This window comes from Sorex araneus, chromosome 4 (assembly GCF_027595985.1).
Source record: "Sorex araneus isolate mSorAra2 chromosome 4, mSorAra2.pri, whole genome shotgun sequence".
NCBI classification, from domain to species: Eukaryota; Metazoa; Chordata; class Mammalia; order Eulipotyphla; family Soricidae; genus Sorex; species Sorex araneus.
In genome coordinates this window covers 206,857,730-206,927,405 of record NC_073305.1, presented here as the reverse complement: position 1 = coordinate 206,927,405, position 69,676 = coordinate 206,857,730, and the positions used below count along the sequence as shown (strand labels likewise).

General features: G+C 56.0%; 2 protein-coding genes across 5 annotated transcripts; one reads left to right on the top strand and one right to left on the bottom strand.

Moving 5' to 3' along the window:
* Positions 1–20,458: 20,458 nt before the first annotated feature.
* On the top strand, positions 20,459–29,808 carry KDM8 (lysine demethylase 8). 4 transcript variants are annotated; one of them, XM_055135699.1, is made up of 7 exons: positions 20,459–20,538; positions 24,262–24,760; positions 25,576–25,742; positions 26,134–26,266; positions 27,152–27,196; positions 28,497–28,646; positions 28,938–29,808. In XM_055135699.1, exons 2-7 carry the CDS (start codon positions 24,269–24,271, stop codon positions 29,358–29,360), a joined length of 1,410 nt encoding a protein of 469 aa, XP_054991674.1. In that variant the 5' UTR covers positions 20,459–20,538; positions 24,262–24,268; the 3' UTR covers positions 29,361–29,808. The 4 variants fall into 4 exon arrangements, 3 of the variants coding, with proteins under 3 accessions (XP_054991674.1, XP_054991676.1, XP_004615982.2); XR_008629786.1 differs by lacking the exon at positions 20,459–20,538 and having other exon boundaries at positions 23,578–24,760; positions 28,497–28,690; positions 28,938–29,030; positions 29,123–29,168; XM_004615925.2 differs by lacking the exon at positions 20,459–20,538 and having other exon boundaries at positions 23,580–24,760; positions 28,938–29,030; positions 29,123–29,808.
* Positions 29,809–31,404: 1,596 nt separating this feature from the next.
* Positions 31,405–59,272, bottom strand: NSMCE1 (NSE1 homolog, SMC5-SMC6 complex component). The gene is made up of 8 exons (XM_055135694.1): positions 59,117–59,272; positions 51,586–51,733; positions 35,682–35,803; positions 35,000–35,077; positions 34,091–34,237; positions 31,930–32,046; positions 31,682–31,802; positions 31,405–31,563 (listed from the first exon to the last, which is right to left on the bottom strand). Exons 2-8 carry the CDS (start codon positions 51,719–51,721, stop codon positions 31,484–31,486), a joined length of 801 nt encoding a protein of 266 aa, XP_054991669.1. The 5' UTR covers positions 51,722–51,733; positions 59,117–59,272; the 3' UTR covers positions 31,405–31,483.
* Between the last annotated feature and the right edge of the window lie 10,404 nt (positions 59,273–69,676).

Genomic DNA, 69,676 nt, shown 5'->3' with positions numbered 1-69,676 from the left:
GCCCCCGCCTAGACAGCCCCTGGGGTGGGGGTCCGTGAGAACAGAGTGGGTATGTGCTGATGGCCCCCATCCAAACACCGGAAAGGGCTCTGTCCCTTAAACAAAGAGCGGCACCTGGAAGCTTGGTCTGCGCCCGGCACATCTTGTGAGGCTGAAGACCGAAACCCAGCAGGCCTAGACTCCGGTCTCCCCTATCAGCAAGTCCCGGCTTCTCAGAGAACAGTATCGTCCTAAGCAGATAAACCGCCCCGTGGGAACAGCCTGTCAGAGCAGGGGGTCTGGGCAGTGGCGCCCAGCCAAGCAGAGAGGGTCGAGGGAGTGGAGTCACAGGACTGGGACCAGAATTGGAAACATGTTGCCAGTTCCTAGAAAAATGCTGTTATGTAACCAACCCCGATAGAAGCTGCTCAGAATTCGGAGTCGGGGTCCTTGTCCACACTCCACTGCATTGGAGGAGACTCGGATCCTAGAGTCCGAGTTTATTTTAGTTGAGCTAAAAATAAAGGGTGCCTTGCATTTGCATCCTCGAGTCTGGTCTGGTCAACGTGCGAGCGAAACTCCCTTCCCGGGACATAACAGTCTCCCAGTCAGCTCCCTCTGCCGCACACTCCCCACCCTCCCGGCTGCTGTGTCCCCTCACCAAATCCATCCTCGGAAACCCTTTGTCTCTGAAGAGCAGCAGGACAGGTGCCCAGGCGTGTGCCCCCAGGGCCCGAGGCCTATTGTGCTGGCCCAGGGCCGCGGGTGAGCAGAGAGAGCCAGCGAAGGTAGGATAGCGGGTTTATTGCAGGCTCAGCGCTGAGGATGCCGAGTCAGAAGAGAAAGAGACTTGGAGCCCGTTCGCCCAAGGGTTTCTCTTTTATCCTCTAAAGGTGGGCTACAGTCTACATACATTCTTTAGGGGCTGGAGTGATAGCACAGAGGGTAGGGCGTTTGCCTTGCACGCGGCTGACCCGGGTTCAAATCCCAGCATCCCATATGGTCCCCTGAGCACGGCCAGGGGTAATTCCTGAGTGCAGAGCCAGGAGTAACCCCTGTGCATCGCCGGGTGTGACCCAAAAAAAGCAAATAAATAAATAAATAAATAAATAAAAATACATACATTCTTTATTTTTTTTTAATTTTATTGAATCACTATGAGATAGTTACAAGCTTTCATGTTTGGGTTACGATCTCACAATGATCAAACACCCATCCCTCCACCAGGGCACATTCCCCACCACCAATATCCCCTGTGTACCCCCCCTTTCCTACCCTCCCCCTGCCTCTATGGCAGACAATATTCCCCATACTCTCTCTCTATTTTTGGGCATTATGGCTTGCAACACAGACACTGAGAGGTCATCATGTTTGGTCCATTATCTACTTTCGGCACACATCTCCCATCCCAACTGGTTCCTCCAGCCATCATTTTCTTAGTGATCCCTTCTCTATTCCAGCTGCCTTCTCCTCTCCGCTCATGAAGCAGGCTTCCAGCTATGGGGCAATCCCCCTGGCCCTTGCATCTACTGTCCTTGGGTGTCAGCCTCCTGTGATATTATTCTATGCTCCACGAATGAGTGCAGTCCTTCTGTGTCTGTCCCTCTCTTACAGAGAGAATAAGTAGGAGAAAATCAATCCATGCATCCTTCCCACATGGTGCGGCCTTCAGGTGCTCAAAGGGAAAACAGTCAGTGTCACCCTCGCCCATGCTGGCGCGGCCTTCAGGAACCATCTCCCGGGCACTCCCGTCCATCTGGCGGGCCCAGTGCGCTCCCATCAGCCTGGTGGACTGGTGGGCCCTTCACTCAGTTGATAGGGGTCAGAAAAGGAATGTTTCTCCCTCCCTTCTCTTGTTTAACTTAGGGGGAGTCCGTGTCAGTTTCCCAGGCCTCAGTACATTTTTTAAATTTTCATTATAGCTTCATCATTCTCATGACATGCAGCTTCTGCTTTGTCACTAAACTCTCCCCAGAGTTTCGGCTAGAGGGTACCACAGCAGGGTACCCGGGTTGCATGCAGTTGACCCGGGTTCTATCCCTGGCACCACATATGGTCCCCCCAAGCCCTGCCAAGAGTGATCCCTTAGCACAGAGCCTGAGTAAGCCTTCAGCACCACTGGGTATACACACCCCCTCAATAAATAAATATATATATACATACATACATATTTCAAGCTTAAAGAATTAAACCAGGGGGCTGGAGCAATAGTACAGCAGGTATGGTATTTGCCTTGCACGCGGCCGACCCAGGTTCGATTCCCAGTATCCCATATGGTCCTCTGAGCACCGCCAGGAGTGATTCCTGAGTGCAGAACCAGGAGTAACCCCTGTGCATTGCCAGATGTGACCCATAAAGGAAAAAAAAAAAAAGAATTAAGCCAGATACTAGAAACTCTCTCTGCCCACCCGCTCTTGGCCTCCAAGCAGGACCTAAGCAATGCTGCCGCCGTCCACCTGTCCCCCAGGAAGGTCAGGAGATTGGCCATCTGGGTCTTCCTCCTGTTTCAAGGACCAGCGGGTTACACAGATCAAATTCCACCTTTTTTCTTTCTTTCTTCCTTTCTTCTTTTTTTTTTCCAGGTTTGGAACCACATCCAGCTGTGCTCAGGGCTTACTCCTGTCTCTGTGCTCAGGGATCCCTCCGGGAAGGAATTAGGGAACCCCTGTACGGTGCCGGGGACTGAACCGGGGTCAACCTCATGCAAGGCCAGTAGTCCAGGCCCCCAGACACACCCACCCTACACAGGGCACACACAGGGGCAAATGCTGCATCCCAGGGGGTCCCGCACGGTGGAGGGAGAGCTTCCTTCGGGAAGATGGGCCACTGGGTGGGGCCGACTCTCCCAAAGCTCAGCTCTGCCTGGGCTGCGCCCCACGAAAGGGCTTTAGTCTGAGTCTCTGGGAAGGGTCCACTACTGGCAGTGCTCAGGGGTCACTGCTCTCTCTGTGTTAGGGGCTACTGCTACCTCTGTGTCAGGGGTCACTGATGTCCCTGTGTCAGGGGTCACTGCTCTCTCTGTGTCAGGGCTCACTGATGTCCCTGTGTCAGGGGTCACTGCTCTCTCTGTGTCAGGGGTCACTGACGTCCCTGTGTCAGGGGTCACTGCTCTCTCTGTGTCAGGGGTCACTGATGTCCCTGTGTCAGGGGTCACTGCTCTCTCTGTGTCAGGGGTCACTGACGTCCCTGTGTCAGGGGTCACTGCTCTCTCTGTGTTAGGGGCTACTGCTACCTCTGTGTCAGAGGTCACTGATGTCCCTGTGTCAGGGGCCACTGCTCTCTCTGAGTCAGGGGTCACTGATGTCCCTGTGTCAGGGGTCACTGCTCTCTCTGTGTCAGGGGTCACTGATGTCCCTGTGTCAGGGGTCACTCCTGGCAGTGCTGAGCGGCAGTGGGTCACACTCGAGGAAGCGCCTTAGCCCCTGTGCCATCTCCTCGGGCTGACGTCTTGCTAAAGGGCAGACCCTGCCCAGGTTTTTGGGGGGGTCAGGGGGAGGTGCCTTCCTCAAAGGAGTCCTGGACTTGCAGACACAGGGTCTGAGGCCACACGGAGTGGGAAGGCGGGAATCCGAGGGGCTGTGCAGGCAGCTGCAGGCTCCCGTGCTGGCCGCTGCCCTGGCGCCCTCTCTTCCACTCACTCATGACATTTCACGGGGACGAACAGAATCTTAAACTCTCCGGAGCAGAGTCCTTGGCATTGGTTCCCTTCCGGGCTTGGTGGGACCAAAGCCGTGTGCTTGTCCCCGAGCTACATCCAGACCCGTGAGAACAGGTGAAGCAGCTCAGCGCCCCCCCCCCCCCGCCCCGCCTCCTGGGGAGAGCTCAGCCCAGCACGGGGTGGCGGAGCCTCGGTCCCAGGCCCAGCTCCCCCGCTCCCGAGCCAGCCCAGGCTCCTGACATCTTGTGGCAGGCTTCCAGCTTCCTGGTTCTTCAGGACCAGCACGAGCTAATTGCAGCACCCCCTGCTGCTCATCCCATAAAAAATGCAAAAAAAATTAAATAAAATAAAGCAAGGGCCCTGGGAGGGAGTTCAGAGGGCTGGAGCACCACGTGGTAATGATCCCCCAAACCAAAATTGCGATAATATCATTAGCTAGAGAAGAAGTTCTCTGGGAATGACATGGAAAGCGCTCCAGAGCAGGCTGGTGAGGGAAAGTAAGGCATCGAGCCGAGTGTGTACCTTGCTCCCTCTTATGGGATAAACACACACACACACACATGTGCACACATACAAACATGCACACATGTATACACATACATACACACATGTTCACGTGCACATATTTATACACATACATATACACACATGCACATGCATACACACGTAAGCACACATACATATGCATGCACGTGTGAGCACACATGTGCACACACATGCACACACATGCATGCACACATGCAAGCATGCGCGCACACACATGCACACAAACATACACATGCACAGAGCAGTAAGGGACTTGTCCATAGTCATGCAGCCCCGAGGCAGCAGCAGGCTCTGGACACAAAGCATCGCGATGCTGCTCAGACCCCCTCCCGGAGAGCAGTGCCTGGCTGTGGAGATGCGCCCAGTCTGCACAGGGCAGGACACCAGGACCCCTGACTCCGGCTTCCAGTGGCTGCTCTCCTGCAATGCTCAGAATCTCCAAACAAGTCATCTGCCCCATCCTTCCCCGGGGGGAAACCAAGGCACAAAAGCCAACCAAGTTTCCCCCCTCTCAAAGCTCGGAGGGCACCTCGCGCTAGTGATGGTGATGTAGGGGCCGGCTGAGGGCCCCCTGGCCAAGCACCCCTGCCAAGCCCCCGCCCCGCCCCCACCCACACCGAGCACAGGCTCTGGAAATGGACTGAAGCTGCCTCCAGCCGCTGGGGCATTGGGGTGCCCCTCTCTGCTCTGTGGACTCGTTGGGAGGAGAGATTACTCCCCCGCAGACCCCCCAAGACAACAGCCTTCCAGAGGCCTCACACAACCCCGAGAAGGAAAACAGATTTCTCCTGTCATCTGCTTTCAGCCCAGTGACATTTAATTAAAGCTCAGAAAACCCACCCAGCATATGATCATTCCGTCACCGTGTTGGGGCCGGGAAGCGTTCAATCTGGGACCAAGTTGGCCAAGCAGGTATGAAGAGGCCCACAGAGGACAAGAGATGGGGGGCTCAGGGAGGGACGGGGGTCTCGCTGGTGATGTCCAGAAACGTCAACAAGAAATCTGAGGGTGGCAACACCTAATCAGAGAGAGAGAACAAAAGGGAATACCCTGCCATAGTGGCAGTGTGGGGTGGGGGGAGACGGGACTGGGAAGGGGGGGTGGGATGTTGGTTTTACTGGTGGTGGAGAATGGGCACTGGTGAAGGGATGGGTTATCAAACTTTGTAAGGGAGAAACATGAGCACAAAAATGTATAAATCTGTAACTGTACCCTCACGTTGACTCACTAATTAAAAATAAACTATAAAAAAAAAAAAAAAAAAAAAGAAATCTGAGGGTGGGACTGGACTGGGCGTGACGGAGGGAAACGCAGGAGCTGAGTGCTGAGGTATGTTTTGGTATTGGAGGAATTCCCACGTTTCATAGGGCATTATCATATATATAATATTATGATATATATAGCACTTTATATATATATATATATATAGCACTAGCACTGTACTATAGCACTGTCGTCTCGTTGTTCACCAATTTGCTCGAGCGGGCACCAGTAACGTCTCCATTGTGAGACTTCTTGTTACTGTTTTTGGCATATCGAATACAGCACAGGGAGCTTGCCAGGTTCTGCCTTGCGGGTGGGATACTCTCAGTAGCTTGCCGGACTATCCAAGAGGGACGGAAGAATCGAACCCTGGAAGGCCGCGTGCAAGGCAATGCCCTACCCGCTGTGCTATCGCTCCAGCTCATCATATATATATGATTTAAAATAAAATTATGATTTATTACCAATAAGGGTTTGATTTGTAAACCTGTGTTATGTATCTATGGTCCCAGGTTTGTGGAAAAATGCCTCAGGTAAAAAGGCACCGTGTTGGAAAAGCCCTGGAAAAGGAGTGATAGCACCATGAGGAGGGCATGAGTCTTGCACACAAGCAATCCAGGTTTGATCCCTGGCACCCCATATGGTCCCCTGAGCACTGCTAGGAGTGAGCCCTGAGCACCAACAAAACTGAAAAAAGGAGTTAAAATAGCCCTGTTCTGAGGTAGTTGAACCTCTCCCGGAGACTCATACAGGGATGAGTGATGCCGCTCCTGGGCATTTAGTTAAAGGATGTGAAAATTACTTCATGGGCCGGAGCGATAGTACAGCAGGTAGGGTATTTGCCTTGCACGCAGCTGACTCAGGTTCAATCCCAGGCATCCCTTATGGTCCCCACAAGCATTGCCAGGAGTAATTCCTGAGTGCAGGGCCAGTAGTAACCCCTGTACATCGCCAGGTATGACCCAAAAAGCAAATGAATGAATGAATGAATAAATAAATAAATAAATAAAAGAAGAAAATTACTAGTTTAAAATTATATTTGCAAGCGTATGTGCGCATGCATGCACACACACACACACACACACACACACACACACACACACACACACACACACACAGCTCCTTCGAGGCCTGAAAGCTCTCTGAGTGATGCTGTATATATACATAAGCACATACCACAACTTCTTTATCCACTCATCTGTCACTGGACATTTGGGTTGTTTACACGCCCTGGCGATTAACGCTGCCAGAAGCAGGTGAAGCAATATGAACTGCTACAAGAAACAGAAGCAGGATGCGATAGGCAGTGGGTAGGGCCCTCACCTTGCAGTGGCAGCCCTGCGTTTTGATTCCCGGGACCCCATAGGGTCTCCCCCAAGACCCTCCAGGAGTGATCACAGAGCCAGGTATAAGCCCTGAACACTGCTGAGTGTGGCCCAAAAATGGGGAAAAAATTGTTTTTAATTGGGTATCTCTTGAAATGAGACAAAAAGCTTTTAAACTTCTCCCTCTCCCCCTTTGGCCAGGCCATGATTTTATTTTATTTTTAAGGATTTTTAAAAATTATTATTATTGAATTACTGTGAGACACAGTTACAAGCTTTCATGTTTGGGTTACAATCCCACAATGATCAAACACCCACCCCTCCACCAGTGCACATTCTCCACCACCAATGTCCCCAGTATTACCCCCCCTTTTCCAACCCTCCCCCTCCCTCCATGGCAGACAGTATTCCCACATACTCTCTCTCTACTTTGGGGCATTATGGTTTGCAATATAGATACCGAGAGGCCATCACGTTTGGTCCTTTATCTACTTTCAGCACACATCTCCCATCCCGAACTATTCCTCCAACCATCATTGTCTTAGTGATCCCTTCTCTATCCCAGCTGCCTTCTCCCCCAGCTCAAGAGACAGGCTTCCAACTATGGGGCAAGCTTCCTGGCCCTGTGTCTACTGTCCTTGGGTGTTCGTCTCATATTATGTAATTTTATATTCCACAAATGAGTACAGTCAAACTTTGTCTCTGACCCCCAGGGCCTCATCTCTGTAGAGAGGGGAGCCTCAGAATGCCCCCAAGGACCCCTCCTCCAAGATGCCCAAAGCAGATTTGCTTTCCCCAGACCAGTCCACTGGGTGTGAGGGACTAGGGTCCAACTGAGGCTGGGGGGACAGGAGGAGCTGTCACCATCTCCTTATGGAATGCAGAAGGCCTGGAATTTGAGGTGCCTCTAGAAATAACCCTTCTATCAGGGAAACTGACTTTAAGCCTGGGCAAACAAAGAGAGGAATAATTTATTATAAAATAAAAAAAAAGGTCTCCCCAAGAGAGAAGAAAAGTGCCCGCCATCGAGGCAGGCAGTTTGTGGGGGTGGGAGGGAAACGGGGGACACACTGGTAGTGGGAAATGTACGCTGGTGAAGGGATGGGTGTTGGAACATTAGATAACTGAGACCCAATCATGAATAACTTTGTAACTGTGTATCCCACAGTGATTCAATTAAATAATAAACTAAATTTTTTTAAAAAACAAAGGAAAAAACTAAAAATATAAAAATTGTCTCATCCTAGTCCCATGAGACACCTGGTGTAGAAATATGACCCCGAAACAGATGGCACCCAAGAAACATGCGGGAAAAGCCACTTACCTGTGCAGACAGGGTCAGCCTGGCTAGTTCCCAGAGAGGCAGAACCCCGAGGAACAGCGCACACGGGGTTTTCATACACGCTACACAGCATCTGGCGGGGTGAGCCGCATTCTTCATTTAACACATATGTTGGTTGGTGCAATTCATGATTAATACCCTTTGCTTCTAGTTCTACACATTGACTGACTGTTTCGACGACCCACTTCCTGTCCCTGTGACCTAACCAGATTTGTTCGGTGGTTTTGTCCTTGTGATCATTTGTGATTTTCAGCCTACTCACATCTAGAAGAGGTCACTCAGAGATTCTGCGTCTCATTTTCACTCCGACCCCTCCACTCTCTCCCTGACACCCCAACTCCTGGGCTATTCCCTAGCAGGGTACAGGCCCCCGTTCATCCTGGTTTCTTTGGAATTTATGGCACCTACATTCCCTGCACAGATTCTCCTGCCAATCTTCCCAGGGTTGACATGTTTGTGCTCTCTGAGAAGACTCCCGGGAGTGGGGGAATTTCCCTGCACCACAACAGTTGGCCCTGCTAGCTTAGAGGCCTCCTCTATCTTGCAGTCCTCCCGGCTGCCCCATTGTCAGAGAAAGACGCCTCTCAGCTCTCAGACAGCGTCCAGATGCTATAGGTCTCACAGCTGGGAGAGTTGGCCGGCCACCGAGATGGCCCACCTTTGATCATGTGATCCCTTCAGAAGCAGAAGCCTTCTGTTGCTTTCAGAACCAGCTCATGGGACCACCCCGCCCCCCTCCCCAAAAAAAGACCCTCCATCCTTATCCCTGCTCCAAGAAACACCTATGTTGGTGGGACTGATGGCAGCCAGCAGCTGAGCGCTCAGACACCCACGGGGTCAGGTAGAAGAGAGAGAATCCTGGGGTAGAGGTGCTGATGCGACACCAAGAGCAGGACCATGGGTGCAGCGGGGACGGCTTTGACCTTGCACATGCTGACTTGGGTCTGATGCTTGGCTCCGCACACAGACTCCCTCAAACCCCGCCAGGCCTGAGTCCCTGAGCACAGAGTCAGGAGCCAGCCCTAAGCAATGCTGGGTTACTGCCTCCCCCCAAAAGAAAAGTGAGGGTTTGGACAAGATGCCAGCTCACATACCCTTACCGCAGGCAACCGTCTGACGGTGCCGCCTCATGGGGGTCTTCTCCGGGGCTGCCAGGTCTCTCGCATAAGAATTTTGCAGCAAAAATGAAAATATCCTACTCTTATAGATTAGCAACTATTTATTATTATTGTTGGGGGCGGGGGTTCAAGAGCCAGGAGAGGAACCAAAAGAGAAGATTAGGATTAATTGGCTGCATCCAAGGGGCAGGTGGAGGGGCTGGAGCGATAGCACAGCGGGTAGGGCATTTGCCTTGCACGCTGCCGACCCGGGTTCGATTCCCAGCATCCCATATAGTCCCCTGAGCACCGCCAGGAGTAATTCCTGAGTGCAGAGCCAGGAGTAACCCCTGTGCATCGCTGGGTGTGACTCAAAAAAACAAAAAACAAAACAAAACAAGGGGCAGGGGAAGCAAGGGAGGGGCATCGGATTTCAGCTATGTCACCTGGAGATTGGATTGGTCAGCGGCACCAGGACACTGGGGGGACCCCCTCCCCTCAGTACTTCCTCCCTCCGCACCTGCCAGCCCCCCTCAGTCCCAAGAAGGGCCCTTCACAGCCACCTGCCTCTGCTCCCTGCAGCTCTCTTACCTTACCTAGGCAGGCTGCATCTCCTTCGGGGGGCTGGGAGGTGTGGGGAGTGAGTGCAATTCCCTCCCCAGGATTGGGGGTTGGGGTGGGGGCGGGGTGGGGGGGCGTCCGTTGGGGGTTGCTTGCTTCTGGCCTGGACCTGGACGCCCCTTCACAGATCAGATCACTGCCTCTCTCCCCCGACTGACTCCAACAGCTGGCGATCACTCACCGACCCCCCTGCGCTCCTCGCCGAGGGAAGCATTATAAATAAATGTGTACAAGCAAACAGATGCTGTCATTTAAAAGATCGATCCATCTCGCAAAAGAATGCCCCACTTAGGGCTGGAAGTGGCAGACTGCGGCGCCTGTGCCGGGTGGCGCTTTTAATGCAATCAGATAAACAATGGAGGCTCTCTAATCGACTGCGCCCAGGCAAGGGACAAGGACAGGGGGCGGGGGGGAGGAGAAGCTGCCGCACGGATGGTGACCACACAGCATCCGCTCCCACTTAGTTGCGTTTGTTTGTTTTGTGAGTAGAAACTGTTGGCAACCCTTACATTGTGGTGTGTGTGTGTGTGTGTGTGTGTGTGTGTGTGTGTGTGTGTGTGTTTGAGCCACACCAGCAGGGGTTACTCCTGGCTCCAAGCTCAGGAATTACTCCTGGAGGTGCTCAGGGGACCACAGGGGATGCCAGGTCAGCCACATGCAAAGCAAGTGCCCTACCCACTGTACTATCCTTCTGGCCCCTGGCAACCCTCACTTAGTGGTTCCTCTGACCTCCATCCGGTGTATACACCGCCCTCTTTGCTGACTGCAAGGGCTTTCCTGGGCACTCTGTGGACCACCTCCCAGAATCCCTTGCAGCCAGGTTTATACTGGGTTGCTCAGAGAAGTAGAACGGGAGTGCCCCGGTCAGGACTAGTCCACAGTAATCCCCTAGGGGAGATCGCCTCTCTCTTTCCCATCCTGGGCTGAAAGAGGAGACTCGTGAGGTGCCAGCAAAGCACAGCCGCCTCTAGGAGGAAGCGGGTCCCCCAAAGGATTGCCTGGAGCAGAGCTTCCGGTCCATCCTGCAACGGGCACAGTGAGAAGAGAAACAAAATTACTGTCTCACAGAAGAGAAACAAAATTACTGTCTCACATAAAGCTTTAGAGGGTGGAAGCTGGACCCTGACTTGTGACCTTGATTCCAGGATTCATTCATATATTCTCTCACTGAGCACTCGGCACAAATAGTATCTAAGTATCTCCTTTGTCCCACAATCTGGTGTAAAGAAGAGCATCATTCCACTAAGCAGATGGAGAAACTGAGGCTCAGAGAGGTTAAGTAACTTGCTGAAAGGCACACAGCTGATACTAATAAAAAGTATCACTTATTGGATGCCTACTATGCGCCAAACTCTGCTAAATGCCTCCACTGCAATATCTTTATTCCTCACAAAATTCTCACAGGTATTGCTATTTTACAGATATATGGAAACTGACGTTTAGAGTGATTGAAGTTTAGAGTGATTCATCTCCCTCAAGAGAAAGGAAGGGGGTGGAATATGTGCTGGGGAGGTGGGGCGGGAGTAAGTTAGAGTAATGGGATTCAAATGAGAAAGCGAGTTTGTACTGAAAGAAGATTGTCTGGTTTTTTTTCCCATCCAAGAACTAATCTCTAATAAGATAATCACACTGCCTTCTAAAATACCAGCTTGCCTCAAATCCTCAAACCAGACAAGCCCTAGAGAACCAGAGTCACATACACCGCCCCCCCCCACCCACACACAATAAAGGTTAAAACTATTACATCAAAACAAAACATATGGCTGCCCAAATCTGCATTTATTATCTCTAATTGGAAAAGACACAGTCAAACGCATGAATATTTTAGCAGCATCCAACATGCAAATCACCATGCCAAGACCCAATTCCTTGGTAGCCAGCACACGCCTGGCATGGATTGCTCCGGGCTGGAATGATGTTCCATCCTTTCCCTCTTAGCTACGGCTCCTTTCCACTCGGTTATCACTTGCACCGCCTCTAACTAGCCCCCCACGAACGGAAAGACTTGAGAGGTTCTCTATCCCAGAGTCTATTAGCCTCGCTCCGTATCTGGAGAATACTAGGGGCCAAGTCCAGCTATTTAGAGCTCCAATCAAATTGAAAATTCACATCTTTTCAGGTAATCTCTGGCTAATCAGCTTTAATGAAGAGATTTTTGTAATTGTTATTTAAGCTCCAGGACATCCAGGAACGAATGGGAAATCACACTCGTTTTCTAGCCAAGTCTAATGAAGGCCAATAAAGTTCCCCCGAAGAGATGAGGATAATACGGCAGTGTTTTCCCGACAGCTAGAGGTCTGAGTCCTGGTTTTTAAGATTCTGGTCATGTCTGAGTATCACCTAGCAAATCTTTCATCCCTCTTACCCTTAACTAGCTTACCCTAAAAGGAAAACAACTTGGGGGCTGGAACGATAGCACAGCAAGTAGGGAGTTTGCCTTGCACGCAGCCGACCCAGGTTTAATTCCCAGCATCCCATATGGTCCCCTGAGCACCACCAGGAGTAATTTCTGAGTGCAGAGCCAGGAGTATCCCCTGTGCATCACCAGGTATGACCCAAAAAGCAAAAAAAGGAAAACAGCTTTGTTTTTCTGATACTGTTCTCCAGTATCCAGTATCGCCTGCCTATTAAACTGCATTACGGGTAGGGCATTTGCCTAGCACACAGCTGACCCAGGTTCGATTCCTCCGCCCCTCTTGGAGAGCCTGGCAAGCTACCGAGAGTATCTCGCCTGCACAGCAGAGCCTGGCAAGCTCTCCGTGGCGTATTCGATATGCCAAAAAACAGTAACAACAAGTCTCACAATGGAGATGTTACTGGTGCCCACTCGAGCAAATCGATGAGCAACGGGCTGACAGTGATACAGTGATACCATATTTCACCACATAATCATCGCCACACATAATCATCATTCTTGTTTTTTTATTTTGTTGTTATTGTTTTTTGGTGTCACACCCGGCGATGCACAGGGGTTACTCCTGGTTCTGCACTCAGGAATTACCCCTGGCGGTGCTCAGGGGACCATATGGGATGCTGGGACCCAGGTCAGCCACATGCAAGGCAAACGCCCTACCTGCTATGCTATTGCTCCAGCCCCAATCACTCTTGTTCTTAAGATATAGCAGCATGAAGTCTTTTTTTAAGCTTTACATAAAAGAACTAATCAAAAATAATCTGAAGTTTAGTTTCGTATGAGGCCAGAGAGATAGTACAGGGAGAAGACGCTTGCCTTGGACACAGCCAACCCTGGTCTCCGGCACCACATATGGGCCTTCCGGTACTGCCAGGAGTGTTTCCACAGAGCCAGCCCAGGTGTGGTGCAAAAACAACAGCAACCACCAAAAACTAATTATATGAATAAGTAAATGTTTTATATAATGGCCACACCCCACATTTTGGCAAATACATTTGGCCTAAAATCTGCATTGAATGCCGCAAAGTCTAGAGACTTGGGCGCTGGCCGTACAGTGGACCCATGTTTGATCCCCAAGCCCAGATGACCCTCTGGGGCCTGCTATGAGGAATTCCCAAGTGCAGAACCAGGAGAAAACCCTGAGTACCACCTGATGTAGCCCCGAAACTAAAACAATTAACATTTGCAAGGATCATGCAGTGAAATGCAACAGACAGAAAAGGGTAGAGAAAGAGGTAGTCACCATCGAGCCCAAGAGGTGGAAGCTTTCAGATCAAAATATTTTGCCTGTCAAAGAGGGCAGAGGGCTGCTCCCCTCCCTAGGGGGTGTCTGGGACACAGGCAGGCATCTTAGGACAGGTGACAGGATTGCTGGAGCATGGTCCAGTGGCTTTTCTTTTTTTCTTTTTAGTAAATCACTGTGTGATACACAGTTGCAAAGTTATTCATGATTGGGTTTCACTCATACAATGTTCCAACACCCTTCCCTTCACCAGCGTACATTTCCCACCACCAATGTCCCCAGTTTTTCTCCTGCCAAGCACCACCCCACAGCCTGCCTCTATGGAAGCACTTTTTTTCCTCTCTCTGTCTCTCTCTGTCTCTCTCTGTCTCTGTCTGTCTGTCTGTCTCTCTCTCTCTCTCTCTCTCCCTCTCTCTATTTCCCTCCCTGGGCATTATGGTTTGCAATCATCATCATCATCATCATCATCCCTTCGATTGTCGAATTTCTCGAGCAGTCTCAGTAACGTCTCTATTCGTCCAAGCCCTGAGATTTTAGAAGCCTCTCTCTACTCGTCCTTCCCAACGATGCCACATTGGAGGCTCTTTCAGGGTCAGGGGAATAAGACCCAGCTTGTTACTGACTTTGGCATATGAATACACCACGGGGACCATGTGAGGCTCTTCCATGTGGGCAGGAAACTCCCGGTAGTTTGCCAAGTTCTCCCAGGGGGAGAAGTAGGCTGTAAGATATCACGCGCTTGCTTTTTAAATCTCTGGATGCTGGCTGTTGATGGGATTCCACAGCGCCAGGGGTGCAGTCCCTAGGGTGTGACCACCTAGCTACTGGGAACTGGGAAATCTGGGCGGAGGAGACCCAGTCCCGATCCGAGCAGGCTTGGAAGTCTCAGCCCTGGGTCCCACACACCTGGGTTCCTCTGCCGGTACCTTCATGTGTGAGGCTAGCCACAGCCATGCTCAAGGCCCCTCTCCACACATTTGGACAAGCCTCATGCCTCATGGTTTGCAATATAGGTACTAAAAAGCTTCCAACGATGGACCAGTCCTGACTCCTGTTTCTGTAGTCTTTGGGTATTAGCCTCATACTACATATTTTTTATATCCCACAAATAAGTGCGATACGTGTTCTTATTCTATGTCTGTCCCTCTCCTGCTAACTCATTTCACTAAGCATGATACTCTCTATATCCAACCAGTAACAAGCAATTTTCTTTTCTTTTTCTTTTTGGGTCACACCCAGCGATGCACAGGGTTTACCCCTGGCGGTGCTCGGGGGACCATATGGGATATTGGGGATTGAACTCAGGCCAGCCATGGGCAAGGCAAATGCCCCACCTGCTGTACTATAGCTCCAGCCCCAGTAAGCAATTTTCATGACTTCATTTTTCCTGGTGGCTGTGTTGTATTCCATTGTGTAGATGTACCATAGTTTGTTGTTTTTCTAATCCAGTCATCTGTTCTCGAGCACTCAGGTTGTTTCCAGATTCTGGCTACTGTACATAGTGCTGCGATAAACATAGAAGTGCAGATGACTTTTCAGCACTAGGGAGCCATTTTACCTTACTGATCTTATCCTGTCACTAGTTGTTTATCAGTAGCTAACCCCATGCCACACCTAGCAAAGGTTGCCACTCCTAATCTTACTGATCTTATCCTATCAGCATTTGTTTCTTACTAGCTAAAGCCCATGCCACACCCTGCATTTCTATTGGGGGTCCCGGGCGTGCATACTATACCACCTCCTCCCAGCAGGGAGGTATAAATACTGTAACTGCCATAGAATAAATGCCTTTTCTCCCTCCTCCGGGCTCTGCGTCTGTTCATTCGGCTGCGTCCCCTTCCCAGCCCCACGAAGGGTTCTCCCTGCTGAACAGAACAAGACCCCCACAGAGACCCCCCACATCGACTTCCACATCAGCAGTGTGTTTTTGGGTCAGTGTCTTTTAAACCTTCCACACAGAGTCCACCGGACTAAGATCCAGCATGGTCCTGTCTCGTTTCAAGGACTGAGATATGTGGGGTGCACACACCTGCTGGGGAGCAGGAAGTGTTTCTGCTACTGACGGTAACTGCCAAACAGATAACACAATATGATGAAACTTTACCCAGAAACCTTTGCTGAAAGAGGCTTCAAGCCATGATGCTTCAGGGTGCTAAAGAGATGGCACAGGAATGGAGGCATTTTCCATTAATGTAGCAGACCCCAGCACCACGTGTGGTCCCCCAAGCATTGCCAAGAGTGAATCCTAAGCAAGCCACGAGTCAGGTCCCAAACCCTCAGTCCTCTCCAAAAACAGAAAAAGGCCAGGAATGTGACTCAGGGTCTCACATTAAGGCCCTGGGTTCAATCCCTAGAGACATAAAGATAAATAAATGAGTAATACTTAAAAAGATAAATCCAAGGGTTATAATGTGTTGAAAACATTTGGTAGCAAACCAAAAGACTTTCTCCTTGACTCCAACAAAGGTCAGGGAAAGATCTAAGAATGAAATGATTGTCTCACCATGTGACTCAACATTATTGATGGCATTAACTTGGTATCAAGTAAAAATCATCCTTAAGAAAGGCCAAACCTTGAAGAGTCCCTTAGTGACATCATTAAAGCACATTCCATGAGACATCATGGTGGGACGATGACAACACATGGAGAACCATGTCCCCCCGACCCTTCACTTGAGCGGGCCTGGAATGATGGCAGACATGAGCCACCGCTTGAAGGGAAATTGCACGATGGCAGTCAAGCCAGCCCCACTGAGCACGCCCAGCCCTCAGATCTTGGTTTCGTAACGCTTTCTCTAATAAATGGAACCTCAGCTCCTTTCAGAAGTGCCTGCGTCTGGCTAGGGCAGGAAATACATACCACGAGCCTGGAGCAGCTCATTGTTTCAAAAGTTTAGAAAGTTTTCACATGAGCACAAGAGCATGAGCTCATTCGTGCATACACACACACACACACACACACACACACACACACACACACATGCACAGTGACGAGAAAACAGTACAGTTTTGAAGGCTGGGACCTTTTATATTACTGGATTTGAACCCAAAGTTTATCCTAAAAAACTATGAGTCTTTGTTGCTATAAATCAGGGATCACATGCATAACTATGGGGAAGAAGAGGGAGGAATCCCCTCTCCATGCAGAATTCCCAACACCCCATGTAGTTAATCTCCCTCAAGGAAGAGGAGCTTCCCTCTCCCCTCCACAGTGGGGCTGCATGTAATCAGTGACACCCACCCACCACAGCCTGAAGGTGGGGAAAGACCCCCCCTCACAGCTCCCACAACCATACCATGAAGGTGAACTCCACCGTGACCAGCCCTAACCATGAAACGATGTGTTGGGACAGGCACACCACGTCATCTGTGTGGTCTCTGCCCCAAGCCCCTCGCCCTGCCTGCCTGTGAGAAAAATCAGAAAATTCCCAGGGAGTTGGCGGGGTGGGAGGCGGGAGATAGTACTGTGGGTAGGGAACTTGCCTTGCGTGCAACCCACCCAGATTTGGTCCCCAACACTCCATACAGTTCCCTGAACCTGCCAGGAGTGATCCTTGAGTTTAGAGTCAGGAGTAAGCCCTGAGCACAGAAAGGTGTGTTCCAAAACCGAAAGAAAAGAAGGTTCTCAAGAGAAGGGACAGTTACAAAATCTCACCCCAGTACTCCCCAAAGTGGCCCAGGGTCATCAAAACCAAGAAAAGAATGAGAAACTGTTGTGGACAAGGACATAAAGGAGACGTGAAGGTCAAATGCCGAGAGGCATCCGGGATGGAATCCTGGGACAGAAAAAGGACAGGTAAAGTATTACACTAATAGATGGCAATATTGGCGCATTAATTGTAACAAACGGACCACATTAACCTAAATAATAGGGAAAGTGAGGCGAGTAATGCCCTGTATTATCCCGGGAATGTTTCTCTAAATCTATAATCGACTCTCAGTGTCTGTGTTGCAAGCCATAATGCCCAAAAGTAGAGAGAGAGTATGGGGAATATTGTCTGCCATGGAGGCAGGAGAAGGGTGGGAAAGGGGGGTATACCGGGGATATTGGTGGTGGGGAATGTGCACTGGTGGAAGGATGGGTGTCTGATCATTGTGAGATTGTAACCCACACATGAAAGCTTGTAACTATCTTGCAGTCAATAAAATTGTAAAAAATTAAAAAGAAATCCTAACAATTTGTAAACCATGGTACCTAAAGTAAAATAAATTTATGAAAAGAAAAAAATATAAATCTATAGTCAAGCAGGTCGGCTCAGTAGGAGGACACACGCCCTGTTGGCTGATGCCCTGTCTGAATTCTGACACTGCAAAAATAATAGTAACAATAATAAATTTAGTCTGAGGTTTTTACTTAGGGGGAATAACATAGTGTCTTTCTTAGACCATACACTCTAGCCGCCTGTGTTTTTTGTCACAGTCCATCACCCCCCCAAGCCCCATCCTGGGACCACGCACACGAGATAGAACCGGCCCAGGACGGATATATAAATGCCCCAGGAACCCATATATTCCCGCCCCAGCTTGCCCAAGTTGTCCCCATCCTGGGTCAGACAAAGAACAAGGGGAAATGTTTCTCTCATGGACATCATTTCTCCAACACCAAGTACAGGACACACCTTATCTTGTTGAATGAATGAGGTAAGGGTGGGAGGTTCTGTTATCAGGGCAAAGAAATTGAAGAAGACCCTCTAGGTTCCAAGAAAACTCTCCAGAGAACATCACAGCACAGAAGATAGTACTGTTCACCCCGCAGGGGAACAATGCTGTGTCTGTCTCGATCGCGATCCATAGGCCGAGTGGGATCTGGGTGAGAAATCAAAGAAAGATGGCTGGAGAAAGCTCTGTGCAACTGCAGGAGGGGCCAGCCTGGCCGGGAGACCGTGGACTCACCTCAGGTCAGTTTTAGGTAGCTTCCAGAACTTTCTACTGTCTGCCCCCATTGACCTCCCCAGACATCTTAGTAAGCCCCAGGGCAGCCTTTATTAAAATGGAACAAGTACAAAAGCACATTCCTAGTCCACCCCTGTATCACTGTCATTGTCGATTTACTTGAGCGGGCACCAATAACGTCTCTATTCCTCCCAGCCCTGAGATTTTTAGCAACCTCTCCTTGCTCATCTTTCCCAACGATTGGAGGCTGTTTCAGGGTCAGGAGAATGAGAACTATATGTTTTTGGCATATTGAAAATGCCACAGGTAGCTTGCCAAGGCTCTGCCATGTGGGCAGGATACTCTCGGTAGCTTACTGGACTCTCCGAGAGGTATGTAGGTATGTGTATATATAACTCGCTGTGATTTGTTGCTTACTGTCTGAACTCCATCAAATATGGTGTGGTAATTATGGAAAATGGGTGGGAAGTGCTTTATAATGTGTCCGGTGATAATGAGTCCACTCCACAACTACTGAATTCAAACCTCTAGGGCCAGTGTCCAAACACCTATTTCTTCTCGGGGACCCTGGGACATAGACTAGGGAGGTGAACGTGCCGGGTGAATGGGAGGCTTGAACACATGGATTCCGGAGCACTGGAGAGCGAGAGGGAAAGCCTGAAATATGTTGCTCTTCCATCAGTGCACAGCTCCCTTCAAACCCACTTCACAGAGAACTTTAGCCTGGGAGGGGCGGTGAGCATCGGGCTTGTCGGGCTCTATATCAGGGTCTTCTAGCCTCTCCTCCAGTGAAACCCACCCAACAAAACCCCTGGATTTCCCTTCCCATTCCTGTGCAGTCATGTCAGGTTCACGCCCATGTACTGTAGAGACACGCAGGCAGAGAGCACCAGCCCAGGCCACCAGGGGTACTGCAAGAGTGGGATTCTACATCTTTCTGCGGCCGATGTCACTGAAACGGCTCTTCCGGGGCCAAACTAAATGTTTCCATTTTAGAGTTTTTTTTTTTGTGTGTGTGTGTGTGTGCATTTTATTTTATTTTATTTTTGCTTCTTGGGTCACACCCAGAGATGCACAGGGGTCACTCCTGGCTCTGCACTCAGGAATTACCCCTGGCGGTGCTCAGGGGACCATCTGGGATGCTGGGAATCGAACCCTGGCCGACCGCGTGCAAGGCAAACGCCCTACCCGCTGTGCTATCACTCCAGCCCCTTGTGTGCATTTTAAATACATTTGATAATCCGGCCACAAACGTTCCCCCGAACACTTAAGTCACAGGCTCCTGATCAAATGGAACATCAGTCGGCTGTGACAGGTGAAGGTGTGTGTGTTTGTTCAGCGCCTCTGCCACCACTCTGTCCGAGTAGTGACTGATTCCAAGGGTGCCTGGAAAGAGCAAAGGCCGGGAAAGAAAGGGAGAGGCTGGCCATGAAGCCACACCCAGGAGGTGACACCCAGAGGCAAAGACTGTTATTTTTATGAAAACATTTCATCTGTGCCTAGAATACATCTCAATAAGCCAGTTTGGGGGAGGGGGGGAACAACGAACAAGCTGGCAAGACAGCACCTCGCTGTTGTGCTTCAGTTTCATAGTGCCTTGTTGTATTAAGGCTCGCCTCCTTGGGGGCCACGGGGAAGGTGTTTAAATCCCCCCCACACCACCACCACTAGCGGGGCTCACACCGTGCAGCGTCCCAGCAGCAGCGGCAGGAGTTGCTCTCCGTGTTTGCCTGCTGAGTTGCCACACTGATACCCACACCCTTCTGGGTGTTCTTTGGTGCGTGGTGCCCTTTTTGGCATCCACAGGCTATTTGGAGTTCAAACTCGGCATCTGTGACTCTCCTACAGTCCAAGTATTTGGCCACTTGGGGAGCTGCTCTGCAAAAAAAATTTTAAAAAATTTAAAACGGGATGAAATAGATAAAACAGTGCAGGCGAGACTGCTTTGCCGAAAACACCCTCATGCAATGCAGAGCAGACACCCGGAAGTAGGAAGGATGCGGCGAGCTCCCGCCCGCGCGGAGTATCCAGGACTCTGCGCTCCGCTGGGTGGGAGTGATTGACAGGCCCCGCGCGGGCCCGGGACGGGGCAGGCGCCGGGGGGCGGGACTTCCGGCGGCGGGGCGCGCAGGCTGTGGGACATGGCCTAGAGGCTCAGGTAAGTTTGGGCGACTCGGCCGGGCGCGGGCCGGGGGCGGACAGGCCGGGGGGAGGGAGGGGAGCGCGCGAGACAGGGCCTCACGCGGCGCTCGGGAGCCCGGGCGCGGCGGAGCCGGCGTGCGAGGCGAGCCCACGCCGCGCGGGGCCCAACCCGGACGCTGCTCCGGCGCCTCCCCAGACCCCGCGAGACGCGGGAGGCAGCTCTGCGCGTGCGCGCCGGCGCGACTTCCGGCCCGCGCGACAGTGCGCGACAGTGCCGGCTCGCCTCGCTTTCCGGCAGTATCTGTGCGTGCTTCTCCCGGCCGGCGCTTGTGCGGAAAGACGCTGCTTCCTGGGTGGGTGGGTCGGTGGGGTGGGCTGACGGTGCACGTGCGCACCCCGGGGAAGGGTCCCGAACAGTGGGGTGCCTCTACCCCCCAAAAAAATAATGTTTGCTTATAGCTGACCTTGCTCGCTTGCTGCCCGCACGCAGCGCTGTGCAAGGTCACCTGGGGGACTGAGGTCTCTGATAGCTCGGCCTCCGCGACCCTTCCCGTTTCTCTTGGCTTCGCCAGCCCCTTCAGAAAAGACCCTTTGGCAGCTCCCTAGAGATCTTTGGAGGCCAGCCCAGCCAATAGCTGGCCTCACCCCCAGGCCGCCCTCTAAGCTGTTTTTTTGTTTTTGTTTTTGTTTTTTAGCTTTTTGGGTCACACCTGGCGATGCACAGGGGTCACTCCTGGCTCTGCACTCAGGAATCACCCCTGGTGGTGCTCAGAGGACCATATGGGATGCTGGGAATCGAACCCGGGGTTGGCCGCGTGCAAGGCAAACGCCCTACCCGCTGTGCTATCGCTCCAGCCCCTCTAAGCTGTTTTTATATGGTCTAGGTATCAAGGATGCAAGGTCTTCGTTTGCCAGGAATAACCCTGGTGTTCGCCCGGGTTAGTTGTGTGTGTGGCCTGGCAAACGGCAGGGAGCCCGGTATTGAGCTCGCACCGTAGGACAATCACGCTGGCAAATTTGGAGGCCCTAATAATGAAAAAGGATGAACACTGGAGAAAACAGTGCAATGAGAATTCGAAAAGTTTGTTCGTCTTTTAGATGGTACAGTGGATCGAGAGATAGGTGGGGAGATGGTACAGCTTGCCTTGCTCGCAACCCACCGGGGTGCGATTCTGGCTTCCCCATATGGTGCCCTACGCCCTACCGTGATCCCTGAACACAGCCAGGAGCAAGCCCTGAGCGCCACCAGGTGTGGTCCCCAAAAAGGAGCAGAGTGATAGTACAGAGGGGAGGGTGTTTGCCTTGTGTGCCGCCAACGTGGCTTTGGTCCTCGGCACCCCATATGGTCCCCTGAGCACCACGGGGAATAATTCCTGAGTGCAGAGCCAGGAGTAGCCCCTGAGCATCGCCGGGTGTGACCCAAAAGCCAAATAAATAAAAGTTTATTTCTCTTTAAAGTGTTTTTCCTTTTCCCCCTTCTGAGCCACACCCAGCAGTGCCGGGGGCGCTTACACACCCGGCTCTGCACTTAGGTCTCTCCTGGCGGGCCCAGGGGACCGTAGGAGCTCAGCTGCCTGGGGATCCTGTGGCTGCTGACCGGAAGTTCTTGGTTGGGGAAGGGCTGTGTGCCCTGAACTGTCCTCAGTTCTCTGCCCTGTGAGGCTCCCCGCAGGGCCACTTGCTGCCCTGTGTCAAACCCAGAACGGGGCCTGTCGTGCAGGTGGGAGTTGCATCTTAGGCAGCAGGTACAGAAGTGGCATCTTGGCACCTCTGCCAACTCAGACCAACTCTGTCGTTGCGAAACAAGTCATGAGCGCTCCCTGCTGCTGAAACTCAGGACCAAAACTCGGAGGCTGGAAGCAGTACAGATTTGCTACCTGACTGTGTTACAAGCACAGCCCGAATCCAGGGGGCTGTGTTCCCTTCTGAGAGTTGAGGGGTGGGAGGGGGAGTCGATCCATGCCCTTCCTTGCCTGTTCAGGCAGCCTTGCCGCTCGCCCGGGCTCGATGACCTTGGTCCTTCTTCAGGACCAGCACATCTGCATCTTTCTGTCCATTTCTAGAACCCTCTCTCTCTCTCTCTGAATTGAACCAGCACTGGATTCAGTTCCTGGCACCGGAAGAATAAAATAATTTTTGCTTATTGGTTTTTTTTCCCTTTTTGGATGGTCTGGGGGCCCAGACAATCTGCTGGTGATTCTTGGCCACATCGAACTCATTAGTTCACTGTGAGGCTCAAGGATATGGTGATGCAAAGGCCCTGTGGTGCCAAGGGCCTCAGTCACCGTGGCAGTGCTCAGGGGCCACATGGTGGCACGTGGTCTAACCCCTATACCACCTCCTCTGCCCGAAATAAGATTGGTAAATAAGTGGCCTCACACCGTGTGCCCAGGAAGTTGAGCTGGGTGAGCAGGGCTTGTTTTTGTAAAGGATTTACGACAGCGGAGGCCCAGCCATTGGCGTCCATGTTGTATGTGTCAGCTTTCACTCTCCGGCAACTGGCCTGGCATCTGTGACCGTGGCCGTCAAGCTGGAAGTTGCCCCGTCTGCTCCTTCATGGAAAGTTTGTCACCCCTTTTGGCGTGAAGCAGTCTCTACAGTGCAGGGCATGGAGTAAGTTTCGGCGTAACCCCTGGACCATGGTAGCATGAGTTAGTCGGCGACTGAATCCCCCACTGGTGCTCACTCCCAGGACCAGACCAGCCGGCTGCGGGAACAGTGCCAGGCTGAGGCCTGCAGAGGCGCCACAGGGTCCTCTGCAGTGGCGGCCTGGCGCTCTCTGGGTTCTTTCCAGAGAAGGTTTAATTGAGCACCTGCTGCCGCCTTCCTGCTTGGGGGCTCCAGAGAATGCAGAGCTGAGGGTGTGTCCTCGCCCTGCAGGGGGCGCTGGCTAGCACCGGAGACAGGCGAGCACTTGGTGCGGGAGCAGGAAAGGAAGGTCCAGGCTCCCCCACACCCAGCCTCATCCTGGCCCCGGGGAGCGGAGGGGAGCAGAGCGTGGGAGAAGAGGGGGCGCCAGGGCGTCCTGAGCAGGGCGTGTTCCCCTTGGATGTTCGAGGCATGCTCAGCAGCCCCCCTGGGCCTCGAGGATGCAGACGGGCGGCCTGGCCTCACCCGCTCGCTCCTCCTGGAGGGCCCCTCGTGGGTGCTCCCGGGGACCAGCCCAGAGAGCATGGGGCGGGGGGACTGGTGTGTGCAGGCGTCCCTTGAGGGAAATCTGCTTTTCCAGCGCTGGACACCCTCCAGGGTTGAGTGGGGCCCCCGCCCCGTATTCTTTTATTCCAGAAAAAAGAAAAGAAAAGGGAGTTGCTTTTATTTATTTTTGAAAAATCAACAACTCTTTCCGATTTCTCCCTCCCCTCGTGGCCAATAGGTTTGCGGGTCCTTCAGAGGTGGCGCTTGCACACCGGCTCCAGCCTCTGCCGGGCTCTGTGGGGCCGGTGCTGAGCCTCCAGCACATCTTCCGGGCCGCGTGGTGCTTGCCAGGGACCACACCCCTTTCTGCAGTGGTCGTTCTCCCCTGGCCACAGCGCAGCTGGGAGTCACATGCGGTGCAGCGGGCTGCCCGGGGCACGCTTGGCACATGTGGGGGGTCGGGGGGCCGGACTCAGGACCTTACGCCCTGGAGAGCAGGGCAGGTGCTCTCCGCCGCGGCTCTCCCCACCGCGGGTCCGGGTTGCTGCGCGGGAGCGTGGAGTGGGGGTTGGCTGGCCCTGACTTGTTCTCTTTCCCCCCGCAGCGCCCCGATGGCGGGAGCGAGCGCCCCGGAGGCCCCGGCGGGGGGCCCTCTCTGGGAGGCCCTCCGGGCGCTCCTGCCCGACACGCAGGAGGGACTGGCGCTGGACCTGGGCGCGAGCGTGGCGGCCAGCGTGGCGCGGCTGCTGCGGCGGGCGGCCGCGCTCCTCTACGGGGGCCAGGCCCGCGCGTGCCTGCAGGCGGCCGACGCCGTCCTCGACTACTCCTGGGAGCGGCTCAACACGGGGCCCTGGCGGGACGTGGACAAGGACTGGCGCCGCGTGTACGCGCTCGGCTGCCTGCTGAAGGCCGTGTGTCTGTGCCGCGCGCCCGCCGAGCCCGCGGCCGTGGCCGAGGCCCTGAGGGTCTGCGACATGGGCCTGCTGATGGGGGCGGCCATCCTGGGGGACATCCTGCTGCGGGTGGCCGCCGTCCTCCAGGCGCACCTGCCCGCGGGGAAACGGCCCCCGCCGCGCCCCGGCCCCGCGCAGCCCCGCCCCAAGGTATGGGGGGCGCTGCCCCGCCCTCCCTGGCTTCCTCGGGGTGCCCGGCCCGGCGCCCGGCCCCGCCACAGTGGGCTGGGAGCCCTGCGACCCCCGGCCAGGGAGTGAGGCTGCTTCAGGGGTGGCCTCCTGCTTCTGCCAGAGTCGGGTGTGGTGGGAGCCGGGCGGGTGGAGAGAGGGTGCTCCGCGTCGGGTAGGCGTGCCAGGGAGGGCACAGCCCGCTCGGGGAAGGTGGGGCCCTGCTCCAAGATAGTGCAGGCAGGGCCGCCGCCTAGCACGTGCCCCAGGGTGGAGTGTGTCACTTCCCGGGCCTCCCCAGGCTGCCGAGACGGGGCGAGTGTTTGAACGCTGGCCCTGTCTGCCCCTCCGACCTAGTCGGTGTCCCCACGGGCATGTGAGACGCCAAGAGCAGGCCCCAAGAGGCCTCACACAGAAGCGTCAGCCAGCACCCAGCACCCAGCATAGATCACTCACCGGCTGCTCGGGCCTGTTTCCCCCCTCCGTTATATGGCAGTGAAGGGTCCAACCCAGGAGGATCAGAGCGCAGAGTAGGGCCATGGGGTGTGGGCCGTGGCTCGTGGTGGCTCTGGCTGCACCCACAGTAAACGGGCCAGGGAGAAGCCAGCAGAGTGAGGGTCTGGGACAGGGAACAGCCCAGGCAGACGCCGGGAGGAGCAGCCGCATGTCCCCGCTCCGGTCCAGAGACAGAAGCGCTGACCCCTTGGGCCCCCCGAGTGTCTCAGGGGCGGGGGGCATGGCTCCAGGCCCAGCGGGGCTGCTCTGGGTGCCACCTGGTTTCTTCTCGTCCCAACCAGAAGGCCAGGAGCGCCCCGGTGCCCCTCCCAGAGCCAGAGCTGGGAAGCGCCGTGCCCCGAGTCCGCTGCCCGTCCCTGCAGTATTTCGGGGAGCACTTCCTGCTCCCCGGGAGGCCCGTGATCTTGGAAGGCGTGACTGACCACTGGCCGTGCATGAGGAAGTGGAGGTGGGCGACTCCCCCTCCCCCTGCTCCCCAGCCACGCCTGGCTCACGGCTGCCTGTGACGTTCCCGGGGTCAGGGACAGACCGTGTGTGTGTGTGTGTGTGTGTGTGTGTGTGTGTGTGTGTGTGTGCGTGCGTGTGTGTGTGTGTGTGTGTGTGTGTGCGCGTGTGCGCGTGTGTGTGTGTGTCTGCCGTGGCTCCCTCCCCGTGGTTCCCTCGGGCCCCACCGCAGATTTGGGGTGGGCGGCACGGAGCAGGAGCTGTGGGCTGAAGCGGGGGCTTCCCACGCAGAGCTTCGTGGCCCGGGGCGGGGGTGTGGACATAGACACCCCGTTGGGCCACACCCACAGACCAGGGGCCGAGCTGCCGTGGCGACGAGACCTTTCCTTCCCCAGCCTGGAGTACATCCAGGCGACGGCCGGCTGTCGCACCGTGCCCGTGGAGGTGGGGTCCAGGTACACCGATGAGGACTGGGCCCAGCGACTCATGACGGTCGACGAGTTCATCAGCACGCACATCACTGGGGAGGTATGGGCTGGGGCGCAGTCTCCGCTGGGGCCTTGGGGCGGTACTCCGAGCCTTCACGCTGCCGCTTGTGGCCCGGGGCTAATGGGGGGCGGCGGGGCCAGTGCGGTGGGGTGGTCGGGTGAGCGAGAGTGTGCGGGCAGCTGCTGTGGGAGGGAGAAGCGCCCGTTCCCAGCCTGTGTGCTCGGGGCCTGGGCTGGGGCAGCTCAGCGTCTGCCGAGAGGGGCAGGTGAGGCGTGACGGGAGGGCGCCTCCTGATTCACCCCCAGCTCTAGCCAGCAGACTCCCCAACCCCCACCCGGGTGCTCCGGAAGCTCCCGCCTCCCTCGGCCCAGGCTGCCCCGTCCCCGAGACACTGGCTTCCCCTGGCCGTGTTAGAGCCAGAAGGGCTGACAGGTGGCGAGGGGGCACTCAGGGTCCGGCCCCCGAGTATCTGCTGGACTCCTGCCCGCCAAAGCTGCGGTCAGCGGGGGCCAGTGGGCGCCCCCACTCACTACCCCACTTGGGCCCAGGCCCGGGCAGGGGCCATAAGAGCTCAGCGTGCAGGAGCCCCACGGTCCCCGGGTTCTGCTCTCAGACACAAATGGAAGGCTGTTTGGGGACACTCCCAGAAAGCTGCTGGCCACCCCAGTGCCCAGTGGGGAGTGGAGCTCGAGGGTCCCCCCCGCAGGCCAGTCTCGACGTGTCAGCAGGGGAGAGGGAAAAGGCAAAGGCGGAGCCAGGGCTCGAGTCTGATCCTGCTTCTGTTACACCGCGCGTGATGCGTGTGGCCGGACCCGGCCTGGCAGGACAGAGGGGCGTGAAGGGTCCTAGGGTGTGGCTGCGTTGCTCCCCAGGCCACCCCGTGACTGATCCACTCCTCTCCCCGGCCCCTCTCCTGCGCACCAGCCCAGGGACATCGGCTACCTGGCCCAGCACCAGCTCTTCGACCAGGTAAGCCTGAGCCGCCACTCAGCATCCAGCACTTGGGAGTGCAGACCGCCCCATCTGCAGGGGTGGGCCGGGAGGATCCCTGAGGATTGGGGGTGGCAGAGCACTTCTGCCTGCCTCCCTTGGCTGAGAGCAGAGCCAGAGTGTCAGGGCAGGGCTCCCAACAGAACATTCCAGAACATTCCAGCCTTTCCAACGGGAACACACACAGCAGCTCCCACCGGAGGGACCGGGACAGGGCCGGGGGGCTGCAGAGGGGCCTTCAGAGTGCCCGGGGGAGGAGCTGGCTCCGAGGGCCTCCTGACAGTGCCCAGAGTCTGTCCAGCCGTGGTGGCCGGCTGTGAGCTGCAGCAGGGCAGGCCTGGGGCAGGGATACCGGGGCCCCCCTCCACTAGACAGACGCTCCGTTACAGGCAGCGGTTATGAGGGCGGGACAACCCCCGCGATGGCAGTATTGGCGGGAGGGGGGGTTCCAGCCGAGCCCCGAGGGGCTCACAGCTGGGTCGGGGCCGTGAGTGCCTGTGCCCTGGGCTGCCCCGTGAATGGGGGGGGGCATTCACCCTGCACCCCCCCACACACCTGGCCCTTCTCTCGGCTAATTTGATCAGAAATGAGGGTTTATGTGGATTTCCCTGTGGATGGGCTGACCCCACCCCTTAGCATCTCGTTTCTTCTCTCTCGCACGATCTGGCCCTCGTCCTTTGGTTTTCCGTATCGCTTATGAGTTAGGGCCTAGAATCTTCCTCATATTTGGAACAAACTGTAACAGCCCTAGTTTCTCACAGGTCAAGGAGGCGTCTTTTATGTCTTCCTAGAGATGACCTTATTAGGAGGGAGGCTGGGCCATGCCCAGATGTGCTCGGGGTGAGCTCCTGGCAGTGCTCAGGGACCCTAGGCGGTGCCACGGAAAGGCCCGGGGCAGGCCCCGTGCAGCCCGTCCTCACGCCCCTGCTGCCAGTAAGTCACATGACAGTAGTTGGGGTTCTTTGCCACTGGTAGCCGGCGGACAGCTCCCGGGAATTGGTCCATGCCCCATCCCCTTTCTGATTTTCTTTATCTTGACCTTTAAAATACTCTCGGGGAAATGACAAGCCACGCCCAGAGCAGTGCGCCAGGTTCTCTGGGGCTGCTGCCACATGGTTCCCAGGGGCTGCGCCCACCATGCTCAGGGGCCCCGGGAACGAATGCACCCCGCCCTCCGTGCTGCCCCGGCCCAAGTTGCATCCGGTGCCAGGACAGATGTGTGTGGGGAGGGGGGTGAGCCGGGCCTGGCCTTGGTCACCGCGCCCCTGTGACCCCACAGATCCCGGAGCTGAGGCAGGACATCGGCATCCCTGACTACTGCTGCCTGGGCGACGGGGACGAGGAGCACATCACCATCAACGCCTGGTTCGGGCCCCCCGGCACCGTGTCCCCGCTCCACCAGGACCCCCAGCAGAACTTTCTGGCCCAGGTCGGGGCCACCACCAACGCAGGGACTGGCCACCGACCCCCAGGGTCAGAACCAGAGATGAACCTCTGAGGCCTGGGGGGGTGGGGTAGGGGGGGAGCCAGACTGCCTGGCGTGGGCCCTTCCTTCCCCCTCCCTGAGCCTCAGTGTCCTCAGCTGTAAAATGGGCAGAAGGAAGTAAGCGATTCCTGATGTCCTTAAGGAGGGAGGTTTGTGTGCGAGCACACACACCTGTGTGGGGGTGGGCTGGGCCAGGGTGGGGGCAGCGGGGCTGACCCTGGGGCTCCCTTCCAGGTGATGGGCAGGAAGTACATCCGGCTGTACTCCCCACGGGAGTCGGAAGCCTTGTACCCCCACGAGACGCACCTCCTCCACAACACGAGCCAGGTGGGCACTGCTGGGCGGCCCGGGGTGGCCCCGCCTCCCGCCCTGCCCATCCCGGACCGCGGGCCGAGCTGGGCTGTGTCTGCCTCCCTCAGGTGGACGTGGAGAACCCCGACCTGGAGAGGTTCCCCCGTTTCGCCGAGATCCCGTTCCTGTCCTGCGTGCTGGGCCCGGGCGACATGCTCTTCATCCCCGTGCGGTACTGGCACTACGTGCGCGCCCTCGACCTCAGCTTCTCCGTCAGCTTCTGGTGGTCCTAGCAGGAGGCGCGTGCCAGCAGACTGCGCTTCTGGAACGTTCCGGTCACCCCCGACCCAAGGGCTCCTGGGCTGAGCTCCGTCACGCGATGCACCTGGCCGCACGTGCCTGCTGCTGGCGGGTCGGGCACTGGGGTGCCCGAGAGCTACCTGCTGCCCCCAGCCGCCGCCGGCCTGCTCTGTCGCCAGGTGGCTGCCCAGTCTCGGCCTGCCTGTCCCACTGTCCCCGGGGGAGACTCCCGTGCACGCCCACGATTCTCACGCCGGCCCACCAGGAGCCCCGGGGGCCGCTCAGAGACCACTGCCCAGACGCGTCCTCACCCGTCGGCATGGACCATCCCATGGTGTTTTGGCCCTGCGGTCTCCCACTGTGATGCATCCACCGGGCCCGGGAGGCCAGGGCCCTGGGTGGGAGAAGCGCCTGAGTGTGACGGCATTTGTTGTTTCTGCCAAGTCAGGTGTAACCAGCTTCCAACAGCCGCAAACTTCAAAAGTGAATAAAGCTGAAGACAGCAGCATCTGGACACACGACTGCGGGGGTCGGGGGAGGGAAAGCCCCTGGTGGGCAGGTGGGCGCGTACAGAACCTTCAGGGCGGCTGCCTGCAGCTCAGCCAGGCTCCGGGGACAGCGTCTGGGCCGCTTCCGCCTGGGCCCTGCTGGAGGTGGGCCAGGAGCAGGCAGGCAGTGGCTGGCAGAGGGCAACATCTGTCTAGACTCAGGCCTGCCACGCGGGTGCGCGCTCGCTGGGCTGTGTAGGTCAGCTCCACAGCAGGGGTCGTGCGGGGGTACTGGGGGGGGGGCAGCTCAGGGCGCGCAGGAACCCGGGGGGTAGACCCGGCTCACAGCCTCTCTGCTGGTCTGGCTGGGTTATCCCCCACCCACAGGTCACTGCACCGAGTTCTACTGCGGGGTGTGGATGCACAGCTGGCCCTCAGGGTGTCCCTGCCCCGAGGGTCTGACGGCCGGCTGACCCAGCCTACGGGAGCGGATGGACAGTGAGGCGAGGCAGTGCAGGGACGAGAGCTGAGCGGGACACAGGGACCCCTGGGAGCAGAGTGGGAAGATAGGGCTGGCCAGGCCAGTGTCCGCACAGCCCCGGGGCCGCCTCAGCACAGGCGTGGCAGGGCTGCCTGCAGGGGCGAGGCTGCGATTCCGTCCTCGCTGGTGGCAGTGCAGGCGCCGATGCCAGAGTTCTGGGGACTGACCGCAGGTGGGCGGGGCCCCCAGGAGCCCCCCCCCCCCCCCCCCCCCGTGATGTGCCGAAGTCACACCCGGCTCCTGCTGGCTCGCCTGGGGCCTGCAGGGAGCTGCGGCCCGAGGGAGAGGATGGGGGGGGGGTGTCTCTCCTAGGCTGCCGTGCCCGCCCCTCTCCAGAGACCCCTCTGCCAGCACTGAGGGTGGGGGCTTTGGCCAGGGGCTCTGTGCTCCCCACTGGGGAGGCCCCCATGGGCCTCTGCTCACCTCCGGACTGCACACAGCGCCTCCACCGGGGAGGCCTCACTTCAAGCCATCAGCTGGTCATGGTCTGGGGCCTGCTCGGTGCCAGGGTGGGCGTGAGACATGTCCCTCCCCTCGGGTGCAGGGCCCAGGGAGACCACCGTGCAGGCCGGAACCTGAGACCCGTCAAGACACCAGCGCAGGAATAGAGAAAGGGGCGCCGGGCTGGAGCAGCAGCACAGCCTGGCCTGGGCCGGTCAGTTTCCTGTCACGAGTAGGAGGGTCCTGACAGACCAGGGAGGGGGGACACAGGTGTGTGGACAAGGGCGGGGAGGGGGCCTGGGAGCTGCAGGTGGTGTCGCTGCCCGAGCTAGAAGCAGGGGCCGGGGGGCTGGGGAGGGAGCCCGGGGGCAGGGCAGGACAGGGGGCAGGGACCTTGGGCCGCCACCAGTGGGCAGCTGAGGCCCCGGGGAGCCAGCTGGGGTGCAGGCGGGTCAGGGAGGTATGAGTGGGGGGGCAGGTGGGTCGGGGAGGTGTGAGTGGGGGGGCAGGCAGGTCGGGGGAGGGGGACTGTCGGGCGGGCTGCCGGTCACCCGGGGGCACACCCAGGCCCACGGCGCGCCAGGCCGGACGAGCGGTGTTGGAGGGAGGTTCCGGGACCGGGCGAGACGCGGCCACGGGGCTGTGTGCGGCAGGTCCTTTATTCGGCCTGCGGGTGGGAGGGGGACGCCGAGTCTCCGGCAGGGCCTCTCGCGGTGCCGCTAGTGCTGCCTGGACCGCACGGACTTCCGGGCGGGCCGGGGGGCGCCGGCCTCCCTCTCCCGCTCGGGGTCGTAGACGGCTGCGCACAGGAAGGGGCGGGGAGACGCGGGTTTGTGGGGCTGCCGGCAGGCCCCGCCCAGCCCTGCACCCCCGCCACGGGTGGTCCCATCCGGCGGCCCAGGCGTCCGCACACCCACCTGGGACCTCGTGGCGCCAGCGGTCGTCGCAGTTGGGGCACCTCGGCTCCGGGATGGCCTGGAAGTACTTGGCCACGCACGGCAGGTGCATCCGGATGCCACACGTCCCGCAGGTCTGGCCCTGCAACGGGCACCCCCCGCCCCCCAGTCTCAGCCGCGAGTCCTGCACGGGGGGGGGCGGGGTTGGGGGAGGGGCATGCCCGGCCAGAACTGCGCCCAGGGACCCACGGCAGCCCCCGCGCACGCACCTGGATGAGGAGGCTGTGGCAGATGTTGCACACCTTCACGGTGTCGGCGAAGGCCTCCCGGATGTACTGCTCCATCTCCAGGATGGCCCGGCTGTGCAGGGTGAACTCCCCCTCCTTCTGCGGGGCGACACGGGGTCGGGCTCAGCCCCTGCGCCCCGGGACCCCCTGCCCGGCCCTCTGCCGCAAGGGCCCCTGCGACGGCCACGGGAGAGGGGAGGCCCCACGGCCCCCACGGCCTCAGCACCTGCCCGGCGTCCTCTGGGGCCTGCTGCGGCCCCCAGCGGGAGGAGGGGAGACTGGAAGCACGGCAGCGCCCCGGGGACCCCACACTGAAGCACCCAGAGAGCCGTCCGGGCGTCTCCGCCGGGAGACGGCCCCCCCTCCCAGTTCAGAGTAGGGCCCAGCCCGTTCCACCACTGGGCTACACCTGCCCCCATCCCGTCCAGAGCAGGGCCCAGCCCGTCCCACCGCTGGGGCCACACCTGCCACAGCGCCCACGACCCCACCCCGCCACAAAGCTCCCGGACAGTGGCGCCGATGCTGCCCACAGCCCGGGGAGGCCGAGGAACAGACGTGGGCACGAGACCACGGACGCCTGCAGGGAACGTGAGCTGCTGCCCCGGAGCCCCTCCCCGGAGCCTCCGCCTTCCTACTCTCTGGTCTGATTCTCACCCACCAACAGCCCATCTCCCCGCCGTCCTCCCCCTCCCCCTGGGGCCGGAGGCCACGGATGGAGCCCTGGAGACCAGGCACTGGGGCCGAGGGTGGGGGCAGCGCCCTCCCGGGCCGTCACACCACAGGCCACTCCAGCGAGCCACCCCGGGGCTCCAGCCACGTAGCCTGTGCCCGTCCCACCCAGCCCCCAGTGCCATGCTCAGAGCAGCCCAGCCCGTGACCCCGCCCCGCCCCCTCCCCCGGCCCCCAGGGCTGCGGTGCCCACTGGCTCGCTCCACGGACAGCTCCACCCCAGCAAGGGACCCTCCAGCAAGGCCGGACCACGGCGCCCCCTGGCAACAATCCTGAACCCCGGCTGCGGCAGGCTGTCCTCTGGGGCGCAGAGCTTTCTGCGGGCACTGCACTGGGCCCCAGGGACCCATAGGGACGAGGCCCACGGGGCCCCTCCCCCGGGCACACGAGCACAGGCCTGGGGCGAGTTCCCTGTCTGAGCCCCGGACACCGTCCCCCCTGCCGGGCGCTGTCCCCTGGAGGGCCAGCCCCCAGCCACCACCCCGCCCTCGTGCCCAGGGAGTAGCCGGGGCGCGAGGGGTCTCGGAGGCCGGGCCCCTGCCGGCAGGACCGGGACTGGGTGTCCCAGCGCCTGGCCCGGGGCACCACAGGGCCGTGCGTGTCTGGTCCCCGAGGACGGCATGGTCCCTCCCCGGGGCGCAGCCACGCTGGGAGCCGGGAGCCAGGCGGAGGGAGGCGCGGGGGCAGCCGGGACCACCATGGCCCACCGAGGGGGAGGGGAGTGGCGGCCAGGCCCTGCCGGGAGGGGCATCACCTGAGCCTGGGCCCACGAGGTGCTGCCGCCTGGCTGGTATCAGCCGGGCCACAGCGCCAAGTTTGCGGAGAACTCAGCCGAGGAGACACGCAGGGCCCAGCACCCACCCAGCCCTCAGTGCTCCACGCTCCTCAGCCCCTCGGCCCCTCCACAGGAACTGAGCACGCCCGGGCCAGCCCCGCCGGGAAGGTGCCACGAGCCGAGGTGGGCACCCCCAGCAGGGAGGGGGGGGGGCGGCCCAGTGCTGCCAACTCCTGCCCCGGGTCTGGCCTGCCGAGGAGGACACTGGGGTGGGGGGGCACTCCGAGCACAGCAGGCCGAGCCCTGTGCTTCGGGTTCTGGGAACCGGCGGTCGTTGGAGGAAAGAAGAACAGAAACCCGGCTGCGCCCGAGGGGACGCCCAGACGCCACCTGCTGCCGGACTTCCTGGGTGCCTCTCCGCAGCCTGACGCCACTTCCCCTTTCTCCTCCGCGTGTGCGTAAGCAGGACGCCGCCTCCCGCACCCCCTCGCCCCTGCGCACACGCGGGGTGTCAGGCCCAGCCTGGCCCTGGGCCCAGCTGTGGCTCCCAGGCAGGCCCTACGGGGGCACGGCACTCTGGGCAGAGGAGGGTCCCGGCAGGGCGCGGCCCCTCCCCGCGGGGGAGCCCGGCCCACGCACCTCGACCAGCCACTTGTTCTGGACAAACTTCTGGAGCACCTGCTCGGCCTCCTTCTTGCGCATCTTCTTGCCCTTCAGCTTGTCGACCAGGTTCAGGATATTCGTGGAGGACGCAAAGCCGGAGTCGGACTCTAGGATCAGCTCCAGCTGGGAGGGAGGGAGGGGGGGAGGGAGAGCAGGGCCCGCTGTCAGAAGGCTCGCCGGCGAGGAAACAACGGAAACGCTCTGAAGGGAACCTGCTCGGGCCCCGGGGAGACCCTACACCACGCCGACCCCACGACCCCCCCCCCCAGGGGAAAGACCCCTCCCAAGAACCCGTGGGCAGGGCTGAGGGGAGGAGAGGGCAGCACACGCGGGCACCCAGGGCAGCTGGGGCAGGGCGGAGACGCCGGCAGGCACGCAGCTCCGGAGCTCGTGCCGCGGCCAGGTGGTCTCTGGGCCGTACCCCAGAAGAGGCGTAGGAAACCCTGACGCCATCCCGACCCCAGGGCCTTCGGGGAGCCTCGGGGCCAGGGGGTTGGGGGGGGCTGCCGTTCCCCCAGTCTAGGGAGCACGGGCTGAGCAGGAACCAGCCGGGTGAGGGGCCGAGGGCGGAGCCCAGCAAACTGTGGCCTCAGGTCCATGAGTCTGGGGGGCCGCAGGGACCCGCCCCCACGCAGCCCGCACTCTGGGAACCCGGGGGGGCACCAGCCCACCAGGTCGGCATGGGCGCCCCCGGAAGGGAGCCGGCCCTGAACAGCCCCGCCGAGGGCCCCAGGGGCACTCGGGGACACCCCCGAATCCCTGAGCGAAGGGGAGCAGGGCGAGCCCACGGAGACCGTGGCTCCCACTAGGGGACAGGCGGGGGGCTCCCAAACGGTGCTCGGGAGTCCCGGCGGAGAGTCGGGCCCCAGGAGGGACGGTGCTCACGGCCTTCCGGAACAGGTCCAGCTCATTCTCCGCAAAGTCCGACGCCATCTTGGAGATGGGGGTCGTGGCAAGGTTGACCTACGGGTGAGGCAGAGGGAGGCGGTTGGTGCCCTCTGCGGGGGAGACCCCTGCCCACCCGCCCGCCAGCCCTTGGTGTGCGACTCTGCCCGGACCCCCAGCGCAGTTCCCGCCCTGCTCACGGGCACCACCAACACTGCTGAGCTCGGGGCTCGCCCTGTGTGGGGGCAAGTCTGGGAGACCCCAGCGGGGGCCCCTCCCCGAGGCGGGGGGGAACCCGGGGTCCCTCCACCAGCTACAGCCGAGTGCTGAGCCAAGGACTCCGCCCGCCCACCCGCACCTGTTTCCGGCCCCAGGGTCTGTGCCCGACTCCAAAGGGGAGGTCTTGGCCCCTGACCCCACCCTGCCTCGACCCTCACCAAGCACCCGGAGCCACGGGAAGGCTGCTGCCTTCATATCGGGAGTGAGCACTGAGCTGGAGCACCCAGCACCGAGCTGTCGCCACAGGACCAGAGGCCCAAGGCAGGTGGGAAGGGGGGAAGGGGAAGGGGGCTGGGCTGAGCTGCCCTGGCTCGGAGCCCCCCATCTCGCTCTCCCAACTGGCTCAGGTTGCCTCGCCGCCACTCCCCCCTGTGGCCACTAGAGGGCTCCGCCGGCCCCTCACCAGCGCGTAGACCGGCCTCCCGCTGTCCTCTGTGAGCCCCTTCTTGATCTCGATGTACAGGGACCCCAGAGCACCGTTGATGGTGTCGATGAAGTCCTCCAGCCTCTCCACGGCAGCGCTGCCTGGGAACAACAGACACGAGAGGTCCACTCCAAAGGCTGGCCACTGCGGCCAGCAAAGCCGGCCAGGCCAAGGCCCGCCCGCCCCGCCCCCGCCCCGGGCCGGCACCCAGGCCATGTGGGTTCGCTTTCCCTGGCGTGTTCCAGGACACGTTCCAGGACAGGAGACAGCAGTGGCGTGGCGTGCAAAGGCCCAGGAGGCAGGATCGGGGCGGCTGGAGCAACCCGCCCCTTGCTCTGCAGCCACTGCCTGCCGGCCGACCTGCCAGCACCTCAGCCGGCAACCATCCCCCCTCTCCCCGCCCCCGGCACCCCCCAAGACTCCACCTGCCTCTCCCTTTATGCCAACCCCCGGGCCGGGCCTGGAGGCGTCGCCAACGCCCAGCCCTGGCGCGTGGCTGCAGGGAGGCCCCTGGAAGCACCGTCCATCCGGATTGTCAGCGCCTCCCCCCCCCAGACCCCAGCAGGCCACAGCGCCAGGAAGGGCTCCTGGCTCACCCGGACACCAGCCCCCGCTGCACCGCCCCTGCCCGAGAGCCCGGCCACACAGCACGCCCGCTCCCCGTGGGCGCGGCCAGCGGGGGGCGGAGTAAGTGGGCAGCAGGCACAGTGCCGGGGGCCCAGGGCCTTCTGCTGCCGGCCTGGGGTTTCCCTCCTGCTTGGAACTTTCCAGGCCCCGGAGACGCACGACGGCTTCCACTCGCTGAGAGAACTCCACGCCGCACGTGCCTCGCCACGCTGAAGACACAGGGAAGGGCCGAGTGTGCCCCTGGGGCGAGGGACAGAGCACGGCCGGGGGCATACGGGCATCAGCGACAGGCCTGGCACGCGGCCCGCCCAGGTCACCTCCCTGCACCCCGCAGGGCCCCCCACGCCCCGAGCAGGGCTGGACGGGGCCCAGAGCACACCCCAAGAGCTTCAGCCCAGAGCAGCAGCCAGGCTGGTGCCGGCCCGTGGGGGCGCCGCGCCCCCCCCGGCCGGCGCCGACAGACATGCGCCCTTCCCCTCCCGGCACACCGCGCCCCTTCGGGGCCCGACAGAAGCCTCCTTTCGCTGGCCAGTGTCCGGGACTGCTGGCTCCCTCGGCTGTGCACACGCCCCACCCAGGGGCCCGGGGTCTGGCCGACGCTGCCCTGGGCAGAAAGCCGTCGAGCAAGCCGGATGTTCGGGAAGCCTCGGGGCTCGGGTGCAGGTGAGGGCAGCCCCTGCCCCACGGCCGGTCACCATTGCTGCATTCTCGGTGCGGAAGGGAACGCATCGGGCCGGGCTCAGTGGCCAGGGGCCCCGGGAACGTCCTACTCCGGGGCAGCCTGGGTGGGCCTGGGCCCCGCACTAGACCGAGGACAGCCTGGCCCCGTCCCACGCGCCCTCCCCGGAGCCCCAGGGGCCTGCTGCCAGAGGCACGGAGGGGCCCAGGAGCCGGTCAGACTCCTCCGAGGGAGCGGGGGACGGAGCGGGCAGCTCCGGGCGGACCCCCAGCCCAGCCCCAGGGGTGGCCCTTTCCAAATGCCCCCGCCCTCGTCTTCTGCCACAGGTGGCGTGGGGGGTTGTCGGCTCCGCCCGCTCGGTGCCCAGGGCACACGGGAAGGGCAGCTCCGGCCTTGGGCCCCGCCCAGCCCGTCCGCCCTGCTCTGCCCACTCTGTCGCCCGCCCCAGGCGCCCGGGGTGACGGACGCAGGGGCCGCCCTGACACGTCAACACGTGCAGGAGCAGAGGGCACGATCCCGGGCACCTTCTCTCCGCCTGGGTTCTGCCCCTCCCGGGCTCTGAGACCTGACAGGGTGCAGGGAGGGTCCAAACCCAGGACCCCGCAGGGCAGAGCGCGGTCCAGTCAGACGCTCAAGGAGCGGCCCGGTGCCACGCCGGCCTCCGGGGGCAGAGAGCACCCAGCAAACCAAGCCGGTGGGGCCCCTGGGGTCCTGGGGCCAGCAGGACCCCCATCCCCAGAAGCAGGGGGGGGCCTGCCGGGCCCTGCCAGGCCCCCACCCGGGTCAGCCTGAAGCCCATGGGTGTGCGTGGGGCTGGGCGCACTGCACCATGAGCCACTCCACCAGGAGGTTGTTTTTTTTTTTTTCCTTTTTGGGTCACACCCAGTGATGCACAGGGGTCACTCCTGGCTCTGCACTCAGGAATGACTCCTGGCGGTGCTCAGGGAGCCATATGGGGTGCTGGGAACTGAACCCGGTCGGCTGCGTGCAAGGCCAACGCCCTCCCCGCTGTGCTATGGCTCCAGCCCCCACCAGGAGTTATTAATACCGTCCCCGTCCCCCAGAGGCCCGCCGAGGTCAGAGCACTTGCCCAGAGCTCCCCAAGCGTGGAACTGGGCCCGGGCCCGGCGGACTCCAGATCACACGCTCCTGGGCGCCGGGCCAGGCCTGCAGGGAGCCGCGCCCACGCTGGGAACCTCCCCAGCACCGGCCGCACACCAGCGGCCTCCCTGGGGACCCCGGCACGGGAAGCAGGGCCACAGGGAAGGGCGGGGGGTCCCGGGCTAGAGGCCCGAAGGCGAGGGACGGGACATACACGGCTGCCGTGAGCAGGAGAGGTCGGGCTCCCGGGGAATGAAGCGCACAACACAGGACAGTGGCCAGCCTGGACACGAGCCCCTTCCCAGGGAGGGGGGGGACACTCGGTGCCACCGAGCAGAGGGCGTCTCTGACCCTCCTCCCGGAGCCGGGGCTCAGGCCACCCCGGCGGGAAGGTGCCGTCCTCAGCCCCAAGGGAAGCGGCAGCTCTGGGCCAAGGAAACAGCAGCGGAGAGCAGGATGCTAAGTGACCGCCCGCGCGCGGGCAGCCCAACCCGCGGCCCGTCACCTGAGGCAAGTGCAGGGGACAGGGTGGCCCAGCCGGGGCCAGACCCGCCAGCTCGGTGGCGGGAGACCAGAGTCCTGGGCAGTGACCGACCAGGGACGTGCCGCCAGGTCCTCTCGGCAGCTTTCAGGGGTGTGAGGAGGGCGCCGGGCAGTCCACAGTGCTCAGGGGTTCCCGCCGCCCGTCCTGTCGCCGGCTCCGGGCCCGGCAGAGAGGGCCGCACTGCCCCGCACGGCGCACGCCCAGGGCGAAGCCTGCGCCCACTCAGCAGCCGCCCCTCCTCTGCCCGCCGACCCCTTGCCCGGGCGGGCTCAGAACACGGCTTCATCCCTTCTGCTCGGGGCCTCATGAACCCTCCACAGGAGGACGCTGGCGGTCAGTGTGCAGACTGCGGGTGGACACAGCTGGGAGGGAGGGGGTCAATGTGCAGATTGCAGGTGGACACAGCTGGGAGGGAGGGTGGGGTCAGTGTGTAGACTGCGGGTGGACACAGCTGGGAGGGTGGGGCCAGTGTGCAGACTGCAGGTGGACACGGCTGGGCGGGAGGGTGGGGTCAGTGTGCAGAGTGCGGGTGGACATGGCTGGGCGGGAGGGTGGGGTCAGTGTGTAGACTGTGGGTGGACACAGCTGGGAGGGCGGGGGTCAGTGTGCAGGCTCAGGTGGGCAGGGCTGGGCGGGAGGGCGGGGGTCAGTGTGTAGACTGCGGGTGGACACAGCTGGGAGGGTGGGGTCAGTGTGCAGGCTCAGGTGGACAGGGCTGGGCGGGAGGGTGGGGTCAGTGTATAGACTGCAGGTGGACACAGCTGGGAGGGTGGGGTCAGTGTGCAGGCTCAGGTGGACAGGGCTGGGCGGGAGGGTGGGGTCAGTGTGTGCAGACCGTGGGTGCCCCACACCAGCCTCCGAGTAGGACAGCTGCCTGGCATCTCCGGGCATCCACTAGTGCTCCTACAAGTGACAGCCAGGGCCCAACACGTACACGCACACGCCACACACTACATACTACACAAACACATGCATGCACACACACCACACACACAAACTACACACACCAAACACGCATGCACACACGCCACATAGCAAACACACGCATGCACACTTACCACACTTATTATACGCTCACACCAAACACACACATGCGTGCACACACACAGCACACATACTATACACCCACACCACACACACTCATGGACAAATCACATACTGTGCACCCACGCACACATTTTTGTCCCCTCTGAAACGGTGCCCAGGCTCTGTGTGTTCCTCGCTGTGCCCCCAGGGTCACTGCCCCCCGCTCCTGCCCACTCTCTCTCCTCCAGGGCTGGGTGACACGAAGGGACGAAGGCTGCAGCAAGCAGCACGCGCTGAACGCCCAAGTCTCAGGCCAGGCCCGTGGCACGGCCGCCCTCGCTTCATCCAGGGAACAGAGGCGCGTCCCCAAGACAGGGCTGGACGCAGGAGGGAAAAGCACGTCCCAGGTCCCTGGCATGAACCTGTGTCTCCCAAAGGCTGCCCTGCTGCTGCAGCGGCACCTGCGGCCACCCCACTGTCGAGCCCTTCCAGGCTCCCACGGGCCCCCCACGGGCCCCCGGGCTTTGGCACAGACCGACAGCCCTCTGGAGGGCGGAGTCCGGCAGGCCCGAGCGCTCCCGGGAAGGGAGCCGGAGCGCGCCCTCGCAGCGCTGGGTGTGCCCCTCAAGGCCTGCAGAAAGGGAGTGGCAGTCAGGGCCATGCCACGACTCGTCGGCCAGAGAGGCCAGGGACCTGAGGTCATGGCTCCTCGGGAGAGTGTGCTCCCGGAGCGAGGGCCTGGGCTTGCCCCCCGAGTCTCACAAAAATCATGACTAGTTAATGATCCCCGAGGATGCCCAGGGGCTGCAAGCCAGGGAGAGTGAGGAATCATTCCCGACGGAAGGCTCCACGGAGACACGCGGAACAACGGGACACGGCTCCGGCCCTGGGCAGGCCCGCAGTCTCAGAAGGACGACCTGGGGCAGGCCAGAGCTCCCGGGCTGCGGACGAAGGGCAGCGGCAGTCCTGCCCAGGCCCCCGTCACCAGGGCTCCTGGGAGAACCTCCCGGCCTCGAGGAAACGCTCCCTAAGGGATTCGGTCATGCTGGGGAGAACCAGGATCAGTGGAAACGCCTTCCCTGGAGTCCAAGCATGCGGGGAAAGTTCCTCGTACTATCCTTACGGCTTCCCAAGATGAAGAATACTTTCTGCAGGGGCTGGAGCGAGAGCACAGCGGGGAGGGCGTTTGCCTTGCACGCAGCCGACCGGGTTCAATTCCCAGCATCCCATAGGGTCCCCCGAGCACCGCCAGGAGTAATTCCTGAATGCAGAGCCAGGAGTGACCCCTGTGCATCGCCGGGTGTGACCCAAAAAAAGCAAAAAAAAAAGAAAGAATACTTTCTGCAGATGAGTGCCGCAGCGCAGAATCTCCTGTTGAGGCCAGGAGGGGTTAGGCAGAAAGGGACTGACCCAATCCTAAAGGAGCACTTCCAGTAGAGTCCACAATCATCACAGAACCCACTGCAGGAAGCCAGCCAGGGAAGCCCCCAGTAAGAGACGCCTGCTTCCAGACACAGGCTCAGGGTGCATGCGGCACCCCAACACAATCCCCATCCCGGACGCGGCTGGGACTGAGAGGGCGGACAAGCCGGGCCGGGCGCCAGCCCACAGCTGTGCTGCCGAGGAACCTGTCAGCACAGACTCTGGAGAAGGTGCTGATGGCAGCTGTCTGGGAACTCGCCCTCTCAGGGAGGGGCTGGACACACGCCCTGCGACCTGTCCATTTCCTTTAAGAGTTTTTCTTTTGTTTGTCTTTTTTCTCTCCTTTTCTTCTTGTGATACTTGACGTGGATTCCTCCACACACCCGTATCCCTACTTCCCAGCTCCAGCACCAGCTTGGGGCCACATCTGCCGTCCTCACACGCGATTCCCCGGCCAGGAAGGCCGTGCCCAAGAGACCCAGAGAGGCCAAGGGACCAAGCCAGGCCTCCGGCACAGTTCCAGTACTCTGAGCTAACTCCTTTGCCCAAAAAAATTTTTTTTAATTTTTTAAATCACTTTAAAAAGCATCTCTAGGGGCCAGGGCGATAGCACAGCAGGGAGGGCATTTGCCTTGCACGCGGCCGACCCGGGTTCAATCCCCGGCATCCCATATGGGCCCCTGAACCCCTCCAGGAGTAATTCCTGAGCACAGAGCCAGGAGTAACCCCTGAGCATCATCGCTGGGCATCTCTGACAAGGAAGGAAGGTCCCCTGTACCCCCCAACTCCCACCCCACCCCAAAATGAAACTGGCACCCATTTGGAAGGCAGCAGTCAGCAGCGGGGGGGGGGCAGGAAAGCACCCCAAACTCCTAGGGGCTTCTGGCTCCTGGTCTGTCCGATAAGCTGGCCCAACCCCAGGGTTTTCTCGAAAGCCCACTTTCTCAACAACAAAATCGAGCCAGAAATACCCGTCTCTAGCACTCACCAGGGCAGGTGACTCTGAGGCAGGCTGTTGCAACGCGGCTCCTACCGAGAGCCAGGTCTGCACCACACACACACACACACACACACACACACACACACACACACACACACACACACACACACACACACACCGTGCTTCAGGCCATTCCCTGTGCCAGGAAAAAAAAATCATCAGGCTTAAGGACCCTACACCCCAGGGTACCCCGAGACACTTGCAAAACCCTGGCCTCCGTCTTGGGCAAACTGAACTGAAGGACCTTTCTGTAACACTTAACTGAGGCTGTGAGTCAGACTCGGGGGAGCGGCATCTGTCCTGCAGGGTTGCACAGGGTGCGAGCGGGCAAGGCGTCAATCCCAGACACGGGCCAACCCCGGCCTGAGGGTCCCACAGAGGGCAGGGGGGGCTCACACACAGAGGAGAAACGCCCACCTACACCTCACCACTCACTGGGCACCTAGCAGGCCTCGAGCAGAAAGAAGGTTCCGGAAACGCCAAGCGGCAGCCACCGCTGAGGCTTTCTGGCTTGACCCAGGGCACACAGCTGCCAGAGATCCTAGCCGGTTTCCACCAGGAAGTTGGAGAACTTGGCTGAAGTGTCGCCAAAATACACTAAACTGCGCACACTTAAGGTGTCTAATTTATTCCTTGCTGCCACAGGACTGCAACCTAGAAACCACGGCCACGGTCGAGATGACCTACCCATCACGACCCCCCAAACCCGTCTCCCCACGCCGCACGACCCTCCCCCACGCCATGTTCCTGCTGAGCCTGCTGCTGCTCCGCCCTCCTCGCTGGCACTGGCACCAAGGCCACGCCAGCTGTGCATGGCACCTCGGGTACCATTTTTCACTGGTGTCCGGCACCTTCCACAGGCTCGTTTACCATCCACCCAGCGTCTCCCGCGAGGAGGCCGTTTGTGTTGTCCATTTTACGCAGTCAGTTGTGGTTTTTGTTTTTTGTTTGTTTGTTTTTTGCTTTTTGGGTCACACCCGGCGATGCACAGGGGTTACTTTCTGGCTCTACACTCAGGAATTACTCCTGGCGGTGCTCAGGGGACCATATGGGATGCTGGGAATCGAACCCGGGTCGGCCGTGTGCAAGGCAAACGCCCTCCCCGCTGTGCTACTGCTCCAGCCCCCAGTTGTGTATTTTCTAATTGCTGCATTTTGCAGTCTCTCCTCAAGTTACAGGTTCTTTATGCATGCTTGTAAATGTTTTCTCCTGGCGCCTGGTAAGTTTTTAAATAAAAATAACAACAATAAAATACGTAAAATAAGGGCTGGAGCGATAGCACAGCGGGTAGGGCGTTTGCTTTGCACGAGGCCAACCCGGGTTTGATTCCCAGCATCCCATATGGTCCCTCAAGCATTGCCAGGAGTAATTCCTGAGTGCAGAACCAGGAGTAACCCCTGCGCATTGCCGGGTATGACCCAAAAAGCAAAAAATCAATCAATAAATAAAATAAGTAAAATAAAAATAACAACAATGGACAACAAAAATAAATAAACGAAACACAGAGCCCTGCTGGCCCCACCTGGAGCTGAGCTGGGGACCGAAGAAGGTTGAAGGTCGATGTGGGGAGGAACTGTCTGAGCAGAGGGAGACTTCCCAGCAGGCGACTCTGGCATGCCTCTCCATTTCTCTAAATCTTTGGCTCTTCTCCATAATATTTTTTCATCTTCAGTGCAGCGGTCTTACAATGTTTCCATCAAATTTATTCCTACGTATTTTTACGCCACGACAGCAGTGTTCTACTTTCATCGCTTTTGACTCTCTTTGGCTGACACGCAGATACACACTGATTTTTTTGGATGATCGATCTTGTATCCTGTGATGTCACCAGGACCTTATTAGCGATACTAGATTTTTTTCGAAGACTGGCCCGACTTCCTGCATAGATGGCGCTGTCCGTGAACAGGCAGGTTTCCCCCTCTCATTCCAACTCCGTGCCTTTCAGTTTTCGTCTTGCCTGAGTGCACTGGCGGTCCAGCACCGTGATGAGAATAGATATTCCCCTCCTTCCCTGGTGATGGGGGAAACGTATTCAGTTTCTCGGAGACCAGTATGATATTCGCTGCAGAGTTGCTGAATGTTTTACAAATCCCTTCCTCCCTTCTTTTCCAGAAAGCTGCACATTCTCCTCCGCTCCAAGCCCTGAAGTCTACTCAATCTTGCATTTTTATACTTGGCCACTTTGGGTCTCTGTAGTTTTCAAACTGCCATAGCATGCCAGGGTATAAGATCCTGGATTTGCTAAATACTGCTTCTCAAACCTAAGAGGGTGATCATATAGTTTTTCTTTTTCAGTTTATAAATATGCTGAATGACATTGATTTCTACACTGCATTACCAATACAAATCCCATTTATACAGTCAGACTGTATCATCTTTGTTCTACTTTCCTGGACACATTTGCTAAAATTGTGTTTAAAAGTTTAGCACCAAAGGAAAAATACATTTAAAAAATACATATATGTAGATAGATAGATAATATCTCTCTATATATAAACTGAAGCGATAGCACAGTGGGTAGGGCATTTGCTTTGCATGCAGCCGACCTGGGTTCGATTCCTTCGTCCCTCTCGGAGAGCCCGGCAAGCTACTGAGAGTACCCCGCCCGCAATGCAGAGCCTGGCAAGCTACCCGTGGCGTATTCCATATGCCAAAAACAGTAACAAGTCTCACAATGGAAACGTTACTGGTGCCCCCTTGAGCAAATCGATGAACAATGGGATGACAGCGCTACAGTGCTATCTATATAAACAAAAGAAGAAAAAAAATAAAATAAAATTTTAGCCCCTACATTCATGAAAAATCTTGGTCTTCGGCACAAAAACTTTATTTTTTTGCAATGACTCTGCCTGATTTTGACATTGGAATAGTAGAAGTCCCACAAAGTGAGTTTCGAAGTGTTTCAACTCTTCAACTTTCCGGAAAAGCCCGGGTAGAAGCAGTACTCCTGTTTCCTTGAACGTCTGGTAGGATTCCCCACCGACACCGTCTGGGTCTGGAGCAGGCACTCCTGCCATCAACCGCCAACGGCCGCACTGTTTCTCTCTGGTCCCTTCCACGGTTCGCAAGTCTCCTGGCCAGGGAGTTCCCAGTGGAATCCTGGGTGGTGGCGGGTGGTTCCGTCTACCCTCTCTGCATCTTTCCCCCAAGCCCTCCTCCTCCTCCTCCTCCACTCCCCCTGCCCTGGCCTGCAACTGCTCCCATGGCAATGAACTTGGGAAGGCGCAGTGTTCACCCCATCTCTGCCTGCCACGTTAAGAAAGACACGAGTCTTTGTAGCGAGTCCCCGGAGGCAGAGACCTGGAGAACCCTAGGAATTTCCTGAGTGTAGGATAACTGTTGGAAGGGAGGAAGGACAAATCCTTCCTCCCTTGCCACAAGGAGTTTAGGTTTAAGTGCTCTGAGACACTCCCATTCCTTTGTTTATCTGCAAACTCTTCTCTGTATCCTCCTTCCCAACCAGTTAATCACCTTTTCCTAGTCAGATTATGTTATCTTGTAAAATCAGATCCTTCTAAGGACTCTGAACTTGTACTGTAAATTAGTGTCTTTTGCATAGTTTACCTTAAGGCAATGTCCTTTCTGTATGGACACAGGAAGACAGTTCATATTATGCTTTGTAACTTGGGAGTTGATTGACTCCAAATATTTACTCCCAGGCATCTGCTTTCTCATCTCAGTTGCCCTTAGTTCCTAGCACCCCAAAATCAGGGTCCCGACGAGGGACAGAATGAACCCAGGGCAAGCTGTGAGCTACCCTGGTATCGAAATGGGCCAGGCCAAAGCGCCACAATACTCAACTATAAGTTGAGGACATGATCATGGACAAATGCTGTCATGATCCAAAGGTAACCACGAGACTAGGACCCTGCTGGGGTTAGGAAGACTAACCTGGCCTGAGGACTGTGGTCTGGAATATATAGTGAGATGTCCTCAGGAAGAACCAAACTTTAAGTCTGACATATCTCTTACTGTGCTCATACAGAATGGCATTGCTAGAAATATTAGAAGTAAATTTACTATAACTATTTAAGCAGATTACTAGCTCACACCCTGACACACCCTTGTTTGGACCCCCACCCTTGAACGGATCTCCTTAGATGAGATTTTGTTAATCTCATGGTTTTACCCTTCTTTGTTGATTTGTTAATGTTCAACCCACCTTTGTGTCACCATCCTATGTAATTTGCTATATAAACTAAGACTGTGGGGCACTGAGGGAGACAGAAGAAGACAGAAGAGACAAGAAGGAGACACAGAAACACTCGAAGCAGAAGAGCACAAGGCAAAAGAAGGGGGAGAGAGAGGGAGGGAAGAGAGAGAGAGGGGGGAGAGGAGAGAGAGAGGAGAGAGAGAGGAGAGAGAGAGGAGAGAGAGAGAGAGAGAGAGAGAAAGAGAGAGAGAGAGAAGGAGAGAGAGAGAGAAAAGCAGCAGAATGGGAACGGAGATTGGAATAAACTGCAACTGATACCGACCAGCCTGGCCCTCAACCAGCCTGGCCCTCGTTCCTCCCGCCGCTTCTCCTGCCCGTCTCCATCACTCCATCAGCCTTCCCGGGCTGGGGGGGCTGGGGGAAGAGGCGTGAGGCTACCGACCGTGGGACCGCGGACGGCGGGAGAGACAGAGCCCCGCTGGCCCTGCCTACTTTTGTGAACACACACACTGAGTGATAAGAACGTGCTATCAAGCAACTGTTGGCAAATCCCTGAGTAAATTCAAGACATGATTGATTGTCTGAAAGACTTGATTAGAAGCTGGAGCGTTTCATCCTTATTACACAATCTCCGGGCAGGAAGGGGAGCCACTGGCACTCTCGGGAATGGAATGTCCATTAGAAAAAAACAACCCTGCAAGAGGGTTCCGAGAACTCCCAGGATGCCGTGCTGATTGCTGGGAAGACAGAGCACCAAGGAAGGGCACGACTGCCCCACCCTGACCTCGGCACCACCCCGGCCCCCGCTCCTGGGTTGCACCCTTTACAGTAAGCCAGTAAACAGGAGCAAAGTATTTCCCTGAGTTCCGTGAGCCCTTTGAGCATATATTACCCGTGAGAACGGGCTGACGGGAACCCTGGCTGACGGCTGGCGTCTAAGCGGGGGCAGATCTGCAGGACAGAGACCCCAGAGCGTGTGGGATGTGATGTCACGCCGGACGCAGTAAAACCCGGTTGCATTAGTGGACCCAGTGGGCATGCCGAGAGGAGGACAGCAGAGTCGGAGATGCCCAGAGCTGTCTGGTGTGGGGAGGAACAAGCCCCGGCCCCCGTCTCTTCAGAACGGGCCAGGGCTCCTGGCGGGCTGTGCGGGGGGCTGTGTCAGTGCGTCTCCAAGGCCATCGTTTCCGACAGGCAGGCAAGCCGGTGCCCACGACTCTAGTTAGGCCAAACGCGGAACTCCTCGACTCCGTGCTCAGGTCTCCGGTACCGACTTCACACCCGGGGCCTGTCCAGATCCAGTCTGAGCTTCGGAAAGAACCTTCCCGGCCTCCGTCCCCAGCCCCAGCCTGCGCCTGCTCCACACACGCGTGTTCAGAAGCCGTGCCAGTGGGCCGAGGACACGGAAGCAAGTGCTGCGTCCATGTCGACGGTGCTCGAGAACCCAAACCCCAGCGCCACTGGGGGACCAGACCTGCCACCCCCCTCCAGGCCGCCAGGACCCCCTCTGACCCCTGCACTGGCCGGGGGCTGGGCTTGCTGGTCCTGCCGGGGACAGTTAAGGGGAACAGCGCCAGCGCGAGCTCGGAAGAGCAGATGCTGTGGTTACCCCGGACAGGCACCGTGGTCCAGAGTGATGCGGGTAACTGACAGTTTCAGTCACTCTTTTGTTTCATAATTCTCTGAGACACTGGATATTTTTTCAGTTGGCAAAAAAAAAAGGGGCTTTCCTGGCCATCTCGTCAAGAGACAGACTGGGGTAGGGAAAGAGTTGGAAGGCTGGTGAGCGTGCTTTGCATGCCAATGGCTGGGGCTTGAGCCCCTGCAACGTAAGGGTCCCTGAGCACCACCAGAAGAGACCCCCACACACCCACCTCTCCCACCCACCCAAACCACAGAGCTAGAATCCTGTGTCTCTATGGGAAAAAATTTTTTTCTAAGCACAACAAAAACTAAGTAATTAATGGTAGTCTTGTAAATATTTACCTTACTAATCCTTCTAATCCTTGGGAACATTTGTTTAAGCCATAACCATACATACACACACATACACATACACACACACACACACACACACACACACAGTTGCTTTTGGGTCCCACCCAGTGATGCTCAGGGCCTACTCCTGTCTGTGTTCAGCGATCACTCCCAGGAGGTTCAGGGGAACATACGAGATGCTGGGATCAGACCCTGGGTAGGCTGTGTGCAAGGCAAACACCCCCTACACGGCAAACTATGGCTCTGGGCCCCGCAACACTAGCTCACGCACAGAAATAAACACGAGACTAGCTCACGCACAGAAATAAACACGAGACGGCCTGAGGGATAGGCAATTCCTAGACACGTTCGACAGGACTTTCCTGAATTAGGTCACAACTTTAAAGGTCAAACGAAAGGCAAAAACACTTTCACTCTTAATACTGCACGGCCATCTGGTTCCTCGTAGCAGAACTTCCCCATCCACGCGCAAGTCCGATTCGGGATCCACACGAGAAACGAACCGAGGCAGGCCGGGCCCTCACCGGGTCGGGCGGGTGAGCCGAGTGAGCGGGGCGAGGCGAGGGGTGCGCCGGGCGTGCTGGGGCAGGGGCGGCTGGGCGGGCACGTGCCGATCCCTCCCGGAGCCCACCTCCCACAGAGCAGGCCGTTGGAAAGGGGGATGCCCCCGCCACGCTGACGACGACACGTCCTGCCGCAGAGCCTTCCCGAGGACCCAGAAGGCAGGGACAGGCCCGCCAGGCCCATACACGAGAATTCTCCCCGGCCCCTCAGCCCACACCCGTAAGAACTTCCCTTCCCTTCCCCTCCGTGATGTAACCTGGCCTTGAGTTTCCCAAAACTGGTTCCTTTCAGGCCACATGATGAAAATGATGTGGCTCCACAAAGTTCACAGGAAATGGGCTTCCTCAGGGCGGGCTCCCGGGGACCGCCCAGCCCCCAGAACTCACAGGGAGCCCCGCACAGTGGACCAAGCTCCTCGGCTGGTCCTCCCTGCAGGCCGCCCGCATCCTCTTCCTTCCCCAGGTGCCAGAGAACACTCCAGCAGATGCTGTGTCCCCGTCCCGTCCCCTCAGCCCTGCGCCCTGTCCTGCCACGCGGCAAGGGTCTCGCGGTGGGGTGCTTTCCCCAGGACCCCCCACGGGGGACTCGGTGCCTCCCCAGCCTGCCTGCCCACCCCACCCTGGCTCAACTCTCTCACTTACGTTCTCTCCGCTTTTCTTTGGCAAATTAAAAATGTGTGTGGGGGGGGGGGGCTGGAGAGATAGCACAGCGGGTAGGGCGTTTGCCTTGCACGCGGCCGACCCGGGTTCAAATCCCAGCATCCCATATGGTCCCCTGAGCACGGCCAGGGGTGATTCCTGAGTGCAGAGCCAGGAGTAACCCCTGTGCATCGCCGGGTGTGACCCAAAAAGAAAAAAAAAAAAACAAAACAAAACAATAATAGGTCTGCTCCAATAAAGCCCATTTCTTTAAAAAAAATAAAATAAAATAAAATAAATAAAAAAATAAAAATGTGGGAGGGGAGCATTTTTCAAAGACCTCAACTTTTGTTCACTGGCGTAGTGACAACCATTAGGCTGCTGTGGTCAAGTCTGCGTCAGGTACGTGCTGGAGGGGGTACGGGCTACCCCCAGTGAGACTCAGCCCAGCCTTACAAGCTGGGCGTTTCACAGCTGGTCCCAGAGTGGAGGGGAGTAGATCCCCCCACACAATGCCCAGTGACCCTCGAAGAGCCCCGGGTCACACGCAGTGGTGCTCAGGTCAGCCGGGTCACGCCATCGGCGCCTGGGGACCATGCAGTGCAGGGCGTCACACTCAGGCCTTGATGTGACCTTCACCACACACTTTCCTAATAAAGCAGCAGAGCAGAATCAAGACGACACGCCCTTTGCTGTCGAGAAGAAAATCAATCCCACGCCCCGCTCAGGCGCACCTCACTTGGCACTCTGCCCTCTGGGCACAGGAACCCTAACACCACGTTGCCATTAACAAACTACATAGAATTTCATGTCTAGAAGTCCTGTCCAGGGGCCCGGAGAGATCGTACAGCAGGGAGGGAGCTGCCTCCCACACGGCCGACCCGAGCCTGATCCCCGACATCCCGGGTGGTCCCCTGAGCCCCCCAGGAGTGATCCCTGGGTGCAGAGCCAGGAGTATCCGCTGGGCATCGCGGGGCTTGGCCCAAAAAACAAAAAAAAAAAAAAAGGGAGGGAGGGAGGGAGGGAGGAATGAAGGAAGGAAGGAAGGAAGGAAGGAAGGAAGGAAGGAAGGAAGGAAGGAAGGAAGGAAGGAAGGAAGGAAGGGAGGGAGGGAGGAAGGAAGGAAGGAAGGAAGGAAGGAAGGGGAAGGAAGAAGGGAAGGAAGGAAGGAAGGAAGGAAGGAAGGAAGGAAGGAAGGAAGGAAGGAAGGAAGGAAGGAAGGAAGGAAGGAAGGAAGGAAGGGAGGGAGGGAGGAAGGAAGGAAGGAAGGAAGGAAGGAAGGGGAAGGAAGAAGGGAAGGAAGGAAGGAAGGAAGGAAGGAAGGAAGGAAGGAAGGAAGGAAGGAAGGGGAAGGAAGGAAGGAAGGAAGGAAGGAAGGAAGGAAGGAAGGAAGGAAGGAAGGAAGGAAGGAAGGAAGGAAGGAAGGAAGGGGAAGGAAGAAGAGAAGGAAGGAAGGAAGGAAGGAAGGAAGGAAGGAAGGAAGGAAGGAAGGAAGGAAGGAAGGGGAAGGAAGAAGAGAAGGAAGGAAGGAAGGAAGGAAGGAAGGAAGGAAGGAAGGAAGGAAGGAAGGAAGGAAGGAAGGAAGGAAGGAAGGAAGGGAAAAAAAGGAGAGTAAGTCCAAGGGAACTTGGCAACGCCCACTTCCCTGCCTGTGCCAGCCTCTGCCAGGGCCTCGTGTGCCGTCCCCTCTTCCCATCACCTGACTCCCAGGACCAACGAGACACTCCAAACGCCAAAAGCCGGCAGTGGGCAAGGCGGCGCTTTCTCCAGGTCAGCCAGGCCCAGGGCTGTGTCCCTACCCACCGTGCGGGGCTGCCCTTGAGCCCCCCCTCAAGCACCGTTCCCGGCCAGGCTTTCTGCCCAGCCCCAGGCCTTGAGATCTCTCAGCCCCCCACCCCACCCCAACCTCCAGGCCAGGTTCGACTGACCGTCCCCAGTCCAGAAACAAGGACACTTGGGCTGGATGAGGAGCCGGAGCCCTGGGGACAGCCACGACCAGGGGGCATCAGACTCCAGGCGCTCGGGGCCCCGGCTCAGACGGCCTTGGGATCGCAAGGCTGGAGGGGGAGCCGGCCGAGCGCCCGGCATGCGTGGCCCAGGGCGGGCGCGCGGGGCTGTCCTGGCTACTCACTGTCGTGGACGCGGTAGCAGTGCTTCTGCAGGCGCCTGACCTCCCACTCCTCCAGGACCCCGTGCGTCATCAGCAGCTGCAGGAAGCGCCGGTGGACGTCCGTCATGGCGCCCGCCCGCCGGGAGCTGCCCTGCATGGCCAAGGAGATCTAGGAAGAAGCAGGGAAGTCCAGTCACTTGGGGCCCCCCAACACACAGGGGCCCGTGCCGGTCTGTGCCTGTACCCCCGATGGCGTGATCAGTCACACGGGAACAGAGGAACACAAGGTCAGGGTCTGGGCAAGAGAGCCTTGGGCGGGGCGGCCGATTCTGGCCTCGATTCTCAGTTCCCCCCGGGGAGGGGGGCATGAAATTAGGAAATTCGGCCTTGAGGTGCTTCTATGTTGGATCTGTAAAATGGGCGTGACGAGAGTAACGTACCGCGCGGCCTTACTCCCAGGATGACAGGAGTTAACACACACAACGCCCAGAAGCAAACTCAGCCCCAGAGAGGCCTTCGCTGCTCGTACAACTGGACGTGCTCCGACCTGGCTCAGCCCCTGCAGGACCCCGGGCCCGGACGAGACCTGGCAGAGGTCCCAGGGTCTCACTATCAAGCTGAAACAGGTTTGCGGTTTAGAAAAACGGCGAGTGAACACTCAGTAACTCCAGCTGCTTTCTCCTTCCTAAAACAGCAATCGGACAACCGCTGTGGGCAGGGCTGTGGGGGTCTCAAAGTCGGCTGTCCCCCTAAAAACGGCGTCTTCTTTCAAGCGACCACAGAGGCCAGAGGGCACGAGCATGGCACAGGCCCAGCTGCAAGGCCTGCTGCCGCCACAGCCTGGCAAGGCCGCAACAGGAGGGATACGGGGACCAGTGCCTGGTCGAAGGCATCACCCCACCTGCGGGTTAAAAAATACAGAATCCCGGGGCTGGGACGACGATAGGAGCGCGAGTCCCGGCTGGGTGCCCAGCACCACGTACGGTCCCCAAGCACAGCCAGGAGGGATCCCTGAGCAGGTGTGGTCCCAAAACCCAACCTACGCCCCCCCCCCCACACACACACACACGCACGCACGCACACGCACACCCCAGAATCCTGGAGACTCTGATGATGGGAGAGCAATCTGGCATTCCAATACACACACACACACACACACACACACACACACACACACACACAGCACACCCCAGAATCCTGGAGACTCTGATGATGGGAGAGCAATCTGGCCTTCCAAGGTTTTAACAATCACTTCTGATGATCTGAGAAGAAATTCACTGACCTTGGGCCAGCCTAGCACAGAAGCACTTGGAGCCAGTGCTCAGTCCCCCTAACCCTCGGCTGACTGTCTATAAACCGGATAACAACAACCACCTTAAGGGCTATGATCAAGTTTCATTGAGAGGTGGCACCAAAGGACCAGGAGGGGGGAGGCAGCAAACCGCGGGCATCCCCAGTCCTGGCGGGCGTGAGAGCTGGCAAGCACCCTCTCTCTGGAGGCCTGCTACAGAACCCAGGCCACAGGCCCCCTGCACGCCCCTCCACAAACCCGAGGTCAGACTCCTCTCCCGCCACCATCCTCTGTCCTTCCTGCCCTCGGCCCCTCCCAGAAGCGCCCGCCGGGGAGGACCGGCCCCCGGCCCCACACTGTCCACGTGGGTGAGGTGTGTCCCTTCCTCTGCCCCCTTCCTCTTCCTCGGTGTCCCTTCTGTGCCCGCGACTGGGCAAGGCACAGGTGACACAACGAACCAGGCTAAGGAATTTATAGACTTTAAAAAAATTTGGAAACCAAGACATTCCAAAGTAAAGGGTCCTGGGGCTAGAGCAATAGCACAGCAGGGAGGGCGTTTGCCTTGCACACAGCTGACCCGGGTTCAAATCCCAGCATCCCATAGGGTCCCCTGAGCACCGCCAAGAGTAATTCCTGATGCAGAGCCAGGAGTAAGTAACCCCTGTGCATCACCGGGTGTGACCCAAAAAGAAAAAAAAAAAAAAAAAGTAAAGGGTCCCTAAACAAATCGAGTCTTTAGCCAAACTGCCAGACCAGAAATTTTAAAACTTGTCGAAGTATAAAGAAAGGTATAATTAGTGAACTAACCAAAAGAGTTACATACACAGACTCTTATTTTTTAAAAAGAGGCATGAAAATAGGGCTGGAGCAATAGTCCAGTGGGCAGGGCGGGTAGGGCTCTAGCCTGGCAGGCGGCTGACCGGAGTTCAATCCCGACATCCCCTAAAGTCCTCTGAGCCCTGCCAGAGAACGTTTCTGAACGCAGGGCCAGAAGCGAGCCCTGAGCATTGTCAGGTGTAATGCCAAAACAAAAACAAAATTAAAAAATAAAATGGATACAAAAGCACAAAAACATAAAGAGCAATATAAAGTGGCTACAGTAATATAAAATATCCTTTGCCAAAGTAAGCATTACTTGAAATAAAGACAACAAAAATGAAAACAGAGAAAAAGGTTCCAATATAGCTCAGCATTGGAGTGTCCTGGGCCTGGGGACACTCTCTCTCTCACTCTCTCTCTCTCTCTCTCTCTCTCTCTCTCTCTCTCTCTCTCTCTCTCTCTCTCTCTCTCTCTAACATACCCAAATTGCTACATATTCAGGGTCAGAAAGCAAGTCAGCCAAAAATTAAAAAACTGTCCAGATACTTCAACATGTTCTTTTGACCATAATACAAAATTAGAAACCAGAAAACAAGCAAAGGGCCAAAAACAGTTCAAAAATTTGAAAAAACAAAACAAAACCTACTTCTAAACCACTCTTAGAGAGGAATTAATGGAGACTCGCTAAAATACTTCAAATCAAAAAGTAACAAATGTCAGGGCTGGAGCGATAGCACAGCGGGTAGGGCGTTTGCCTTGCACGCGGCCAACCCGGGTTCAATTCCCAGCATCCCATAGGGTCCCCTGAGCACCGCCAGGAGTAATTCCTGAGTGTATGAGCCAGGAGTAAACCCCCCCCCAAAAAAAAAGTAACAAATGTCTACACATTAAAACTGGTGGAAGCAACTAGTAGAGAGAAATCAACGGCCTTGAATGTTTCTATTTTTTAAAAGGAGGGGGGCACGAAAATCAATCCATCTACAGAATCTACACAAAAAAGGTGGCCAGGGAGCCAGGACGGATGAAGGGAAGGAGGAAGGACATGTACCCAACCCAGGTCCGGGTCCAATCCCGCCACCACACGCGCCCCTCACCCCCCCCCCCGCAGCACTGCCAGTGGTGCCAGGAGACCCCTGGGGACCCCCAATACGGCAGCACCAGAGGATCTCATCCTCAGGACCCTGTACTGAACGGCCAGGTGTCACGGGGGCCCCTCACCCAGCACAAGGGAGACCCTGCAGAAATAAAAAAGAAAAGAAATTACAGAAAGAACAGCACAGTAAATCCAAAGGAAAGAAGAAAATAACGAAGAACAAAAACCCAACACAGAAACATGGCTGAGATCAAGACTCTCTGAAAAGATAAGGAAGCAACAAAGTTTCAAACAAGATCCTGGAGGAAGACTAGCAAATAAGCAACATTTGGAACAAAAAGAAGAAAATTATCAGTATAAACATTTTTAAGCTATTATAAACACACAACGATCTGCAGTTCCACACGTAGAGAGTCATGAAAAACCTCATCAAGACTGACCAAAAACTTCTCTTTTTCTCCCCCAAAAACTTCTTTTAAAGTTTAGCCTAAACAATCTTTAACCATTAAAGGCATTTTACAGGAAACATCTCATAACAAAAACTTCAGGTCCCCCTGATAATGTGACTAAACATTCTCAAAGGAGAGGAAAATGTTACATAAGTATACCCCAGGCCAAAAAAAAAAAAAGAACAAATCTACCCAAACCATCTGATACGGCTAGCACAAACTTGACACCAAACCTAAAGTAAAACTCACACACAATTAAAATGAAAGACCAGTATCTGTTCTGAACATAGAGGCAAAAGTCCTATGCAAAAGGTTATCACGGGTAAGTGGAGGGCCATCATGACGCATTGCTGGGTGATCCCAGCAATGGTTTAACATCTGAAATTCACCCAAGTGAGTCATGGCTAGAAGAGGAAAAAAAGCTCCATTCACCTCAGTAGTTGTAGAAAAGACAGCTAGTAAAATTCAACATTTATTCACATGAAAACCGCCCACCTGGGGCCGGAGAGAGACTACAGCAGTTAAGTAAGATGCTCACCTGGCATGCACTCTACTCAAGTTCAATTCCCGACATCCCACATGGTCCCCTGAGCAATGCCTGGAGTGATCCCTGAGTACAGAGCCAGGAATGACCTCTGAGCATCACCAGCTGTCCCCCGCACACACAAAAAAAGTATTTAATTAAAAAAAAATTAAAACACTTAGTATTCCCAGTGGGAAGGAAGACTTCCTTTGCCTACGAGATGACATCTATAGCAACCTACAGCAAACCAAAAGGTGTAAGAACGGTGTGTTGGGAGAAGAGCCCCTTTAATCCAAACGGATCCAACGCCACCTCAGGCCTCTCCGGTCCAAGATGGCAAAAGGCTCTGCTGTCTGTCTGTTACTTGACAAGATGTTTTCAACGTCTGTGCAACACACAGAGGCAGGATGGCAGAGGCGTTCCTGCAGAGATAAGGGAAGGAGGACTGGTCCTGGCAGGCCCGCGGCCGACGGAGCTGGCGCCATCCACGAGGTGCGAGTGAAGCACACCCATGTTCTCCGACAGGAGATGACACCACTTGGGGCTGTTGTATGAGAGACTGTATTTATGACCCGGAGGCAGGAGACAACCGTGATATAATGGAGGGAACGGGGTGAGGGCACAGCCCAGCCGGCATCCGACCTGGGCTCAGTGTCCAGCACCTTGTGGCCGTCCGAACTGAGCAACCACGGGCCACAGGGCTGGCACATCCCCAGCTGGCACTGCCACAGCGGCCCAGGAAATCCCTGGCACCACAGAGCCAGGCTCTTGCACAGAACCACCAGTTGGGCCCCTCGGGGGGGTCTCCTAAGCCCCACGGCAGGAGTCCCTGCAAGACACAAAAGTAAAAACCATATTGGGAAAGGGGGGGGGGGTATACCGGGGGTGTTGGGGGTGGGGAATGTGCACTGGTGGAGGGATGGGTGCTTGATCATTGTGAGATTGTAACCCGAACATGAAAGCTTGTAACTATCTCACGGTGATTCAATAAAAATTTTTTTTTAAAAAAAGTAAAAACCATAAAGGGAGAGATTGAAAAATTAAGGCCTTAAGGACCGGAGCGATAGCACAGCGGGGAGGGCGTTTGCCTTGCAAGCAGCCAACCCAGGTTTGATTCCCAGCATCCCATAGGATCCCCCGAGCACCGCGAGGAGTGATTCCTGAGTGCAGAGCCAGGAGTAACCCCTGTGCATCGCCAGGTGTGACCCAAAAAGAGAGAGAAAAAATAAGGCCTTAAATTAACCACCTCCAAAAACCAATTCCCAAAATCACCTGGGACAGGTGCAGGGAGACAACACCAGGGGACAAGCAGGAGTCCCCGTTTGATCCCAGTGAAGCAGGGTCCCCACAACCCCCAGGGTGTGCACCGCAGGGTGTGGCCCCAAAAAGGAACAAACCAACCAAAGGAACAAACCAGAAACAGCTGAGAGGGAGAAAGCAGAGACCACCGGGAAGGTCCGCGGGTGGGTCCCATTCAGGACACGAAGGCAGCTGGACAAGGAGAACCAGCATTAGCAACTTAATGATGCACACCTGGTTAAAAATATAATAACAATAGATTCAAAAACGCTCAGAACCTATGTTACCAGCACAAGAAGACGAAAAACCAGTGGCTCAAGTTTTCCCTGTTACAGAAAAAAAATAATAATAATAAATCCTCGAATGTCTGAGCACATTCTCTCAGCCTCCGGGGGTGGGGGGTCGGGGGACTGTGGAAACTCAGCGACACTCCAGAGAATGGGCTGGTGTTGCGGCAACCGTGGATATCCCGCGGACGCACAATGAGGCACCTGCCTCCCAGAGACCTTCCCCCGTCTCCCAGGAAAGGGGGTTACGGACACACCCCGGGAAAGCAGAAATCTGGCAACAACTTCAACGCCAGGCGACTGGAGAACGCAAGCAGCTACGGTAGCGCGGGAGGATTCGAACCATAATGAAGACGGAAGCGTTACAACGGGTCTCAGGGACACGTCGTGTGCCAGCAAAAAAACTAGTCACGGGGGGGGGGGGCTCCCTTTGGACAGTCAGGACCAAAGTCAAAAACGGACAACACCACCCACCATCGGCAGTCATCGCCAGGAAAAAGGCCGCAGAGTAGGGAGTGTCTGGGGAAACAGGGCAACAAGGACTACGTCCAGAACGTGGTCGTCTTGATGGTCATCGTCCCGGCCATCTTCCCAGAGGGGAGAAAAGGCTTCAACAGGGGCTCCCCGAGAAGGATCATTCCTGTTCTACTTCTGACATGGCCCCGGGGGCTGTCTGCCCGCCTTCCTTTCAGTGTTCCTAACTTGAAAAAACAAAGTGTTAAGGAACAGCCACAGCCCCAAGGTAAACAATAAGGTGAAGAGCAGCAGAAGGTGTATCCTTTGGGGAGGGAGGAGCTGGGCCAACCCTGCTTACACAGAGGTGGTCGGTTGTCTACTTGAGGGGGCCACAGGGAAGGGGAGAAGGCCAGCTCGCGCCTCCCCAAATCATTCAGATATAAAAGCTATGACAAGGGCCAGCCTCCACCACCACCACCACCACCACCACCGGTGCTGGGAGCTTTTCCCAGGGGTTTCATTTCATCCTCAGCAGACCCTGAAGAGGAAAGCACTTGACCTATTTTCAAATGTGCCCATTTTAGAGAGGAAATAAAGGCTGAGCCAGCTCAAGGCCAAGCAGGTAGAGATGGACATGGGGGAGGAGGGGGAAAAAAGGGGGTAATTCCAGATGAGAATTCAGGCACTGCCACCCCTCCTGATCCAGAAATAAGCAAACCATGAAATGATGCCTTGGGGCCCTGCAATTCTGAAATCTTAATAAATAAATAAATAAATAAAATGATTACAATCTGCTCGCCAAACCTCCACGTTAGAATGCCTGATCTGACCTAAGTGGGCGCTAAGGCGACTGCTCTCCATTTGCACGTGGACCGTGGTGGAAATTTTAACAACTTGAGTTACAAGACGCTGCCTGGAGGCCGGGAGTCGGGGGGAGGGGGGGTCTGGGTCGGGGGGGGGGGGGGGTCAGGGGTCGGGGAAAGTAGCACATTTGCGCCCTGGGGCACCACACTGCGTCTGGAACCGGTGGGGGGACGCTCTGAACCTGGGTCGGGGTCGTTTTCGGGGGTCGCACAAGACCACGGGGAGTTCTGCACGGGAAGCCAGGCCGGGCGGCGGGAGCTGGCGGGGCCCACGCGCCTCCGCCCAGGCCGGCAGGGGCCGGAGTCCCAGGGCGCCGGCCAGCCCGAGGGCAGCGTCCACGCCGCGGGCAGGGCGTGCGGACAGGCCCGGGGGCGCCGGCCGCAGGTCTCCGGGCCCCGCGCCCGCTCCGCGCCCCCGGCAGGAAGCCCCGCGCCCCGCCCCGGGCACGGGCTCGCTCCGCGCTGGCCCCACCTGCTGCGCGCCCTCGCCTGGCGGGTCGTCCTTCCCCGTGGGCCTCGGAGCCCCGCGCTAGCCCACCGCGGACCCCCGGCGCAGCCCCGCTCGGGCCGGCAGCGCGGGCAGAAAGGCGGGCGCGGCCCCGCCCCCGGGGCGGGGACAGCGCGCGCGCGGCGCTCTCATTGGCGCTCCCCTCGCGCTCGTCCCGCCCACGGGGTGGCGCACTTCCGGTTCTCGGGGCCGCGCCGTTGCCATGGCGCCGCGGCATCCTCCGTGACGTCAGGAGTGGGCCGCCCTAGGGGCTGGGAAGCGTGGCCGCCTCCGCCGGGCTCTCGCGTGGGCCTCCCGAGCGGGGCGAGGTGGACAGGGATTTTCCCCCCTTCCCGTTGTGTAGGCCTGAGCGGCCTCATGGTCAAGAATGCTCTTGCTCCGGGCTGGAGCGGCCTGGGCACTGGCTTGGCATGTGGCAGACCCAGGTTCATCCCACGGACCCCCATCCCGGGACCCCAGTCTGGGCCCCTGAGCCCATCAGGACTGAGCCCTGAACATCGGGGTGTGGCCCAAAAACGAACGAACAAAACAGATAGAGTTGGCTCTTCCACTTAGTGGTTGCCAGATTTTTTTTTAATTTTTATAAAGTGGTTCATAATATTTGATTATATGTAATATTCGAACACCAATCCCACCATCATTACACCTTCCCACCACCACACTTGAACGTTGCCATCCCCAACCCCAACCCCTGCCCCAAAGCAGAACCGAAGTAATTTATTTTGTATTGTTTGTTATGAATAAACAGCTGAAAATGATGCAAAAAACTTTCCTTAGAGGAGAGTGTGTGAAGATTGTATTTCACCCAGGGGTCATTAAGAATCCCTCCTATAAGAGATCACTAATATGTGTTGTTAAGGATTGAGCCTTGTGTGCATACATATATATGTACATACATATTAGCACTGTAGCACTGTCATCCCGTTGTTCATCTATTTGCTCGAGCGGGCACCAGTAGCGTCTCCATGGTGAGACTTGTTACTGTTTTTAGCATATCGAATACACCACAGGGAGCTTTCCAGGCTCTGCCATGCAGGCAAGATACTCTTGGTAGCTTGCCTGGCTCTCCGAGAGGGACGGAGGAATGGAACCCAGGTCGGCTGCGTGCAAGGCAAATGCCCTACCCGCTGTGCTATCGCTCCAGTCTGTACATATATATGTATACATATGTACATGCATATATATAAATATACATCCCTCTAAGATTGGTTGCCTTCTACTTTAAACCCCGTCACGTGTGGTGCCCTACTCTTGGAGTAGAGTGGTGTGAGGTATGAGATGTCCAGGGATAGTTGACTTGTGGGTGAGGGTCGGCGGGAGTGTGTAGAGAGCAGCACTGAGTGGCAGCAGTTGAGTTCTGGATGTTTTCAGCTGCAGGGGCTGGGTCCCTTGCGGGGGGATTTGAGGGGGGAGGCCTCACCCGACCGCCCTCCCGGCTGCCTGGAATGAAACAGCCTGGCACAGGGCCTGGCATGGTTGCCAGATCTTGGGCAAATCACTGCTGAGTCTTGGTTTTTTTCTTCCGGCCAGTGGTCATCTTAATAGCCCTTACAAAACTGTGTGTTCTTTGGTTTTGCAAGAGAAAGCACCCAGGAAACACGGTTCAATGTGAACCGTGGTGCCACCCGATGAGTGGTGTGAGATGTTATTAATACCAGAGAAGGGGCCGCGCTGAGACTCCGGGGCACCCATTTCACCCAGGTGTGCTTCCCCGGAGCAATCCTGCAAGGGCAGCAAAGGCACTATCCGCTCTGTGGTGGTAGCTCCAGATTCTTCCCCTGCAGTCTGGACAGTTTTCCCACCTCTCTGGACCTCACCTTCCTCCTCTGCTGGACGGGGGTTGTCTGGTGGGGTGGGGATGGCGTTGGCGGTGCGGTCGCCTGGCAGTTTAAAATTTGCACTCCAGGGGCTGGAGTGATAGCACAGCGGGGAGGGTGTTTGCCTTACACTCGGCCGACCCAGGTTCAAATCCCAGCATCCCATAGGGTCCCCTGAGCACTGCCAGGAGTAATTCCTGAGTGCAGAGCCAGGAATGACCCCTGTGCATCACCGGGTGTGACCCAAAAAGCAAAAAACTTAATAAATAAATTAAATTAAATTAAATTTGCACTCCAGATCTGAACCACGTTGTTAATCTCAGTTCCTAAACAACCTGTGACTCAGGACGAAGAAACAACTCCCTCCCTGCTTGCTCATCAATAAAGCCGGGATCACATGGGACATTTTGCCAAGAATGAGTTCCTAGTTTCATCGATAAAGCTGGAATCAGATCAGACATTTTGCCAAGAATGAGTTACTAGCCTCCGAATACAAAGAAGAAACGTTTGGCCTGTAACAATTGGTCAATACGTGTGAACTACAACTGCTAACACAGTGCTATGCTAACAGAGGACCTTGAGGCTGAAAAATAAATGCATAGAAACACTGAGAAGAACCACCCATGTTTGTTTGTTTGTTTGTTTTGCCCTGCAGAGTTTTGCCCCACACCCTTCCCACGGTCAGACTTCAACATCATTTTAGGCATTTCCCATAAATCCTGATCTCTGACAGCATTTGGGAAACAAGTCATAATGGGAAACAAGCCATAATTGCACCAGCAAATTGTTTGTCCAGTGCAGAGCTTATTTAGGGCTTGGTGAAGACAGTGTCCCTTTGCAAGGACATGTGCTTTTCTGGGGTGTAGAGAGACAAAAAAACAAAATCAGGGGACAAGAATAGAAAGCTCTGGCAACTGTGATATTTCACAGTCAAATGGGGCAAGAAGAGGAGGTAAAAAAAAAAAAGGGTTTTAGGCTGGGGCCCCTCCAAGCTAACAAGAGGGAGGGGATGCCAAGAAGCTGAGAGTGATCACGATCTCCAGAGTTCTAGAGAGGACCCGAAAGGTGAGACAGGGCTTGGAATTTGGTGGCTGGTAAGAGCCAGCAGGGAGACGTGGAAGGTGAACTGGTCTCTGAAAGGTCGGAAAGCCTGGGAAGATCAGGAGAGAAACTGCCTGTAGGAAGGAGACATCTGGAAAAGGTGATTAAAAAAAAAGACTCAGGACAGACAGAATAAGCTGTAGAATAAAAATGAGCCAGGAGGGATGAATTCAGGACATATGGAGACAGGCTGGCTCCTACCCTGGAGTGGAAGGGAGTGTCTGAAATAGGGGTGGGAGAGTAGGGAGGAATGGCCTGACTAAGGCTGACCCTTCTGTTTTTATTTTTCTTCATAAAAATTGCAAATTCAGGCATCAGAGAGAGAGAGTACACCTCGTAGGACGCTTGCCTTGCACTCAGCTGACCTAGGTTTGATCCTCAACATCCCATGTGATCCCCCAAGCACCATCAGGAGTAATTCCTGAGTGCAGAGCCAGGAGACACCCCTGACATCACTGGGTGTGGCCCCATGAAGTTTCAAATTCATTCTGCTGATTAAAGGGAGATGCTAAAGTGAAGAATTTGGGCCGCTCTGGCGGGCACTGCCGGCTGGAGACTGCTCTGGACCCCAGACCAAGCCAACAACACCGGGGGGGGGGGGGCAGACAGAGAAGGTACAGCTGGCACGTCTTCTCCTAATGGAGCCCCGGCGACACTGAGCAGCTACTAACATGGCTCCGGTATGTGGGACTGGGACACCTCCAAACCTGATATACAAAATATATGCTCAGGAATGGCTCCGCCACCCCTGAGCGTTCATTATCCCAGAGGCACAGAAACCAATCTCAGAACGCAGTGGCTGCTGGCAATTATAATCCTTTTGGTACCGGCAGCTCCTTGCAGAATGTCTCCAGACTGAGAACTAAGCCTCGGCCCCATGCCTTCCCTGGAGGGGAAAGGTAGCTTGCCGGGCTCTCCAAGAGGGGTAGAGGAATCGAACCCAGGTTGGCCGCTGCGCTATCACTCCAGCCCTAGAAATATTATAAGAAATAAATTTACTACGATTGGTTAAATGGGTTACTAGCTGAGGAAAGGAGAAAGCAATACTCCCTAAATGGAATCCCGCCCTTGAGCAGATCTCCTAGTAATCTGGAGTGCTGAACCCTCAGATAAGATTTTGTCCTTGAGTTAATCTCCTAGAACCTGAAGGAGTGACTTTACCTCTGTCCATTGTTATGGCAATGTTTAACCCCACCTATGTGTGCCCCCACCCTTCAAGATTGCTGTATAACTATACCGTAAGGGGTAAGAAGGGTTTTGGGGATTTGGGGACTGTGAGGATGAGAAAGAGGACAAGATAATGATGACTGGAAGTAGTGGACTATGAGACTGCAACAAGGCGAGGAAGAAAATATCACGATGTAGAGGACTTTGAAGTCTTCGAGGAGACTAGGATGATGGAACTATGATGACTGAGACCACGACCAAAACTACGACTAGAGTTGCACTGTAAGGGGAGAGACTGGACTACGCTGGGGATAGGAGAGAAATAAACTGTTTATGGACCAGCCTGGGGCCTGGGCCCTGTTTCCCCATTTCCCTGGTCCTCCATCCATCCATCTATCACCGTCACCCGGCCTGGGGAGGTGGTTCTCGGCCACTGAACACTTGAGTCCTGCACCTTTCTTTTGGAAACTCAGTTTTGTTTTTTGTATTTTATTTTTTACAGAACATGCCTGTGTACACTTGTGTACACTGCCAATTACCATCCCCCCCCCCGCCCACCACTGCCAGAGGCCTCAGAATAGAGGCTCAGTGCACATCCACCTTAAGGTGGGCCTTGATGGGCACTGGCATCAACATTGATGGACACTGGTCTAGAAAGGACACAGTAAGATGAGATCCCTCTAGTGACGCCATTGCCTGAGTTGAAAGAGAGGCACTGAGAAATCATACGGGGGTCACAGCTCACACGGCAGTGGGGTGGGGTTCAGTGGGAGCAGGGACTGAGTCAGGGTGTGGTTCCACTACCCCTCGGGACTGTCCTGCCTTACTATGACACTGGCCTCAGAAGACCGCCTATCCTCTGCGGGCCTCGGTGGGCACCCCTTGGCACCCCCAGTGGGCCAACGCCAGGGCTGTCAGCGCTAGGACAGGCTCACCTTTTCCTCCGAAGAAGGTCCCTTAAGACGCAAGAGCAACATACATACACATCTGTGCATGTGAGGGAGGTGGGGGGGGGTGGGGGGGCTTGGGTGGGGGAAGGGGAGGGAGCCTGGGCCCCAGTCGTAGCCTAAGTGAGTCCTTGGCCTGAAGACCACAGAGGCTTCCAGAGATGAAGTGATGAGATCCGGTAGCTCCAAAAACATCGTTCACATGTTTGTTCTTCTTGAACATACCATACTTGGAACACATCCGGATTGACAACGTGCTGGCCACAAAGGAAGCCTGGATCAATTCCAAAGAATCTTTAAACCACATTCAAGAACCACCACAACAACAAAAGAGCCAAAATGAAACCATAGCACACAGACACACCTTAATGTAGTAACTCGGGCTGTGTCTGAGGGGGGAGGCCAGGAAGCCAGGCTGGGTTCTTATCGCTTACATCAAGTACTTGTGAACAGTAAAATGAAAAAGTATAAGCATAGATTTGAATTTTTTTTTTTTTTTTGCTTTTTGGGTCACACCCAGCGATGCACAGGGGTTATTCCTGGCTCTGCACTCAGGAATTACTCCTGGTGGTGCTCAGGGGACCATATGGGATGCTGGATGCTGGGATTCGAACCTGGGTCAGCCGCCTGCAAGGCAAACGCCCTACCTGCTGTGCTATCACGCCAGCCCCAGATTTGAGATTTTTTAAGTGGGGCATTAAATGAATCTTGTCCTTTAATATGTTGAAATATTTTATGCGTTGTTTGTAAGGAACCTGTATTTGGAAACTGAAAAGTACAGAGCAAAAGAAAAACCAATATAAAAATGATAAAACAATGGGGTCAGAGCAATAGCACAGTAGGTAGAGCGTTTGTCTTGCATGCGACTGACTGGGATTCGATCCCTGGCATCCCATATGGTCCCCTGAGAACCGCCAGGAGTAATTCTTTTTTTTCTTTTAAAAATTATTTTTATTGAAGTATTATAGTATGCAATAATTTGGAAGTCATTGCTTTATAGTTGCAGGGCTACTATCCCAACCATTTTACCAGTGTTTTAAAATCTCTCTATCCTTTCCCCTTCCTCCTTTAACCTCTTCAGTTCCCAGTTCTAGAGGTTTTACATTGCAAATTCACTCTTTTACACATTAAATTCACCTTTCTGCAAATCAAATGAATCATCTTGATAATCCAATTTCCTCTTTAAAAAATTTTTTAATTCTATTTTAATGAATCACTGTGAGCTACAGTTACAGACTTACAAACTTTTGTGATTACATTTCAGTCATACAATATTTATTCAAGTACCCATCCCTCCACCGTGCCCATTCTCCACCACCAATGTTCCCAGTGTCCCTCTCTACCCCTTCTTACCCCCTGCCTCGTGGCAGGCACATTTCCTCTTACTCCCTCTCTCCTTTTGAGTGTTATGGTTTGCAATACAGGTACTGAGCGGCCATCATGTTTGGTCTATAGTTTACTTTCAGCATTCAGCTCCCATCCAGAACGAGCCTTCCAAGGATCATTTTCTTAGTGATCCCTTCTCTATCCCAGCTGCCTTTTCCCCTCAGCATGTGAGACTGGCTTCCAAGCCGGGGAGCAATCCTCCTGGCCCTTATCTCTACTGTCCTTACATGTTATTCTCCTATTATGCTACTTTATACTCCACAAATAAGTGCAGTAATTCTATGTCTGTCCCTCTCTTTCTGACTCATTTCACTTAGCATGATATTCTCCATGTCCATCCACTTACATGCAAATTTCATGATTTCATCTTTTCTAAGAGCTGCATAGTATTCCATTGTGTAGATATACCAAGGTTTCTTTGACTAGCCATCTGTTCTTGGGCACTCGGGTTTTTTCCAGATTCTGGCTACTGAAAATAGTTCTGCAATAAACGTACAAGTGCAGATGTCATTTCTACTGTACTTTTTTGCATCTCTGAGATATATTTCCAGAAGTGGTATTGCTGGGTCAAATGGGAGCTCAATTTCTAGTTTTTTGAGAAACGTCCACATTGTTTTCCAAAAAGGCTAGACCAGTCGGCATTCCCACCAGCAGTGAAGGAGAGTCCCTTTCTCCCCACATTCATGCTAACACTCGTTGCTTTCGTTCTTTTGGATGTGTGCCAGTCTCTGTGGTGTGAGATGATATCTTATTGTTGTTTTGATCTGCATCTCCCTGATGATTAGCAATGAAGAATACTTTTCGTGTGCCTTTTGGGCATCTGGATTTCTTCTTTGAGAAAGTTTCTGTTCACTTATCGTCCCATTTTCTGATGGGATTGGATGTTTTCTTCTTGTATAGTTTTACCAGTGCCTTGGATATCCTTGATATTACTCCCTTATCAGGTATTGGGTGAATATCCTTTCCCATTCTGTAGACTGTCTTTGTATTCTGGTCACTGTTTCTTTTGAAATGCAGACGCTTCTTAGTTTAAGATAGTCCCATTTGTTTATCTCTGTTTCCACTTGCTTGTTCAGTGGGATTTCATCCTTGAAAATACCTTTAGCTTCAATATCATAGAGGGTTTTGCCAACCTTTTCTTCGATGTACCTTATGGATTCTGGTCTGATGTTGAAGTTTTTCATCCATTTACCTCTGACTTTTGTGCATAGTGTTAAGTAGAGGTCTGAGCCCATTTTTAATTTTTTTTGCATGTAGCTGTCCAATTTTGTCAGCACCATTTGTTAAAGAGGCTTTCCTTGCTCCACTTCACATTTCTTGCTCCTTTATAAAAAATTAGATGATAATATATTTGAGGGTGTGTGTAAGGATGTTCAACCTTATTCCACTGGTCTGTGAATCTTTGTTCCAATACCATGCTGTTTTAATTATTTCTCTTTGTAGTACAGTTTTCCCTAACCTGTACTACAAAGTTTTACCTGTACTAAAAAATTGCAATTGTAGGGGCTGGAGCAATAGCACATCAGGTAGGGCGTTTGCCTTGCACTCGGCCAACCCGGGTTCAATTCCCAGCATCCCATATGGTCTCCTGAGCACTGCCAGGAGTAATTCCTGAATGCAGAGCCAAGAGTAACCTCTGTTCACCGCCAGGTGTGACCCAAAAAGCAAAAACAAACAAACAAAATTGCAATTGTAATGATTGCAATTTTTGGCAATTTTTTCCCAAGAATTACCTTAGCTATTCCTGGGGGCTAGTTGTTCCATATGAATTTCAGGAGTGTTTGACCAATTTCTTAGAAGAATGTCATGGGTACCCTTATGGGATCGCATTGAATCTGTATAATGCTTTGGGGAGCATTGCCATTTTGGCACCGTTAGTTCTCCCAGTCCATGTGCAGAGGATGTGTTTCTCTTTCCTTGCATCCTCTTTTATTTCTTAAAGTAGCGATTTGTAATTTTCTTTGTACAGGTCCTTTACCTGTCAGGAATAATTCTTGAGTACAGAGCCAGGAGTAACCCCTAAGCATCGCCTGGTTTGAAAAAAAAAAAAAAGATAAAACAGTTTTAAAGGACACATTAAAAGTACAATATTATAAGACTTGTGGGATTCAACAAAAACAACACTAGAGATGAATTTATAGTGGTAAGTGCATTCATTAAAAAACAAGCGTAAGTCAGAAAAAAAAAAACAGAAGGAAGGAAATAATACTAAAGTGAAAAGCAGAAATGAGCAAAATGGAAAACATAAGAAACAGAAGTTAATGGTGCAAACCAAAATAGCCAGTGTTCTGTGAAAAGAAATAAGCTTCTTATAAGTTTCTTCAAGAAAGTGACACCAGCTGGAGAGGTACTCCAAGGGATAAGATGCTTGCCTTGCACACAGCTTGAACGGGGTTCTATCCCCAGCACCACCTATGGTCCCCCCAAACACTGCCAGGAGTGATCCCTGAGAACAGAGCCAGGAGTAAGCCCTGAGGGAGTGGCCCCCAAACAAAAACAAATAACAAGATACCATATCCTAAACTGCTGAGGAGACATCAGGGAAAATGTTATAAGCAGATTAAACAGATCTAGGTTTTCAAACTTAGATAAAAGGGGTAATTTTTGACCAAATTGCAGATTGCTAAATTTGTCTTAATTTAAATCAAATTAAAAGGGTTGTAGATCTGTTCCACATCCTCAGATGCTTGTGTTGAGGTCATTTTACTGGGGTCAACAAAGCGCGCACACACACACACACACACACACACACACACACACAGAGCCTACAAACAAACTGTAAATTCTACAAACTGACAAAGTATATAAACAAAATAGAAAAGGGTCACAACCACATTCTGGGAGTTTATTCTTAACACGAAAAAACGAGCAGCAGAATTAAAGAAAATGTCAGATCTATTTATTTTATAATGATGCGGACAGGGATCAAACTCTCAATGTATTCAGAGATTTCCAGAAAAAAAAATTCTCCTGGGGCTGGAGCTATAGCACAGCAGATAGGACGTTTGCCTTGAACGCAGCCAACCCAGGTTCGATTCCCAGCATCCCATTAAGTTCCCTGAGCAATGCCAGGAGTAATTCCTGAGTGCAGAGCCAGGAGTAACCCCTGAGCATCGTTAGGTGTGACCCAAAAAGCCAAAAAGAGAGAGAGAGAGAGAGAGAGAGAGAGAGAGAGAGAGAGAGAGAGAGAGAGAGAGAGAGAGAGAAATTCTCCTGGCTCAGAAGCATGTGGAAAGATGCTCACCAATAGTACTAACTGGAAATAAAAACAATAAAAACCATTCCACCTTCCTGGACCCTGTAAAAAAATGACAAAGTGCTGCTGGAATGAGAGGACACAGAGGCACACGGAAGTGTTATAAATAAAGTCACGTTGGAGAGAGATTGGGTGTCAGCAAAATAGAAAGGGCGAAGCAATTCCACTTCTAGGAAAAACTGAATTGGAGAAAAGCTTTGTGATTTTGAGGATGTTTACTACAATAATACTGGCAATAGGAAGGATGTGAAAACCTCCCAAACATCTGTGACTTGGAAAAGGAAGAAATAAAACATTTTAGTCCAAAGAATAACTAGAGACCATCAAAAGAGCAAACTCACTCACAAATGTCTGCATGGATGACTCCAAGTCAGAGAACAAGCAGACAGACCCAGATGCTGTAGCAGTTACCACTGATCCAAATTGGTGGTGGTGGCGGGGGAGTGGGGGGTAGAAATGGCAACAGTTTATATTTACAATAGAGAAACCTAGTAGCACTGTAGCGCTGTCCTCCTGTTGTTCATCCATTTGCTCCACGGGCACCAGTGATGTCTCCATTGTGAGACTTGTTACTGTTTTTGGCATATCAAATACACCACAGGTAGCTTGCCAGGCTCTGCCGTGCGGGCGGGATACTCTCGGTAGCTTGCCGGGCTCTCCGAGAGGGACAAAGCAATCAAACCTGGGTTGACCGCGTGCAAGGCAAACGCCCTACCCGCTGTGCTATCACTCCATCCTAGAGAAATCTAGTACATGAGCGTTTTCTTGGGCCAGAGAGATTAGGGTTAAGGTGCTTGCTTGCATGCTGCTGACACAGGCTCTCCTCCTGAAACATCACCAGGTATGACCC

Excerpts from the sequence above, each read along its gene's own strand:
- NSMCE1 (XM_055135694.1), bottom strand. The coding sequence starts at position 51,721 with ATGCAGGGCAGCTCCCGGCGGGCGGGCGCCATGACGGACGTCCACCGG. Across the intron at positions 32,047-34,090 it reads AGAACAAGTGGCTGGTCGAG|AAGGAGGGGGAGTTCACCCT; the intron begins GTGCGTGGGCCG and ends GTCGCCCCGCAG. Across the intron at positions 31,803-31,929 it reads GCCACAGCCTCCTCATCCAG|GGCCAGACCTGCGGGACGTG; the intron begins GTGCGTGCGCGG and ends TGCCCGTTGCAG.
- KDM8 (XM_055135699.1), top strand. The coding sequence starts at position 24,269 with ATGGCGGGAGCGAGCGCCCCGGAGGCCCCGGCGGGGGGCCCTCTCTGG. Across the intron at positions 26,267-27,151 it reads GCACGCACATCACTGGGGAG|CCCAGGGACATCGGCTACCT; the intron begins GTATGGGCTGGG and ends CCTGCGCACCAG. Across the intron at positions 28,647-28,937 it reads AGCAGAACTTTCTGGCCCAG|GTGATGGGCAGGAAGTACAT; the intron begins GTCGGGGCCACC and ends GCTCCCTTCCAG.